This window comes from Falco rusticolus, chromosome Z (assembly GCF_015220075.1).
Source record: "Falco rusticolus isolate bFalRus1 chromosome Z, bFalRus1.pri, whole genome shotgun sequence".
Taxonomy (NCBI): Eukaryota; Metazoa; Chordata; class Aves; order Falconiformes; family Falconidae; genus Falco; species Falco rusticolus.
In genome coordinates, this window is record NC_051210.1 from 58136827 (window position 1) to 58208915 (window position 72089).

The following is a 72089-nucleotide window of genomic DNA, read 5'->3' on the forward strand; positions in this document are numbered from 1 at the left end:
AAAATCTGAGGGAGCCCAGTCTCATCTTTACCCAGAGAGCTATGCAAGAGATGATTGTCCAGCATATAGATGGTAGTGATGCTTTAGAGGTAAGTGGCTATATTCTTGAAAGCTTTTTTCACTGCATTATGTGACTACTCTGAGGCATCCTAGTATTTCAAACTTTCTGCAGTTATTTAACCTAATCAATGTACGTGGGATATAATTGTGCTCTCTCCTGTAGGAGGTAACACAGGCAAGAAATGGCATAATTCTGCATGTCTCTGTGCTGTAGTGACAGCCTGTCATTTCCCGTACTCTGCTAGAGATTATGAATAGACAATGTGTGTAGGCTGAACATAGTTGCTTGGTAACCATCTTTTTTACTTTCTTAAATGTAATTGCCTCTTTTCAGAAAAACATCAATTAGCTTAATTTCTTTTGATGTTGAAGCAATAAATTTGCCTTTAACTCCTCTGAGTATCTCAATAAATAGAGGGGAGGCTATTTGAAATTTCAAGATATCAATTTTCTTGGACTTTCTAAGGCAAGTCACATTGTAAATGTTAGTGTGGACATTATCATAATCAGATTTATTTTTTCACTCAATGAGCATACATTAAAATTTATGTACATTTATGTAGCATACATTAAAATTTGAAATTATATTCTGGATTGTTTTTGTGATAGAGGAGTGAAACATTTGCCAGTTTAACACCCTTCTATTTAAAAATCACATTTGTACACCAGTTAACTGCATGAGTATTATTAGGACTGCAAACCCATAGACAGATTTGCATCCTACTGTAAATATTAGGAAAGACACCACGCTAAAAATCTTGGAAGTGAACACTGAAAACTGTAAGGAAAAACTGCTTAAGCTGATGGAGAATATGTTAAAAGCCCCAAGATTAAGCACTTCCAAAGTATAAATTCATTTGCTTATGAAACTATTTGGTTCTGTGCACAGAACACATGGGAGTAAACTCTGGGACATGAAGCACAATAATTTAAACAGGATGCAAGTACAGACTTCAGAAAAACTCTACCGGTTTGTGGCAGCCAAGGACTACACTCTGAATGTTTTGAGAATATTCTTCATGATATGGAAGTCAGTGGAAACCTTAGAATCACAAAGTCATTTAGGTTGGAAAAGACCTTTGAGATCATCAGGTCCAACCATTAGCCCAGAAATGCCAAGCCCCTCAAAACTCATCCTCCAGACCCTTCCCCAGCCCCGTGGCCCTTCCCTGGACACGCTGCAGCCCCTCTACGTCCCTCCTGCAGTGAGGGGCCCAAACCTGAACACAGGGTTCGAGGTGCAGCCTCACCAGTGCCCAGTGCAGGGGGACAGTCCCTTCCCTTGCCCTGCTGGCCACACTGCTCCTGACACAAGCCAGGGTGCTGCTGGCCTCCTTGGCCACCTGGGCACACTGCTGGCTCATGCCCAGCCGGCTGCCGACCAGCACCCCCAGGCCCTTTCCCACCAGGCCCTTTCCAGCCGCTCTGCCCCAGCCTGTAGCGCTGTGTGGGGCTGGTGTGACCCAGGTGCAGGACCCGGCACGGAGCCTTCTTGAACCTCATCCAGCTGCCCTCGGCCCATCGGTCCGGCATGTCCAGACCCCTCTGCAAAGCCTCCTGCCCTCCCGCAGAGCAACGCTGCTGCCCAGCTTGGTGTCATCTGCAAACTTACTGAGGGTGCACTCGATCCCCTCGTCCAGAGCGCCGATAAAGATACTGAACAGAGCTGGCCCCAGTACTGAGCCCTGGGGAACACCACTGGTGACCGGCCACTAGCTGGATGTAACTCCATTTACTATGACTCTCTGGGCTTAAATAATAATAAATAAGTAATGAATAAAATACGTATAGTATATATATAAATAATATACAGTTAATATAAAATAAATAAATAAATAATAACTAAAGATATTAAACATAACTGGGAATATTTCAGTATCCTCATAGTAATGAAATCTGTTTACCAAAAAATAAGACTTATGGAAAATCATAAATTTGGGTTTCTTCTTATATGTTTTCTAAGGTATATACAGGTTATGTGTTTAAAATTTGTTCCACACACATGAAGACTAGAGTATGTAACTGAGAAGGAAAGACCATACATTTATACATTCATGCTCTAAGCATTCATTATTCATAATTATTTGATTATAATCCATATGCTAATACCACTTTAAAGGGAATCTGTAGGTAAGAGCTGTCATATTTAACACAATGCTGAGGTCCATTTTCATCACCATTTTCGCAGCTAACACTGTGTCTTCCTAGAATTGCAAAGTCCTGTGCTCATTTTTTCAAAGACAGCTAATCCTGCGGAACTATGTGGTATTTGTGCTGCCGCTGAAAATTAAAGAAACGCTTGCAATGAGGACTGCACTGCAGAGGGTGGTATGTTTGTGTGGCTTTTAAAGCACAGTCCCACATGGAACTACAACAGGTAGCCACCGTTCTGGTATCATCTCAGACTATATCAGGATATCATTAATGACGGAAGTTAGCCCTGTGCTTCTGAGCTGCTTGTGTGGTTTAGAGGGCTAAGGAGCTAAGTGCATAACAACTCTAACTGTTAACTGGATACGTATCACAAAATGCTGAAGTAAGCATCAGGCAATGAAAATGAACATCAAACCTTCAAATTTTGTTTATATGCAAAGTATTGCTTATAAATTAATTTTAGGGTAGTGTTCTGCAAGAACATTATTTCCTTTGCTTCTGTATTCCACTTTCATATAAATGATGAAATGTATGAAATTAGTTTCTTGACTTCTGCCCATTTAGCCATATTCTTACCAGTCATAAAAAAAAAGTGTTTAACTTTTAAAAGTATTTCTCAGGCAGTGTAGGCACAGCTGTTTACATATCCATATAGACATATATTTATACATATCATACATTGCTTTTCTTGTAGTTTTAAAAAGAACAGTAGTTGTCAGGCATCCTCTGATATTATTCCATTACTGCAGGACAATCTGCAATGTCATAGTGTGTGGTAGGATAATGGTATATTGTGAGTTAATTGTCACATTCTGCAATAGCTTACAAATACTTAAACATTTAGGACATGTATGAGGTTATTTTGTTTTCCGGTTTAATAAGTCAAAACAGTGGTGTTTCCCCTGATATATCTGATCATGTGATAGGTGTATTTAACCTTCTGTGATTAGTTTTAGTTTCCATCAATAGCTTGTCTTTTAAAATGGTTACATACGCTAGCTAGCGAGCTGTTATCGCAAGTCCAAATCGTGTTGTGGATGTTATGACTCAGCAGTGTTGCTAATAGTAATTATAGGAATTTCACAGCTCCTCCTTCAGGTATGTCTCACAGATGTAGACTGTGGACTTTCTTGGTGTTTCTATATGACAGATCATTCCTGCATGTCCACCATCCTTTTGTGCCTGTTGGTACTTTCTGTGGCCTGGAGCCTGTAAACAACATGTTGCTGACAGGCAGACCGTAATTTGCTCTAGCTATTTGCAGGCAGATTCCTACAATATAGAAGTTTCCTCTGATGACAAAGAGTAAAGTTTTGATGACCAAAGTGTACAGTTTTGATGACAAAACCAAACTGGGTAACACTGCAAAGATTGCCAGCTTTCATACTGGTCTATTGGAGCCATTGCAGGAATATGGCAGCTTACCATGGCAGGTGGCTTGCTCATATTCATGTCTAATTTGTAGCCCTCCCAGTCATGTGTTCGTGTCTGTTCCTGAAGGCATATCCTTCAGGAAGACGTATCTGCCATTGTTTATTTTCCACTATTGTTTGGATAATAGTATTATAAATAAACATACGTTTTTTCCAGTAAATCTCTCTAATGTGGGTACTCTATTCTGCAACAGAAGTAAGAATAGGATGATATTCTGCACCTTGCCAGCAGATGCAAAGAAAAGTGTTGTATGTTCTTCTATTGCTGTGTACATAAAAGGTAAGTTTAAACTAGATGTGTGTCTTTAGAATATGAAGAAGATCATGTATTACTTCTACAGCACAGTTTTTACTGTCTTCTTGGGACACTTTGTGTAAGATGTTTTTAATGCATAATTTTCTTACCACTGCTTCATTTATTCCCCCTCTAAAATTCTTCTAGGAAAATGGACACGACTTTTCAGTGATTATTGTTATGTCACCCTTTAGTCCAGACTAGGAAAAGGTATTTATTACTTACTGTGTTCCTGGAACACAAATCAAATAACATTCACTTGCTGTTTAAAACAGAAGTCAGACATATATTGTGTGAGGTATGCAGTCTTCCAATATTGTTATTGTCAACCTCTTCTCTCATTATTTTTGAAGTAAATGTGGGAAATGAAAGAAATAAGGACAGAAACTCATTTCCAGCTTAACATTCTTTTGTTCTCTAAACTTTCTGAATATATCTAATTAAATCTATGAGTTCTTTTTTGAAAGACGTCATTGACAGGTGATGTGCTGAGACGATGCTAGACATGGAACTAAACACACATGGACTAGGAACTCATGACATTGTCTGGATTGTATTAGACATATGTTCAGTACTATTTAAGAGTTTACACAGGAGTTAGATATCTAAATGCCTTGGAGGACCTTGTCCATGCACAATCTGTATCACATACAGCACTGTGTACTGCTGCTTTTTCTCTGTAGTTAGTCACAGAGTTCCTTTTTGCTATTTAGTAGTAGCTTTGTGATCTGCTTTGCAGCTTGAAAACACCTGGTTCTCCACATGCCTGTTGGAGATCCACAGAAAGTCATCAGTAACTTTGAAATGGGTCCTTGCTTTGTATGCTGATATTTTGTGATATGGCTTTTTAGGTTCATAATTTACTAAGATGTGGAGAACAGAATGTTGTATCCAATGTTCTTATTTTTATTGTGAAAGCAATCAAAGAAGAATATTTGAACTTTCTTTAATCTTTATGCATTCTCATTATGAAGCCATTAAAGTTACTTCTTAAGTAGGTGCTCTGGGGATTCTCTGGCTCTTGCAGTCCTGTGGGAGGGGCACTTAGCTGTGGAATGAAATTTTCTGCTTACAATGGAAACACCTTCTCAAAATCACAAGTCTAGTGTGAATTGCATGCTTATACAGAAAGAAAAGAAACCAGCTATGATTTTTAGTAGTAACTGTATTAGAAGTATTTACGCCCCAAGAAGGCAATAGCTGTTCTATAATCAACTACAAAAGAAAGAAGAGCACTTCAGCATTGTCTCCCTTCTTCCCCCGCACACCTTTAGCTGTAGCTTTGGAGCTTTTTTTTGTTCCTGGCAAATGATATGCGTATACTGAATATATGTTTTTTAAAAAGTGGAGAAATGTTACTGATAATCAGCTGCCTGTCAAGATTACATTGTACAGAGCAGAAGAATAATACATGTAATTAAACATTCGTGTCTTTATGGTTGCCAGTTCCGCCTACAAAGATCTGTAGGGCAATTTTTCTTGTAATCACAAATATAATCACCTTCCAACAGGGCTTTATTTCTGCAAATGTCCTCCCAACCCCTACAGAATCTCAGCTGCACTTCTACACCAAAATCAATAGCCTGAAAAATTCCTTTGCAGAGAATATGAAACTAACTTCTAAATAGACTGTCATGAAGAAGGTAAGGATTTCATATGGAGAAGCACAGGAGTATGGCTTCATAAACTACATAATCTGTATCTCCATCTTTTTAAATATAGGGAATCTTTACTGTTCTTTCTTTCCCACTGTTCTGGTATGTGCTCACTCTTTGACCTGTGTGTATGGAGATAGAAGTAAAAAAATATGTTGTGTCTGTGTGCAAAACCAACAGTTTCATTAAACTATTTGTGTGAAATTTGCAGGGAATTCTTGAAGGAAGTTAGAAAAAACCCATTAGAAATAGTGGGTATTTTCACTTTAAAGATATCAATCATGATTTTTAGTTGTAACTCTGTTCGTAAAACCAGCCATGTAACAAGCAACCACTTTTGAGGGCAGAACACTGGCTACCTTTGCTTCAGCTGAGTTACTTGTACTGAGCTGCCCTCTCATTCATAAATCTGTATTGATTCTGGTTGCATTTCTATGTATAGGTGCATACTAGCTGGTGTATTACAGGACACAAAAGTAACCTTACAGAACAGTCATATTCTTCTCAAAAAATTAATGGAATTACCTGTAAGTACTTCCATGTTAAGTTGGAAGAACACAGTATTTCTGGGCACAAATATATTCACTGTGTGCCAAATACTATGATAATACAGGGAGAGTAGTGTATAAATACCCATCCATCTCCAGATGACTTATGAGCAGACCTTAAAGTTAAGATAGAATGTAGAGTGAGAACCTGTGCGAATGGAATATTTCACTTCAACTTCAGCTACAGACTGTAGGAGCAGATGAAACATGCATAGGTATCTAAAAAATTTCCGATCAAAGAAATTTCTGATGAATTTAGAGCCAAAGTAAGGAGCTCATACTTGCTACTTGGGTCTGATTTTTCTATCATCATAATCAGCTGGCTGAATTCAGAGTTGCCTCCAGGGCTGAGATTAGTCAAAATGTCAAAGGCAATGCAAGTTGCAACCATTGACTGACGCACATCTTAGTGAACACACCTGACCTTAATATATGGTTGGCAGGGATCTGCTACTCTTGGCAGATCAATGGTGCGTTGGCTTTACTGGTTTAGCTTTAAGGCTGCAAAATATCAGTGAGATAAGTAAAGAAATGAAAGCAGAAAAGAAATGACAAGGGAAAAGATAATGAAGCAGTGACAGATCAGAGAAATTCTCTGCAACGTGGAATTATTGTAAGACTTTCAGATCACCCCAGTTTAACCCTTTTTGATCTTAAGCCCATTTTCTCATCACTGACTGAATTTTTTAGCATTTAGTTGTGACAATAAACACAATAACATCTGTCAAAGTTTATTTGCTAAAATGTTTTTAACCATGGCTTTTTTTTTTTTAATTTGTAGTAATTTTGCACTGAAAAATGAAATCACGCCTGTTTTCTGTTCTCATATGGTAACAAACTATGTAAATACTAGGTATTAGTTTTTCATTTAGATGTATTTCTTTTCCCACCTGGTGTGTGGGATAGGTTTTTCTTGAAGGCTTATTCATTCTTCTGCATTACTTCTCTGCAAACATGTTACTTTTTATTTCTAGCACCCCTGATTTTATTAACCACCCCATTATTGAATATAACATCCATCTGGTGTTACTTAAAATGTGCAAAATTCATCACTGAATATTACTGAAATCTTTAAAGAATAGTATCAAACATTTTTCTTTTCAAAAGCTTCTCTGTGATGATGCTTGATGATTTTGTACTGTTCAATAGTTTTATTGTTCAAAATACACTTGATTGGAAGGAAGTAAAAATATATTAGATCTTTGTAGGGGTTGTCCTGGAAAGTTATATATTGTCCCAGTATGGTGCAACCCTTCCTTTTAATTCTCATATCTTCACTGGCAAATACAAAGCATAAAGGAAGCAGGGCAGAAACTGGAGAGAACAAAATTGATAGAGTATGTCATAATTCCTCCCTTCACTCAGTTTTCCCCAAAGTAAAATCAAATGCAACAGGCAGCTGTGGTGCCAGCAGTAATGTGATTACTACATGAGCCCCAGTAGAGAGGAGGCCAGGAATGGAGAAGGCACAATTGCTCATGCTGTACCTTAAGAAAATGATCAAACTGCTTAACCCTTCTGTTGTATAAGGAAAAGCAAGCATAGTTCAGTCCTGAAGCAGACCAGGTAGAGGCTATGTCCCTGCTGTAAATCCCTAAATGATTTAGATGTTATATTTATATAAATACTGTGTGATTGAACCTGTATCGTTATGACTGGATAGGTCTTTCTGCCCAGCAGAATACATATGGACATGTGGTGCGACCTCTCTATTTCTTTATTTGTCCCCAAATTAATAATCCATTGATTGATGCTTTAACTTCTTACATCTCTTTATTTACCTAAGTGTAATTGATCAAACTCAGTAAGGCATTATTATTCTCATTCCAAGATTTCTATCAGCTTAGGCTGCATGGGTTGCAGATCTGGGACAGAAGAGAAGCAATTCAAGAAAAGATTAAAACTGGGGCGGTTTCCAAGTGAGAAATGTATTGGCAGAGATTATTGCTTTTGTAAGGACTGTGACATGTAGAAAAAGGGTGACAGAGGCTGGCAAGTATTAAAGAACAGAAAAATGTATCAGCTCATAAACAGTACCTATTTGTGGGGTCCGACTCAAAAACCAGTTGGAGAAAAAGATGAATTCTTCGTATTTGCAGTTCATGTAAAAATATGTTTCCCTTTATGCTATTGTGCACTTCTTTTAAAGGGAAATGTATTTTTCTACTGGTGCTTTTGAGAACAGTTGTTCCTGCAAGTGTAAACAAAAGTGCCAGTGAGATGAGCATTCCAGAAATGCCATAACTTTTATGACTCACATAAAACTTAAAGGAAGAATCTTACTTTGGGGGAAAACTGGTTTGAGTGGAATTTTAGGGTGATTGTTTTCTTTGCAACAGACAAAAAATTGGTTATTAAAGAAAAACAAAGTATGCCTTAAAAGGAGAAATACAATTTAACGGTAGCTATGGGCTCAGAAAAATGAACAAGTTACCATGAGACAAAGAGTAACTATACATCAGGCAGTTCACAGAAGTTGTCTGAGAGATGCTTCTAGCCTGTAAGAAACACAAATTAATTTAGATGAGCTTTCATGTCTTCCACTGGCAGCTAAGCTAGCTTGAATGACCTCTCCTGGCAATTTTCTTCTCTCATCTGGCTAGAAGTGCATAGATGAACAGTTCACAAATGAAAACTGATAGGTATTAACTAGTTAAATCACAGTAGCTTGCTTGTAGCTTTAGTTTCTATTATCTAAACTTATTGCTTGTCACAACAGTACTATTGTACAGTGGTTTTATTTTAACAATAAAAAGATGCATTATTAGTTATTGGAATTAGAATAGCCTGTAATATGCACAGTCTGATATTAATGACATAAAATCAATTACAGTGCAATAATGCAAAATAGCATTATTGGCAGTCTCCATTTACAGTTTCCTAAATCACTGCATTCCAAAAGTCAAGTATTTATTAATGTTATCTTTATACCCATCATATACTGTAATGCTTCCTTCCCTTTAGTGCATCTATAAGTCTTAAATAAGACAGCATGGCAATTTTATTGCCCAGTCTTTTAACATGCCTTTTAAATCAAATAATGTCATCATAAGCTAATTTCTGTGGACCCAGACTGATATTACTTTTGTCTTATTTAATCACATTTTCCACTGAACTCACTTCTATCTCAACAACAGTAGCTATACTGTAGATTCCAGTTTTGAAAACATGTATTTCTAATGCAATAGCTGCATTATGCATCTACTCAAAATGAAAATTGATAGTTTTTAGATTTTTGATTTGTGATTCAAAAGAAAATGACATCATAGTTCCTAAGATTTGTGTCACATATTTTGGATTTAAGAAGTTAACATTTAAGTTGTGTTTTATCTTATGTATTTCGCCTGTATAACTGGAAAGAATATAGTAACAGCAGAAAGTGGGCTGGATTCTCTAGTGTGTCTTGCACAGCCTGTCCTTGGAACTGTTGTATAGTTTTGCCTAGCACTGCCTGTCACTACAAGTGCATCTAATGGAGTATTGATGAGATCCCTTTGTCATGGTGTGGTCAAAGCTAGAGCAGGCAGGCACTAATAAAGCTGAATATCAACAGATTCAGAAAGAGAGGCGGCATAGTATTTGCTCTTGGGTTAGTGGATCTTTCAGGCAATACATTTTAGGCAAACATGAATGATTGTGTCAAACATAGAAGACATGGATTTACCAGAGATGCTACTTAACTAATGAGCTAGAATAAAGCAGTTAGGTAGTTTGTGCTTAAGTTTTTGTCACAGCTTTGCAAGGAAACTCAAGACTCATCAGTTGAATTCATGGACCTTTCCACATAATGGAAAGGCATGTCCCCTTGACCTGACATATAAGTAAATTGGTAGAATAATTTTAAATAAAAATTTTGTTAGAGTAGTCATGGCCCTTAGTGCAATCCATGATCCTCTCCATTAATTTTCCTGTGACTTTATCTTACCTCATCCAGTATTTTCCTTTGTTAGAAGTGACAATAACCAATGAATGCTCCAGCTGGGAGATAGGAGAAGTCACCTCTATTTTGGCACATAACTGCTGTTATCCCATTGATAGATACTATTCTGTTCTGGCCATGAAAGTAACATATTCCCCACCTTAGTTTTTGATTGTTTTTTAGTACCGCATTTTATCCTTTTTTATTTTTTACTTGGTAAACTACTGAAGGACTCCATTACAGAATTTCAGACTTCTTGGAGAGAGAAAAGTAACATTTAAGGTTTTAGAATATTGACTCTAATGATGTCTCAAAAAAGATGTACAGTAAGACTATTTATTCTTCATTTGCATAATATATATGTCATATTAATCTCATGTCTCAAGACTTATAACAAGAAAATTTTTCTTTTCCTCTTAGTGCATAATTTAGTTTAGGGAGGTATTTTTCTGTCATCTTCCCAGATATTAAAGGTAATCACAGAGAAATGTTCATGTGTGTACATACATATACATATATTATTGGCTGAATAATGATGGATAACTGTTGATTTGTGTTCTTTGTACATTCCTGGTTAATCAGCCAGACTTGGGATCCACTGGAAATTCCTTCCACTATCATGAGATTCACAACAGCCATTAGCCTGTTTTTGTTCGCCATTGTAATATGGAACACAATCCAATTTTTAGAAGTATTTAGGCATGTTTTTCTTCCAAACATCCTCAGTTATGGGATCTAGCACGTTGGAAACAGCTTCTTCACTCTTCCTCTGCAACATAGTTTTTCTACAGGTCTTAAGTTTCTTGTAAGGTGTTAGAATCATTTTATTAAGCTGGGTTTGGGGAGTAGATGACCTTTGGGTCTTATAAACACCTATTTCCTGTTCGTCTGCACTTTCAGGACTTGCTTATTTAGTTGGCTTTAATACCTACTTACAACATGTTTTGCTGGGAAGTCAGCACTTTAGCTCTTATTTTCCTACTAGATGCTTGAGAGTTTAGTTAGGAGCTCTACACATTATGGCTATATCCTTGTCAAAATGGCACGCAATACCATTTCATTTCTAATTGTTTTGACAACTTGACACTCAGGACTTCATTCAGCCACAGCTAACTGACTTAGTGCTGCAGTATAAATTCTGTTGTCTTAGAGATCTGCACATCCTCATCACTTCAGAGGCAAAAAGAATATTTCTAGTTGGTTTAATGACTAAACTATTTGTATGATTTGATTTTCAACTTCTAAGTAAGTTGTTATGTTTTCTTGAAGAGTGGAGATATAGAGCTTAGTTTTTAATTAATTTTTATCACAGTTTCACCTGTGAGTTAATAGCGTGGAATGAAATAATCATGAATATTTTTCTCCTATTAGTAACTTCAGATTTCCACACCATACATCAGGTTTTTCTTTTGCAGGTGATGATTCCTTCTCACTTTTAGCTGATGGTATTGTTATTTCAGGGGTTGCAAGTTTTTTTGCTGCTTTACGACAGTTACAGCAGTTTGCAAGTACAGTTAAAATTAACTTATTGAAAGAGAAGTGTCCAATTTCTGTGAATGGATATTTTGGCCAATTCATGTTAATAACTAAGATGAAATAGACAATATTTTGAGTGCTGATTTTTCTTCATATCATCACTTTCCAGTAAAGAATTGTTATGTTAGAAACTCATTCGCTAGCCTTGCTCTGAGTCACTTAGCCTTCCATATGGGAAAACTTGGCAAGATATCTGGGACACTGTTGGTGTTGGCACCACTTGCCTGAGTACTAATCTCCTACAATATGATTGCATGCTGGGTGATAGACTATTTCAGGATAAATGGTGTGTTTGAAGTTAAATGAAGAAATCACACCTTGGTGTTAACTGCCTTGAACTATAAGGCAACACTATCAAAATAAAAGACTATGGGGTTTATTACCGCTCTTTGTGGAAAGAGAAGAAAAGGTATATTCAGTCTTTAATTCTAAGTGAGCCCAAGGAAGAACCAGTTAAAATGCAAATGAGGCAGTATAAGAGGGTCTGACACTGTGAATACATTTATAGTACACACCATAATACAGTATGCTTAAGCTTTGGAAGAGCTAATTTGAGAAGTAAAGTAGTACAGTGCCAGTAGTGTGGAGTTTTATGCTACCATGACTAGCCTGTTGGCTGTTAGCTGTGATATCGTTACACTGCTTCTCAGTGAGGAGTGTGGACACATATTTTGTTCAGAAAATAAGTACAGCCCCAGAGAGATTTCATTCTTGACACAGAGGTGCATTTTCCTTGTTAGTTCATAAGGGCAATTGCTATTGTTATTACTATTAAATATCATAATTCTGTAACTGTGTGAACTTGTCTATCAAGCAGCAGTACAGTCAGACATTATTATTATAAGTAAAAATGACTCATGGAGCTGTGGAAATAACATTGTAGAATAAATGCTCTTTCCCAGACTTGCTGTTACTTATTCCTTCCTGTAAGGAATGTACAGTCTCTGATAAGCCTTGGAAAGGCCATATTCTGTATGTAAGTTCTCACTTGACCTAACTTCACAGGCATGTGTCCCTCTCTTCAAGGTGTTTGGCAACTAATATAAACCTCACATGTTATATCCATTGAAACTTCTGTGACACAGGAGAAAAAAAGCGATTAGAGAAAACCACAAACAACGTATGTATATTAAACTGCTTACAAACAATTTTGATTGAACTTTCGACAGACTTCTCATATTACAAATACTCTGTTTTGTTTACTGACCTGGGTATCAGGTAGGCTGCAGAATTTTGGAAATCTTTTCCTTTTTTAACCCTCAGATACAAAAAAAAGATGTCTCAAAGATTCAGTTATATGGCAGAAGTGGTCATAAAAACGTCTTTTTTGGAAAGCTCTCACTGTGATGTCATCAAGCTGAAAGATAAGTGTCCCTTTTTATTCTCCCAGTGACAGGTCTGTAATCCTTTTAATACATCTTTGCCAGTTTGATGCACCTTCAACAGTTTACACATCACCTCTTCCTTTAGCACAGGAATCAGTACTTCAATCCTTCAAAGTACTTACATAGAAGATGGGACCCAATGCAGTGCTGTGTCAAGTACAACTCATGCTCAAAAGAAGCCTTTTGACTCTTAGGTTACAGCAATTCCCTTGGTTTCATGGTGTTCAATACAAGAGTGCATAAAAGACAAAATGTAGTTCCTAATCTGCAATACACTTCTTGCCTTGTATTCCTTGTCACTTTACGATGCAGAAGAGATGAAGAGGAGCAAATCAAATAGCATTACAACTTCATTTTCCATCCTCTTATCCCTTTCCAGTACATCTCTTACTATCATACTCGTTCAATAAAATCTGTGCATCTACTAAAACGGAGTATTTGGAGGAAAAATGCCAGCAGATGATCTTGAACCACAAAGTGGAAGAAGGAAATTATTCTACAACTTTTCCTGAGAACCAGGATCATTTCTGTTGGAAAAGTCATAGGGACAGTATGTAATTGGAATAGAAAACAGAAAAAGGTAAGTATGTGATCCAGACTGAAGCATGAAAATTCTGGAATATTCCAGAGTACTCATTCACAGTTAATAAATCAAGATTTGTATGCTGGTAAACCATGTACAAGAAAATCCACAAGAATGTACATGATTACTTATTTCAGCCTTACTGATGAGGTGTAACCCATGTTCTCAACCACTTGATTGTTTTTGACTCTTTATGAAGGTTTTTCCTCTGCGTGTTGAAGTCCCTGGTTCATATTTTAGGGCGGATCATACTTTAGGCAATCAGCTCCAGAGCAGGTGTGTTCTGCAGTGGGGCAGGGGCTTGCAGCATACAGGCGGGTTCCTGAGCTGGGGAAACCCTGGGGAAGTGCCAGGACCCTGCAGGAGCTGTTAGCTCCCACCAGAGCAGCTGATGAGGCATGGACAGGGCTGGGGTAACGGTGGGCACCCCCACAGAGGGCAGCCCTAGGGGATGGTGTGACCAGGGTCTGGCACAGCAGTTGGTGCGGGAGGGTGCCTCTTTGAAGGAGGGATGTTCCACTGGCCAAGTGGAGAGACTGCAAGTCCACATGACCCAGCAACTGGGCACCATTCTGTGACCATCTGCATAGGTCAAGGGCATTCATCCTACCTGAGCCCCAAGGGAGAATGGTGGGCACTTGTCTGAGAGCCAAGGCTGCAGCTCCAGCTGGGGGGGTCTGCATCATCAACCCCAGCAGTGGTCAGTGCCACCACCCAGACAGAGCTGCTGAAAGGAGAGGCTGCAGTGCAGACCTCAGGCTGCTGGATGTGCCCAGACCTTCCTCCTGGGGCAGGGACAGGCAGTGGAGCTGCTTGCAACAGGTGTGTTCTGGTACATGCCCTCCGGCAGCAAGTGGCTCAGCTGCAGGAGGCGGTGAGAAGGCTGCATAACATCAGGGAGGTTAAGAAGGAGTTAGATAGCTGGTTCCAAGCACAGTCTGCAGTGGACCCACAGCCCATGGCCAAACAGGCAAAACCTCCCCTGCTGGCAACATGGGAAGGAGGGGGGGGCAACAATGCAGAAGGATGGAAGCTTGCCATGGTGAGGACCCACGGGAGGAAGAAACTTCTCCCAAAGATTGAGATGCCCTGGAAGAACCCCTTTGCCACTCTGCAGACTGAAGAGGAAAGACCCATCACATTAGGAGAGACACTAGAGATGAGTAAGGCAGCCTGATCTGCTCCCCATATAACAACCAGAACAACTAAGAGAAGGTGACAGGGGATAGCAGTAAACTTTTCTGAGAGGTATGGAGGCACCCATCTGCCAACCTAACACACTCTCCAGAGAGGTGTGCTGCTTACTGGGGGCTCGCATCAGGGATGTCACCAAGAGACTACCAAGTCTCATACAGTCCACTTACTATTATCCATTGCTGTTGTTTCATGTGGGCACCAGTGATGCAGCCAGGAGCAGTCAGAGGAGCATCAGGAAGGATTACAGAGCCCTGGGAGTGGCAGTAAGGCACACTGGAGCACAGGTGGTTTTTTCATCAGTCCTTCCGGTCAAAGGGAAGGGGTTTGAAAGGGCCAGTCAAAGCTCTCAAATCACCAAATGGTTACAGGACTGGTGCCACAGCCAGAGGTTTGGCTACTTAGACCCTGGGACTCACTTTGAGAAACCTTGCCTGCTGGGGGCTGATGGGTTCCATCTGATGGAGAAGGGGAAGAGCACCTTTGGTCACAGACTTGCCAAGCTGGTGAAGAGGGTTTTAAACTAAAGTTGCCAGGCATGGGGAACCTAAATCCATCCTGCTCCTACCAGTTTGACGCCATGACAGCAAGAGATGCCCAGAGCCTGGAAAGGAATCGTGGGTCAGAGGGAGGGCACCTGAAGAGCAGCATAAAGGAATTCCAGGCATTCCAGCCAGTAAATCAGCTTCATGGGGGCCCAGTTTAAATCCCTTTTGTGCAAACATCAGTAGCATGGGGAATGAACATGAGGAGTTAAGATCTTGACATGTGCATGCCTGCAGGACTATAATCTTATTGGCATCATGGAGATGTTGTGGGATGTCTCCTATGACTGGAGTGTTGGGATGGAGGGATACAGGCTCTTCAGGAAGGACAGGAAGAGGAGGCAAGAAGGGGGAGTTGCCCTCTATGTCAATGACCAGCTGGAGGGCATGGAGGTCTGCCTGGGGAGCTGACCAAGAGCTCCTGGGAGAGGATCAAAGGGAGGGCAAGGACAGGTTACATTATAGTGGGGGTCTGCTACAGGCTGCCAAACGAGGAAGACTGAGTGGAGGAGGCCTTCTAGACACAGAGAGGAGCAGCCTCATGTTCACAAGCCCTGGTTCTCTTGGAGGGACAACAGAGCAGGGCATAGGCAATCCAGGAGATTCCTGGAATGTGTTGATGATAATTCCCTTCTCCAAGTGACAAGAAGGATCAATGAGGAGAGGTGCTACGCTGACTTATTCTCACCAAGGAGGGGCTGGTGAGGAATGTGAAGCCCAAGCAGAGCCTTGGCTGCTGTGACCATGAAACGGTGGAATTCAAGATCCTTAGGGCAGCAAGGAGAGCACACAGCAAACTCATTATCCTGCACTTCAGGAAAGCAGAATTTGGCCTCTTCAGGGATCTGCTTGGTAGAATACTATGAGATAAAGCCCTGGAGGGAAGAGGAGCCCAAGAAAGCTGGTTAATGTTCAAGGATCACCTCATCCAACCTCAGGAGTGATGTGTCCCAACGAAGGGCAAGCTGGGCAAAAATACCAGGAGGTCTGCATGGATGAACAAGGAGCTCCTGGACAAACTCGAACACAGAAGGGAAGCCTACAGAGTGTAGAAGCAAGGAGGTAGCCTGGGAGGAATACAGGGTAATTGTCTGAGCAGCCAGGGACTAACTTCCTTTGTTGACCTTTTGCTCTGGGAAATGCCAGATCTTTGCCTCTCTGTGGAGCAGCTTAGGTTCCCTGGGCACTTGGCCCACAGTGGTGATAGAATAGGGAACAATGCAAAGACTATTTCTTCTTCAGTATGCTTATATGCTCTTCTCAAAGCAGCTGAAGTAGAAGGGCCCAAGAATACAGTAGAGTAGCAGTCTTTATTGGGACAATGTAAACTGGGTTAAAAATGGGACACAGTTTTCTGATATAAAAAAGTCCAGAATATGGCTCTGGTTTTCTAAATATAAAGAGATCGTAAGAGGCACAGGTATATGCCAGGGGGCACAGAAGAAAAATGCTTATGCTAATTTTTCTTCATTCCTTCAGACTATGAGATTTAAAATCTTTCAAACAATATACTTAAAGGCAGATCAAGATTTTTTGTTTATATATACTGCCCTGACCTTCCAAGCTTTTTTCAAGTTGGCAGCCCATACTCATTCAAACAATGTCAATCAAAGCAACCTTATAGCAACAGTTTTTTATGACTAGTGAGACAGCCCCACTGGAAAACTCATTCTTCTGTGAATGAAAGACTGTGGGAATTTAAAGAAGAATGAAAGTGTACTGAAATTCTGTAAGAGTGGTTTGCAAGGGCTACACAAATGTAAACAATACATATACTCTGTTCTTGTAATCTGTTAAAAAATAAGATCAAGACATAGTTTTTAGCCTCCACTTCAGTAATTTTTTTCCACTGAAGATGTTAGTCATACATACATTTTCTGCTCTTTTGATCTTCTTTTAACCTTAATTTTTTAAAACCATGCAGTCACGAATTGCTAGAATTACAGTATTATAATGTTTACTACATATTATGAATAGCTTGTGGATAACCATAACAATATTTCAAACAATTGATTTTGTTTTATTGAGTCCTTCTTTTGGAATAAATCTTTGGCTTTACAGCATCAGTACATTCAATAAAAACAGCTTGGTTTTTTTTAATGTGGATTTCACAATCCATGCAGAAGATACAGTTTATGTTATCTGATATAGTCCTAGACAGTAGTTGTACTAATATGTTTTAATATGTTCTTTCACTTTTCTCTTTCGTTTCCTGACATATTGTTCATCTGCACTGAATGTGACATAGTCCATATTCCAATAGGAAAGAAATATGTGGAAAAAGTTTAGCCTTTATATTTCTTCTATTCAGAAACTGAAAATTCGTCTGGATAAATGGCTACTGAGGATTACCAAGAGGATTTAAAAAGTAAGATGGATTTGTAGAAACCAAAAGCATTTCTAGAAAAACTGACATGTTCTAAAAGAAATGAGTCATTCTACAAGAGGAGATCAAAGCCTCTGTTCAGTAAAAGTATATTTAGGAGGAGGAGCTGGTATTTATCCAGTAAGATGGATCTGATCTTTATGGCTAAACTTGAAATGTTGAAATGAACCTGATTTACTGTGGTTCTAGTTTCAATTCTCTTAATCTCTGAGAGGTGTATATTCACTGAGACAATGATTTTCTTGCTTTTATTATGTATAGTTTACTGGACTGTTGAAGGGTGTTCTCTCTTCTCCACGTAACATGAAAAGGTGGCGGGCAACCTTTTTTTTTTCCCCAACAAATCATATTTGCAATACAATACAACACTTAAATGTAGTTATAGTAAGGGCCACTCAGGGTATGTTTTCAACCATGGACATTGTACAAGTCCTTCTACTTGCTGCTTCTCTCAGGTTTTTAGTCAATGGCATTTCCATTGAGTAGTTTCTTTGATATTTTCCTTGATCTTTAGAAGAATACTTTGAATATTTTCCTTCTCATCTTCAGTTTTTCACAGCATTTCCTTCTCTTTGCTGATGCTGAGCTCTGACTTTAGACTAATTGCTTCTCTCATAATGGATTTCTCTTCTATTGTTCCTTCACAGAAAATACTATCCTGACATAGGCACATTTAACTGAAGTCGGTTTCGGTTTTGTCCTGGGTTCACTATGCATCCTTTTGAATCAATCTGTTTTAGTGGTTTTTCTTTTAGAAGCGTTTGGGCCTGGTTCTCCCCTGTAGCTTATGCAAACCTTTTTTTCTCTCTAGCAAGGATGAACCAAGGATTTAGAAGCTGTTCTCCAAAGCCCTCTTGTCTTGGAGGACATTCAGATGGGTATGCAGACTTTGTTTTTCTCTAAGCTTATGTTTAATTATATATAGAACTACCACTTTGCTGGAAAGGCAGCTGTTACTGTGGTTTCTCTTTGGGTGCCAGGCTGTTAGTCAGTCAGTACCCCCTCATTATGGAAACCTTACAACTTGTCATTTTTCAGTTGTTTTCCTTAACTTAAAACAATTATCTAGACTGGATGTGCACATGCCTGTCTGTGTCTCTCTTTCTGAATAGACAACCATGTTTTGTTTCATTTCTGCTTTTCCTTAAACAGGATGGTTTCCATCATCAGATATATGATATAAAATCTGGACTCCAGATGTATAACTGAGCAAGATTTAGCCCACTTGTACCTGTTTGCACATAGGATGTATGCAGAAATTGCAGTTTTCTTTCTTTTTTTCTTTTTGAATACATGACAAAGCTTTTATTGACGTTCATTTTTATGCTTGCAGACAAGTGGTTTCACCAAAGAAAATACTCTCACAAAGATATTCCTCATAATTTTCTTGTAGTCTTTTCTTTAGATGTTACTATCACCTTTCCATCTTCTGTCAACCGTATCTTTCACAGCTTTATTAAGGGATAAGCACAACTGTTTTCTTTGTTATTTCGGTTATGATTTTGTTGAATAGCATTACTGTGAAATTTGCAGTGAAGTCTACTGATAATACACGTACTTGTCTCAGTTGCTTCTCATGGGTCCAAATGTAATGCTTTATATTTCATGTTTGTTATGTTCTGACAGTAAGAGACCTAAAAGAAAGTTCAGACAATGACTGTGCCATTAAATTATTTGCAATGTTGCAGTAACTCATGGGGATTATGCAGTTAAGCATCAGATAATTATTTGAGAATTACAGTAGGGCATCATTCTATTCTGAGTTTTCCATTCTATGTTATTCCTTCCTGAACTCTTTAGCTAGTTTACCATTACCATCTTCTCACTCCAGTACCTAGTTCTGCTTCCAAGCATAGTATCATCAAGTAACTGAGGTTGGAAGAGAAGTTGGAAGGTCTGTAGTCCAATCTGCTCAAAACAGGATCAGCTATGGGTCAGATTAGCTTACTCAGGGATTTATCTCATCTGGTCACAACTATACTACATCCAACGGAATCACACAGAATCACAAACTAGTTGTGGTTTGAGGAGCCCTCTAGAAATGGCCCAGTCCAAGTCCCGCACCAGCTCAAAGCAGGATCAGGTAGAGCAGATTGCTCAGTGACATGTCCAGTCAGGTTTTGAGTATCTCCAATGTGTTGTTTTTCACTGGGATAGAGTTAATTTTCTTCATAGTAATTGGTATGGAAATATGTTTTAGATTTGTGCTGGTAGCAGTGTTTGTAACACAGGGATGTTTTAGTAACCACTGAGTAGGCCTGGCATGGAGCCAAGGGCTTTCCTGCTCCTCACCCCACCCCACCAGCGAGTGGTCTGGGGGTGCACGAGAAGCTGGGAAGGAGCACAGCTGACCCCAACTGGCCAAAGGGATATTCTATAGCGTATGATGTGCTCACCATATAAAGCTGGGGGAAGGTGAAGGAAGTGGGGGATGTTCAGAGTGATGACATTTGTCTTCCCAAGAATGATTACAGGTGACAGAACCCGGCTTTCCTGGAGATGGCTGAACACCTGCCTGCCGGTGGGAAGTGGTGAATGAATTCCTTGTTTTGTTTTGCTTGTGCATACGGCTTTTGCTTTACCTATTAAACTGTCTTTATCTCAGCCCACAAGTTTTCTCACTTTTACTCTTCTGATCCTCTCCCCCATCCCACCAGGGGGGAAGCAAGGGAGGGGCTGCTTGGGGCTTAGTTGCTGGCTGGGGTTAAATCACGATACCAGAGAATGACAGTCTGCAGCCTCTCTGAACAACTTGATCCAGTGTTTGATTGTACTTTCAGTAAAAAAGGGTTTTTTTGTGTTCAGATGGAATTCCCTGTGTTTCTGTTTATGCCCATTGCCTCTTGTTTTGTTACTGGGCATCACTGAGAAGTGTCTTGCTCCATCTTGTATACACCCTGCCATCAGATATTTATAAACATCGATAACCTACAAAATAGAAGGTTTGTGGTAATGTTAAACAATACCTGTTCTCATATGAGTGGTGCTCCAGTTGCTTAATTGTCATTGTGGCTTTTCAGTGGAATTACTCCAGTAAATCCATGTCTGTCTTGTGCTGGGGGAAGTTCCCCAGTACAAGAAAGGACAACAAAAAATGGAGGTTGCATGGTCTCTCTGGGTGACCTGTTCCATTTCAATGTCTTCATGGTGGGTTTTTTTCCCTTTTATCTAGTCTGAACCTGTCTTGTTCTAGCGTCTGCTGTCTGTCATGTTCCCAGTGCACACTACTGTGACTGGCCTGGCCTCTTGTAAGTGCCACAAGAACACCATTAGCTCTGCCTGAAGCCTTTTCCATGCTGAACAAGCACAGATTCCTCAGCTTCTTCTCACACGGCAAGTGCTCCAGCCCAAAGACTGTCTTAGTGGCTCTCCCCTGACCTCAACCCAGGTGACTCAAGTCTTTCATGTCCTGGGGAGCCCAACAGTGGGCAGTGTTTTTTACATGCAGTCCATCAAGTACTGACTAGAGGGATAATGACTTCCCTTGATTTTATGGGCTGTGCTCCTGGTTATACAGCCCAGGATGCTGTTGGCTATCTTAGCTGCCTGTTCTGCGAGCTGCTCCCCGGCCAGTTAGAGCCCATCTCTGTGGTTGTAAGGGGTTCCTCCTTCCCAGGTAGAGGAATTCATATTAATTCTTACTAAAATTAATGCAGTTCCTCTTGGCACATTTCATCCAATCTGTGTAGTTCTTTCTGGACTTTGTTCCTGAAGGACCTGTAGAGGAATGTAGCTGGGTTAATTAGCATTGATAATATACAGCTGTGGGCTGGCTTCAGGGTCGGTGGGTTGGCTGATGTACAGAAGGTGCAGCTGTAGCTGTTCTGTTAAGGGGTTGGGCAGCCCGGAGTAGTGAGGAAGGGACAGGAGGAAACGGAGAGAAGAGTGAGAGTGAGCATGCCCTGGAAGAGGAGAGACTAGGAGAAGGCAGCAGAGGGACTGGCATGAAGAGTGTGATGGTATGACCTTGTTGCAGCTTGATAGTTTGGAGAGTGCTGTGACAGGACCTGCCCTTCAATGAATTCTGATTTGCCCTGAGACCCATTACTTCCCTTCTGGCATGGAGCTAGGCAAAACTGAGACCACTATTGCTCAGTTCTGTCTGGTGTATTGCCTCCTATTTTATCAGGGTTTTTTTGGATGGGTCTGTGTTAATATTTAGATGTAGCCTTTCTTAATGGGTGAAACAATGCACAGTTTCTGCTCTGCTTCTTGCTTTCTGACCCTTTTCCTCTCTTTCCCATCATAGTTGTTATTATAGCTAGTCACACTGTACACCAGGGGTCCTCAAACTTTTTAACCAGGGGGCCGGCACGCCGATGCCGTGGCAGGCAGTCATCTGCGGCTGCTTGGCTTCCCCCCCAACCCCCTCTGGGGGTTGTGGGGTGTGGGCGAGGGGGTCTGTAAATACGGGGGGCTGGACTGAGGACCCTGGGGGGCTGTATCTGGCCTGCGGGCCACAGTCTGAGGACCCCTGCTGTAGACCTTAGATTTTAAACACTGCATCAAAAACCTTTTATTTTTATTTGCCTGTGAGATGTTTAGTAGACATTGGGTCAACCTGTGAACTCTCTATTAGTGTTATAGAACCCTTACTCATAGAGTTAGTGTTACTAGCTTCAAAAGCTTGAAGAATTTATGTATCAGGGCCTTGATCCTGTCAGTCTCTGTTTACGCAGATAGTCCCACATTTCAAATGTTAAGTCAAAGGACATATCTCAAATAAGACAGGCTGGATACAGACCTTAATGAAACTAACCAGAAAAACTCGACACATTACAAGGGGAAGAGGCATTTTCAGCTAAGAAAGAAACTGCTCAAGGATGTGGTTTTCCAAGGTCAATTTCAGTAACTGTGAAACTCAAATCCAGTTAGGAAAAAGTGATGGAGGATAACTGGCCTTTGGGAAACTTATGTTTTTAAGCAGTGAGAAGCACTTTGTCTAGCATTCACTGGGCAGTGAGCAAATTGAACCAGACATTATAATCGTCATCATTGCGGTCCATCAACACAGACCTTGAACATGGAAGTGTCATGGAAATTTCTACCTAGTTTTGCTAAATAATAACTTAACTGCTTTACAATAACCCACAGTTTTGATCCCTTGAAAATATTAAGCGGAAAAAAAAATATATTTGTGTCCCTGCAAATATTTAACAAATATTACAGCATTCCCTGGTATATGAGAACAACGCTGGTTTCTTTTTTTCTCTTTAGTTGGGATGGAAGGGACAGTAGATGAAACGTAATGACTGTCTTATAGGTATGCTGAATGTGCTAATTTTATTGAATTGACTTCTATGGGTTCCTCTAAATTGTTGTGTTAGGAAACGTATCCCAGAGAAACCCGCCCTTAGACTTGCTAGTATGCTAATACTTTCTCTAAGCCAGCAGCATAACCCTGAATTTATTGCACAATACAGGTTTTCTGCTCTCTGTTATTATCCCATAGTGAGAAGACCAGCAGTGGTCAGTAACAGGTCTAACTCTACTGAGAATATTTTAACTGTAGGTATTTTCATATTGGAGGCAGTGAGAAGAACAGCAGTTAAAATCAAACTGGCTTTAAAAATTACCCCTGATAACAGTGTAGCCACCGCAGGAAGTAAAACAGCCATTAAGGAAGGTAAATAAACGTGCTGTAACTGTGACATTTAACATGGCTCTATCACCTATATTCACTGTGATGTCTAATTTTAAAAGAGTTCATGGTGTTCATGGAGTAAGATATAGCCCTCTGGTACGTAGAAAACAGGAGCCAGAACCTAGTAGCACTGAACAGCTGTGTAGCAGCTGTAGGTGATATGTAGCTGTAGTAGCACAGTATGACAGGAATTTTTCATTACTCTGTCAGATTGTGGGACCTAAGTCCACACTGATTGTTGATAGTAGTCTGTCTGAATGTGCTCTTTTGATTATTTCACTCTGCACAGGCTAGATTTGTATTGTAGTGGAATAAGGAAAAGGAAAGGTGGAAGATATTTTTCTTATCTCAGTAATTGGAAGGAAAAATTCTCATTCTTTTTGGGAGGCAGAAAGGGCAAGATCTTGGGGTAGTTTCTCCACAGCTATTTGTGGAGAAACTTGTCATTAATGTTGAGCTTCTTCTCTTAGGTTCATAATTTCTTTAAAGAATTTTCCTGTCTTGGGCATTACAATGTGACTTCTAGAGTCTTGTGCCTGTATGTGACACCAAAATCTGTCCCTTTTTCAGAATTAGCATTTCTTGAACTACTTGGCTGCATTAGCGGCATTAAGTCTTTCCACAAATGGTGAGAAAATAACCACAGTGAATTCTCACTGTAAACTCCCACTCCGAGTTGATTTCCAGTTTGAACCATCCTTGCTGGTAGTTTGTTTAATGCCAGATACTATCTCCTACCCTTTAAAGGGCAAGAAATCTGCAATGCCAACTTTACCACTTTAACTTTTGATTCTGTTCTATGTTAGAGGACTCATGAAGATTCACTGCAAGTGCAGGGAAAGGGAAGTTCTATTTATACCCTTATTAGGCATATTTATAATGCCATTTTGCTTAGCTGGCATAGCTGAATGGTTTCTTTTAATCTGACTGGCTAATTGTACAAGTGCAGTACATGTGCTTTCTTTTCTGAGTAGCTGTGGGTGAGTGCTGAAAGCAAAGTGTTATGCTTGCTGGCACTGAGCAAAGAATGATTTGAGCAGTAGTGTAACAACAAGATTGACTCTCAACTTGGCAGTGAGGTTTATTTTAGTACAACATTGTTCTCAGAGTGCTATAATTATGGGGCAGACAATGGTTCTGTTCAAAGCTTTTCCAGTGATTTATGACCTCCCCAAAATTACTTTATCACTTGGTATTCTCCTGTTTGCTCTTCATCAAAAGTGATTCTTTTAATGGGAAAATGGGAAGAGAATCTTTTCAAATTATTTGAGTTAGGTGAGCATAGTGAAATGAGTTTCTCTTGCCATTAAAAAAAAAATTATTCTTTTGAGCTGGAGTCCTTTGAAAACCTGGGTATATTTTTTTCACTAGGAATGTTTTTTTCAAGATTCAACATTCACAGTTTAAGAAAGTATAGCCTTGAATTAAAGGTTTGACATAGACACAATTGTCACTTATTAATGCCTTCCCTTACTTCTCTTCTTTAGAGGTACCACTGACTTTGCCATGATTTTAAAAAATAAAGAAAACAGGAAAAATTGCTTGTCATTAGCAAAATTCAGCTCTCCTGCATGGCAATTCAGCTACCATGCAAATAAAGAAAATCTTCTCATCCCACTGAAAACAGGACAAATGATCAATTATGAAAAAAAATATCATCATTTAAACCCCACAACAGATCTTATAACAAAGATGACAAAAGGCCACAAAGAGAGTCAAGTCATATATGTTGGTGCTAACATATGATTAAGTAGGGATGCCCTGAAGAAGAACAGGTTATAAGTTGACATTAAAACTGTTTTTTTTTTTAATTATAAAGCAAGAGTTAAACATTGAAAAATCTAGAGCCCATTAGGTCTTCAATTAAATGATTTTTCTGTCTCGGTTTATAGAGGTGAAATGTGGAAATCCACTGTAGTGATAATATAGGCCTCTAGACACCTTAGAAAGGAAATGCCGGAGAGAAACAATTAATATTAAATAGAATAAATTCATAACATGGAGGATCAGTCAGAAATGTCAACTTTCCTATTCTTCCTGTTTGTAAAAAAAGATAAAAGTGTCTGTGATAGGCTTTAAAAATGGTAGATATACTGTAAGGCAACTGAAGGAATATGTAAAAGGGTCTGAATGAAAGATCTTTCATGTAAAAAATCATATTGAGAAAGAAACTTGGCATCAGAAAGGAAGTGCTAGGAACAGTCCATCTGAGAAATAGTTTTGCTCATACCGCTGAAAAACTTTTGGAAACTTGGAAATAGTTCTAATTCTCATTTAACTTTATTTTAATTTATGTATTCTTTCAATTTACTTGTGTGGATTTTACTGATTACAATTTCCAATTTCTGGGCCAGTATTTAAAGATTAATATAATTCATGAGGTACAGAAAATTTAATAACTGGACTTTTGGTGCTGGCAACAGAAATAATGTTAGACTTGTGTCTTGCAGGTAATATATTGCTTTAGAAAACAACTTGCGATGTTAGTGAGATATCTTAATATGGTGTCTATGATATTAATAATAATTACGTTCACTCTTTTTGGAGGTTAGGGGGAACAGTCAAAGGCAGATGCATTTTTTTCCAGTACTGACAAATGCTACTGACCCAGTGAAATTCTGATTTTCTTTAGTTCTGTGGCAGATTTGCCACTTACTTTATTGAGCCCATGTTTTCACCTTGCTGGTCCAAGTTTATGTATCATGAAACCCTGAACAGAATGTTTACTGACAAACCAGTTAGAGCTGAACTGCTAGTCAGATGTCAAATACTCTCAACTTCCAATAAAAGCTATGAGTGTTCACACATTCATTGATTATGAAGCCAGACAGTACCTTTGTAGTTACCTTGACTGACTGCCTCTACTCCGTAGGCTATGAGTCTTCCTGTAATTATTAATTGCTGTGCGAACCTGAGTATATCTTCAGAACAATGTCTGGACTTAAATATGTAAAGGAATGCAAACCTATCCTAGTTTTTTGAAGTTGCTCCAACTGTTAATTATTCTTGTTAAAGTGTTACATCTATTTGCCTAATATTATCTAGTCTGAAGCTTTAGGTTTTGGTTCATATTGTCTCCATATACATCAACATTAATCAGATAATACCCCTTTTTTTTTATGATGAGAAATTGATCTTTTGTAGTCTTTCACGAGATGTGCTTTTTGACATTTTAAGGACTTCTATGGGTTTTCTCCCAATTTTTCAGTACTACTGTATATGAGAGGCACAATATTCATGTCTTTGCAGAAATTTTTCCTAGGCAGTTCATAGCCTCTCCCATGGGTAGTGGAAAGGCTTCCCTTTCTATGAGAACAGCAGCAATTGCTTCAATTCCAACTTCTCCTCCGGAACTCTAAAACTGCACTAGGGCATACCACTATTAAAAATAATCCTATTCTCATATAGACTATTATAATATATGATGTTTTAGAATATGAAGAATACACTGGTTAAAAAGCTGATAATCAGCATAGTTTTAATGTGTTTATCTAAATAGGACTATTGCTGAAAAAAGAGAAAGGAGATTTTTGTCTATATTTTAATAAAGTGTAGGGCTTAGCTTGCATAAAACGGTTTCCTGTTTATATGTATGCTTCTGTGTTATGAGTTATTGTAATGCTTGCATGAAAACAATAAATGTATTTCAGCATTTCCAAATAGCACAGTATTGATTCTCAATATGTCTTAAAAAAAGTTTGTGTACCACTAAAATCTTCATTTTTGTATATCCAACTTTAGCAAAATGGCATGCTTATGCTTGTTTTATTTACTAGTGTTTAAAGACAAGTACTTATTTTAATCTGCATTTTTATTTAAGCAGTTATTCCATGGTAATGACAGCCTGTGTTCAGACTTCAGTAGCTGTTTATTTAAAAGAATCATAAAGAAAAATACACTAATTACAAGAATCTCTATGATACAGGATGCAAAGACTTGCTTTTTTGCAGGGAAGAGTCTTCCATAGCACAGGTTTTTTTATATCTGATAACAGCTCAGGTTAATAATTGCCTACTTCTAATAGACATCTTTTTCTCAAATTTGTCGTTGAATACCCAGATGCTTGGGTTGCTTCCCTGCTGACCAAGGTGAGAACTGATTTTTAAGACTGCAGTTACTGATGCTTCAGGTCTTTGTTCAACTCTTTTCCTGATGTGGTTTCTCTAAGAAACAGGACATTATGAGTTATAACAAAAGGTAGAATAAATTAACTGTAAGACTACTAACTGCAAAGAATCTGGACCAAGGCCTTGGTTACAGCTTGAGTGAAAGATGGGAATCATAGGTTTATATATATTTGAAATATTTGACTGCATGTCGCACACATACTGGATGAAGTTTGAAAGGGTCTTATGGAGATTGAGTCCAATGTCTTGCTCAGAGTAGGGTCATCCAGATCGGGTTGATAGCTCCAAGGCTGGAATCTCCACAACCTCTCTGGAGATTTGACCACCCTCACAGTAAAAAGGTGGTTTGTTTTGGTTTTTTATAATGTAAATGGAATGTTTAGTACTTACTCCCATCACTACAGTTAAGAAAACAAAGAGCAAACCAAATCAATGAAGGTGCATCTCATCTTGCTAAGTAGAACTGGAAATGACCTTAGATAAATTTTAGCGTCTCCTTGCTTCAAAGCAAGATAAATTCTACTTAAATCATTCCTGATAGATGTTTAAGCAAAATGTTTTTCAAAAATCCTCCAGTCATGAAGATTTTACAGTCTTGGGCAATGTGACCCAGTGCTTCACTGTCTTACCTCTGAAAAACTTTTACTAATGTTTACAGTAATCTCACCTACTGCAGTTAGACCACTACTTCTTGTCTGTTTCATAGGGCCATGGAAAAAAAAATATTGTGGAAAACTTTTTTGCATATTTTAAGAATTTTCTCCTCATTCTGTCAGTCTTCTCTTGACTATATCAATACCGTTCTCAGTCTTCCCTCCTATGTCATTTTTCCTAAGCCTCTGATCATTCAAGATAGTTGTCTTTGAACTTTATTTTCTGAAGGAGTTGTGTCTGCCTTCAGGTACTATGCAGGATACAACATGGTAGTCCAGCTGAAGCTGTACTGATAATAAATGCAATTATTTTTTCAATTGTCCTGCGCACAATGTTTTGGTTTACTCTTCTTTATGTGCATGCATTTTATATGGTATTCATGCATCTGAGTTTAGATTTAATTTGAGATTAGCAGTGGGCAATGTAAAATAAAAATGCAAGCAGTTGTGTATGCAGAATGCCTGTTACAGTGTGTAATCAGTTATGTATGGGTTACAATTTATATATATTTGGACTTAGAAAAAGTGAGGTACTGGTGTTCACAGGGTATTTGGACTTCAAAAAGTGTGGGGACCAGTGATTTCTTGGAAATAGATTATGATAGAATTCTGGTTGCTGAGTCACGCTTAGTCTTCCTTGAATATTAAGCGTAATACTTTCTCGTGCATTTAAACAGAGCAGTAAAGATTTGTTTAGCAAATAAGACCTACAAGAGAAATTTGTAAGTGCTGGTGTTCTTTAGTTTGAAGAAAACTGAAGAGAAATAGTTATATTTACAAGCATGGAAAGGAGCATTAAATGAGGGGCAAGCTAATCTGTCCGGTTACTTTAAGCAGTCCTTAATGGCAGATGGAAAAGCAAAGGGCTAATCTGCAAACATTAAGAAATTTAATTGAAGTGCGCAGGTGAACTAACAGGAACAGTATTGCTGTGTGAATTGCTTAAAGTCAATTTTTTTATCTGATTAGGACTTTTCTTTTCTTTTTAGCACATTTTCCATAAAAATGTTCAGAGACATTTCTTGGTTTTTTTTCTAATATCTTCAGAGACAAGAGTGATACTAAACAAGTGAGGTTTATAGCAGGTAGAGTGTGTGGGTTTGTGGTTTTTTTTTTTTCTCCTTGTGGTGTGATCTGATTAATTATTGGCAGACATGGAGAAAGATCCGGATTTTTTTTCTAATTGTATTATTAAATAATGTTCATGTTGATAATGTGGGATGAAAACATTTCTTATGTTCTATCATTATAAAGCTGAGAAAAGGCTAATGTCTTGACCAATGTAGAAAAGTAAAAGATGCAGTGCTTCATGATGGGTAAGTCGTAGCGGAGCAAAGAGAATGAGAAAGAGGCAAAAGAAAAGGGGAATATTCACTAGTAGACATAATTTAGGGGTTCCCATGGTGTTCCCAGGTTGTGTGCACACCGAGACTCCCTTGTATTTCTTGAAATATAGTCTTACAGTAGGTCTTCTTGAAGCTGTCTCATTCTCCTTTATTTGGTCCTATCTTGTTCAGACCTTCAGTATTGTGCTTCCAAGCCTTCCAGCTGCTGATGCCTGCAGAATGTTCCCCTCTGTACAACTGGGTACTTATTTAAGTTAATGAAGTTACTTGTGTAAAGTAACAGCAGATGCAGCTCAGGTAAACCTGGTATTTACTTTTGAAGTAATGATTCATTGATGCCTTACATGTGGCCTGAAAGAGAACTTTGATTAAGTATTATTACAGGAAAATTTAAGTCACTCTGTAGCACTGAGTACATAATTTGGGAAATAGCAGCTCATTGTCATGCAACGTAACCTGAGTTTGTTAAACGCTCTTACCAACTTAAGTATATCCCCAGTTGGACCATCAGGTACTACTACACCAGTATCTCTTCCCTCACTCGCTAAAAACATTTTTATAAAAATGAGGTAATCATTTTAATTCCATGTTAAGAACTGACATACTGACAGAGGAAAAAGCAAACATGCTTGGAAGAGGCAGCTCAGAAAAAGAAGAAAAAAAAAGGGCTTTAAGAGCAAGTCCCTCCTTGGTGTAACACTTAAGGTCATTAAAGAAGCAATAATAAAGAACAATTTTGTACAAAGACTTCTGCCTTTAAAATGTGCTGTTTAGACATATTGAGAGCAGACCAAAGAAAACTGTATGGATTCAGCCTTTTTATCTGAAAGTCAAGGCAACATTTGATTCACTGATGTTATTTCATTAGCAGCCAGGATCTGAATTGTGTTTTTTCCTCTCAAAATCTTATGGATTTATTTTTCTATACAGATCACAGCTGTACATTTCTGACTTTCTTACTTTCATTTTCTGGTTTTGTGCTTTGGGGAAAAAAAAAAAAAAAAAAAAAGACCTTCCCACTACAGTGATTGCCATAAAACAGGCAAAAATTAAGAGTGAGTTTTGAGTATTCACAGAAAGCACAAAACACAATGGCAAATAGAACTGTGACAAGCTAGGTAGCTTGCTAAGATGAAGAAACTGCCCAGGGAAAACAACACGTTATGCTGAAAACTTCTTTGTCTTTACTTTTCTTTATTCCTACTCTTAACATTCTTGATTCCAAGTACAGCAGAAAGGCATCTGGCTGGTCAATGCCTGGTTCATAGCTGATGTCACATGCAAGGCTTTGTCTTTGGTGACTACTTGGTTCACCCTGAAGAGTAAAAAACACAGGGGAGAGATGGACTATTGACTTGAGGGGGCAAGAGCAACTTTGCCAACAAGTGAGGAAGACTTTAATCTAGATTCTTTGAGGAATGGTGACAGAGGCCTGAATAGAAGAGTACGAAGGCTTGAGAGGCAGGAAGGGAGTGGCTGGGGACACAGCATGAAGGAGGCTCTCATATTTCCACTCAGAAAGCAGTTTTACTGGAGGCCTCTCTCAGACATCTGTGCATCAATTCATACAGCATGGGAAACACAGGGAAAGCCCAGGTGTGGTTGCACCTCATAATCTCACCGGGATTGCAGAGGCATGGTGAGATAGTTCGCTTAAAGAGAGTGTTATGACGAATGGATATGGGGTCTTTAGGTAGGACAGATCAGAAAGGCAAGGAGGAGAAGTTGCAGTTTACACAAAGGCACAAAGATCAAAGGCAAAAAGCAGCTCAAATGTGTATGTATATGGGTAAAGCAGCATCAAAGAGTCAACAAGAGTGACTTCATGGTGGCTGTCTGCTACAGACCATCTAATAACAAGAAGTAGATGAAGCTTTTAGACAACTGGAAGAAGCCTCCCAGGTGCAGGCCTTGGTTCTTGTGGGAAACATGAGCTACTCCAACACCTACTGAAAGATAGCTGGGCAGAAGCAATCCAGGAGATTCCTGGAGTGTGTTTAATACAATGTCTTGATGGACAAGCTGTCTAGGGAAGTTGCTTTACTGGATCTGTTACTCTCTGAAAGAACTGCTTGGGAGTGTGAAAGTCACGGCAGTCCTGGTTTTAGCTATTATGAAATAGTAGGGTACAAGATACTGAGAAAAGTGAGCAAGATTAGTAACAAAATTGCAAACATGGACTTCAGGTGAGCAGAAACATGATGGATTACAGACTTGCTATGTTAACTGGGTAGCAACCACCACCTCTCTGTGGGGTCATTCATTCTGTATGGCTGTGTCTGTGTTTGTGTAATTTATCAGCCAGACAATCAGAGCTAAAGATTTAGATTCAGGGTCCTCACATTTTTACAATTGAGTATATCCACTAAACACAAAACCTCTTTGAAACTCATCTATTTATTACTTTTTTCCTGTTTATAGCCAGTATCTTCCTGATTTCTTTGCTCATTTATTTTAAAGTACATAATTTCACTCACTAGGCTAAAAACAGATGTGAGTTCTTGGAATTGATTTTTCTAGTTCTAAATCATGCATGCACTATATAGTGTAATGTCATTGACAAGAACGAATAAAGAGGTCAGCAGGTGAAACGTGGAAATGAATCCTGAGGAAACCACACAGTGAATTTTCCTGGCTTATGAGGCTGTTGTAACTTCTAATATTTGGAAAAACTATGTGAGATGATCAACTGCTGCTGTGTGTCAGATTTACTCAGTAAGAGTTGCATATGCTTTGTTCCAAAATCATTTTTCTCCACAAACTTTTCTTATGGAATCATGTCAACAAAACTTCACTTCAAAGGCCAGAGCTTTTTCTCTTGCTTTCTTGGTCTCTAATTTATATTTGAGAATCTGAGGCAATGTGAACTCTGGAGGTGAGGCAGTTAATAGCACAAGCAGGAGAATTTCAGGCTTCATTGGTCTGTCTAGCATATAGATCTTATGATCAGACTTTCAAGTACACTTAGGGCACCTTCACAGTCTTCTGCTAGCATAGTCATCTTTTGTGTTGGTGCTGCATCACTGAAAACTGTACCCTTATTTTTAAATATCTTCTCATGTCCTGGTATTCAGCCCCCAGGTTAGATGCCCTCTCTCCCTGTACATTGCTTTAGAATGTTGGGTGTGTAAACATGGTATTAATGAAGGTATTATGCTAACATGTTAAGAGTATCATAAGTGCTATGTGTGAGCCACAACAGGCAGGATGCTGGAACAACCACAAACCCACAGATGAAATGCAAAGAATAAATTTATTTTCGTTACCTCACCAGCCAAGGGATTGCCAAAGCAGGACCTGGGCAGGGTCTTGCAAGCTGGGATGTGGGCACCATGGAGCTCAGTCCATGCTGGAGCACCACTGAACCTGCTGTTTTCACTTGCATTATCAGGTATTCATGCAGGAGTAGCTTACCACTGTGCTTTGATCTTTCCCACAGCAGGGCAGGAATCTCAAGTGTGTTTGATAGGGTACCTCCAAGTCTATCACAGGCCTATGTTATCTAAACACAGGTGTTCTACTTGTCAAACATGCAAGACTAAATTATTAATATGATACATGTTTTTCGACACCTCACCTGCAAGTCACTTGAGCATGTTTATAATCTCCTTGCCAATCTTCCATTATTTTCCCACAGGCTAACGAACAGACCTGAGTTTAGGCTACATTTCTAAGAAAATTATTTATATCCAGACAGACACAATTTCTATACATTTCTTCCAGCTTCTGAATAAGTGCTTTACTTGACAGTAGAGGATAAGAAGCAGTGTATTGTCCATTTTTAACTGTTTTGTGGGACAATTTGTAATTTTCTAAGCACTGCTGATAGGTTTTGGATCCCAGAGTTAAGCTATGCAGGCAATTCCTTCTATGTGACTCTTGATTGAGCTCAGCATGAGATAAACTTAGCATGTCAAGTCCATAGGTGGCTCTGTAGTGCCCCAGTAGCAGAAATTGAGAGTCCTGACAACTATAAGGAGAAAACTTGTAGGCCTCTAGGTCTAGACAGTGAATTAAGGGACATATTTTGACATGGATTATGATGCTGTCATACAAGTACCTTTAGCCTCCTTAAGACTAAGACTTGAAGTACATAGAGTAATCTTTGTCATCTAAGAAAGATAAGAGATCTTAGAAAAGTAAAGACATATAAAAGACAAATCTAATTTTTAGATACCTGCTTCTTAATGTTACCTTCTTCTACTCTGAGCCACTTACAGGTATTAATGTTCATTTTTTGGGAGCCTGAAGTACATGCCTGTGCCTGAGTGGAAGAGGCTCCAAATTGCTGACAACAATTCTATGTCTGAGAGGAACGTAGTGCTGATACAGTGACTCAGAGAGAGATCTGTGCAGCTCTAAGGAGCTGTAATGAAATGTCAACTTCAAGTGGTTCTTCCACCCACATACTTACTACTGTCTATTGTGGCATGGAGGGAAGAACAAGGACGGGGCTAAGCAGGTATCACAATAAGGTTAAGTTCTGCAGCATGATGCTGCAACCTTGTGATCTCTGAGCTGTTCCTCAGGTGCTATTTTTGTGGTGCGCTGGCTTTTTGGAATAAATTGCATAAGCTTGAGAAAGAAAAAGAAAACATTAAGGCCTTTGATCAAAGGAAATGAAAATAAAATGAATGATTTTTGACTGAATTTAAGGTACATGTGGTGACATTGCTTGAAGTCCTGATGCTGTGAGGTAAGCTGTGGATCTCTTCTGGCACACATCTACGTTTCCTTTCCACAGAAGGCAATGGCTGAAGAGAAGGTAGTTTGTATCTCTGGTATCTGAAGAAGACAAAGAAAACCTGTGTATTACAGATGTTGATGAACTGTTTACTCTTTAACTGTTTGAATGAGTCTTTTGTCAAGGAAAAGCCTTACAAATTCCAAGCTCAGCTTTCCTTCTGCAGGCTGATAGAAAGAAGCTATCATGAAAGAAGATCATGATCCTGATCTTCTCAGAACAGCCAGTCCCTGATCCAGAGACTCAGGTTGGGTCCATCAAACAAGGTAGCCATGAACAAAGTGCGTTAACTCAGCTGAAGTGTTTTCAGTAGTACAGCCAGAAGAGATTTAAGGCTGTTCGGTATGAATGCATTTTGTTGAAAGGAATAGTGAAATGCGAGGTGCAATTATAAAATGCAAGGTGAAGTTACAATAACAAAGGAAATGACCAAGGATAACTGTTAATGTGAACCTAATAGAAGTGACATGTAGCCTGTAGAAGTAACATTGTTATATATTCGATTCAGCTGAGGAATAGTTGGTAAATCAATATTAAGGTACATAAAATAGAACAATGGTGTTTCTAAATACCATACTATGTTCCTTCTGCTAGCCTGGATAGGAGTTGTGGTGCCCACCAAGCCACCCTATCACTGCCTTCCTCAGCTGGACAGGGGAGAGAAAACATAAGGAAAGGCTCTGGGTTGACATAAGGACAGGGAGAGACCACTCACCAATTACTGTCATTGCAAAACAGACTCAACTTGGGGAAATTAGTTTAATTTATTACCATCCAAATTAGGGCAGGATAATGAGAAATAAAACCAAAACTTACAAACACCTTTCCCCCCCCCCATCCCTCCTTTCTTCATGGGATCAACTTCACTCTTGAATTCTCTACCTCCTCCCCCCGCAGCAGCGCAGGGGTCGGGGCGTGGGGGCTGCGGTCAGCCCCTCACACGCTGTCTCTGCTGCTCCTGCCCCCTCAGGGGAGGCTCCTCACGCTCTGCCCTGCCCCAGCGTGGGGTCGCTCCCACGGGAGACAGTCCTCCATGAACTTCTCCAGTGTGAGTCCCTCCCTGCGACTGCTGCTCTTCACACCCAGCTCCAGCTGGGTCCCCCACGGGGTCACAAGTCCTGCCAGGAAACCTGTTCCAGTGCGGGCTGCTCTGTCTCCATGGGTCCACAGGCCCTGCCAGGACCCTCCTCCAGCATGGGGTCACAGACTCCTTCAGACATACCCACCTGCTCCAGCGTGGGGTCCTCCACCAGCTGCAGGTGGATATCTGCTCCACTGCTAACCTCTGTGGGCTGCAGGGAAACAACCCACCCCACCATGATCTTCCCCACGGGCTGCAGGGGAATCTCTGCTCTGGTGCCTGGAGCACCTCCTGCCCTCCTTCTGCACTGCGCTGGGGGTCTGCAGGGTTGTTGCTCCAATGTGGTCTCATTCCTGTCTTCCAGCCTGTGTAGTTGTGCAGGTTTTTTTCCCCTTCTTAAATAAGTTATCCCAGAGGTGCTACCACTGTCACTGATGGGCTCTGCCTTGGCCAGTGGTGGGTCTGTCTTGGAGCTGGCTGGCACTGGCTCTGTGGGACATGGGGGAAGCTTCTAACAGCTTCTCACAGAAGCCACCCCTGTAGTCCCCCCAGTACCAAAACCTTGCCATGCAAACGCAATACAAGAGTAGACAAACAATGGGTTTAGTCATACAGCACATCCACTTTTTCTGTTAAAGCAAGCTCAAAAGCCTTCTGCAACAATTTCAGTGTGCTCAGTAACAAACTTATCACCAGCCAGATAGTCTTCAGCTAACTGCTTCAGTATCCCAGCTGTTATCTCAATGCAGCACTATGGCATACCTTGTTTATATATTGCTACTAGTTTTGAAGTCTCCTTCTCACATTCTCTTGAGCAACAAGCACATACACTCAGTTATGCCTGTATTCTGACTGCTGTCTTTAAGCACTCGACTGTGGAATTACAATACCCAAAAAGCAATGTTCAGCTCCAAAAATAGATTTTCTTCTGATACTTCCAAGTTATGTCAAAACTTCTAAAAATATTCAGTTTTAAGAAGGCTTGTGACACCAACACCAACGATTTTATCATTTGGAAGCTGAGAAAGTGCGTCTACATGATGGCATGGGCTACCAGATGTATTGAAAATTGGATGGATACCAAATTTAATGGCTTGGTATGTGGTTGGCAGCCGGTAAGTAGCAAGGAGATACTGCAAAAGCCAACACTGGGACCAGTGTGGTTCAGTGCCTTTGCCAGTGACCTGGATGATAAGATAAAATACACACTTAGTAAATCTGTGAATGATACTAGCTGGGAGTGGCCTACATACCTAATTGTAAAGGTACACTCCAGAGAGTCCTTAGGAAAATTGGCGTTTGGATTAACAGATACCTTATAAAATTCAGCGAAGGGCAGAGTTCTGTATCTTGGATGGAATAACCCTGTAGATAGGTACAGGCTGGGTACCAAGGAGCTGAGTAGTAACTCAAATCAGGATCACAGCTAATGCTAAGTTGAATTTAAGCCGTAAGTGTGTTCTCAGTCCAAATAAGTTATGTGTCGTACATTGGGCTGCATTAGAAGGCATGTGGCCAATAGATTGAGAGGAGCTACTGTTCTCACCAGTTGGTGAGGCTGGAGGTTCTGGAATACTTTGGGTTTGGACACACTGTTCAAAACGGATGGAGAGTAAACAGAGGGAGGTCCACTAGAGTGCAACAAATATGGTCAGGGGCCTAGAGCACATTGTTCTGTGGATGGAGACTGAGGGAGCAGGGCTTGTTTTGTTTGAATAGAAAGCTAAGGGGCGATGTAGTAGCAGCTTGCAATGACATGAAGGGGAATTAGAAAGATGAAGCCAATTTCTTGGTAGCAACAGGTGACAAAATAAGGTGTAGTGACCACAAATTGTAGCTTGAGAGATTCAGGTTATGCATTAGGAAAAACCTCTTTACCCTAGAGGGTCATGAAACACCAGAATGGTTTGCCCAGACAAATCTGTGGAATCTTCATCCTGAGATATTTCCAAAATTCAGTGTGATTTATTCACGGCTAGCCTGCTCTGAAGTTGGCAGTGGTCTTACTATGAGCAAGAGGCTACCTTAGATGTCTTCTAGAGGTCCCATACAGACAACATGGCCATGATTCTGTGATTTGGTCTGAAGAATGCAACTGGAGGTATTAAAAAAAAATATTATTATGACACTTCTGATTTCCATGGCTTTTATTTTTTTAAACTAAAAATTAATTAATCGTCATAACTAGACAGTAACTTAGAGCACATAGTAGACAAATCAAGAAGCTAAAGATAAGAGACACAGAATTTCTTGTCTCTTTGTCATGTTCTCAAAATTACAGGTCTTGTCTCCATCCTTAGCTATTATAATGACAGAATTATTTTATGCTGAAGCATTAATTGTTCATTAGGGAACATGAATAAAATCATGCAACACAGCTAATTTTTTCTGTGTGAACCACACGAGGACATACGTTTATTATTAAAATCTTTTAATATACATGGTTTCAGAAATCCAGGCAGAATCTTTCTTCTTCTCTTTTCTCAGGTAGCATTAGCTTATTTCATAACTCAGAAATTCTTAGACAGTTCATTCAATATAATTTTACATTAATATTGTTTAAAAGAATAACTTCACTAACTTAACATGAAATAACAGTGATGCTGAATCACTAATCTGCGAGGCCTTGTTTCTTGTTGATCTTACTCATAAAAGTTAAACATGGCAAGTCATATGGGAAAAACCTGTTATTTGTGATTTTCAAGAACTCAAAATGATGCCAAAAGCTGTAACATCAACCTTCTTTAAAATACTCTGGTGTTTATAACAAAACAAACCAAAACAAACATTAAAGTGTTGGTATTGCTTAACAGAGAAGCAGTCTGGGGAGGTACAAAAACCCATCAGGGGAATGACAAGAAATGGAAAGACAGTCCAGTAATTTATTTGTTAGTAATTTGCAGTTGGAAATGCTTGGTTTATCAGATGTGCTATATGACATATGAAGCCAAAATACTGTTACAACCTATGTTATGTTCACTACCAGTATACACTGTGATGCATGTCACTCCTCTCTGCGCTTCTGGGATTGAGCCTAGAATGCTTTGCCTATTTGTATTTTTAAAATTATTTTCTTAAAATTTTCCTCTGTGAAGTAACACCAAATGTAGACTTGTTGTTTAAGGGACAGAATATATTGGATTTCTAAAATTGGATAGGAATTTCAGTGCTGTTTCACTATTGTAGAAAAAGAGAGATTTATGATCGTGGCTTTATTTCTTACATTTTGATGTAATGTCTGGGGTTTTTTTGGCTGAATATCTAGTTGTTTGTGCACTTTAAAAGCATTTATTCCCATCCCTTTGAAATTCTACAAACTTTGAGAGCAAAATTTGATTTATCTAGATTCCTTAGAGAATACCAACAGTATTTTTTTGCAACCAAGAAAGATACAGGTACAATATATATTGTTAAATATTTACAGATGGTGAGAACATTTGTTATTTTATGATATAAGACCTAAAGAAAAGAAAAAAAGGATAGATTTGTTGTCCCTAGAATTATTTTTGCTTTTAGATATAAATGGACCTAAGAGTCAGGATTATTTTAACCTTCAGGCTTAGCTGAAACTCTAATACAGATAGGGAGGAGATGCAGCCAGCAGACATTACTACAATGTCTGGAAAGAGACAATGCTACAGTGCAAAGTGTCACAGTGGGGAAAGAGAGGAAATCTGTGTGCCTCTGTTTCTGGTCTCATACTGCATGACATTTCTTATGTATCTTGAGGATCTTGATCTAAGCCAGAAAAGGGAGTGATGCCAGCTTTTCATTTACTTACACGCTTTTCATTATTTTTGTTACCCAGAGTTTTGTGCTTAAATTGTTTAGCAAAATTATTTCCATTTTGAGGGATTTAATAAATTATGGTGGGTCATATCTTAAAATATGTGCTGTTTTACCAGAAAACATTCACCAGGAGCAATGACTTGTTGGCTTAATTGCTTGCCTCACCTGTCAGAACTAAAGGCTGATATTTCTGACAATCCATCTATTTATAAATCAGTTCAAAATTGACTAATGGAAAATGCTTGTATTTGTATGAGGAATCTTTGAATAGGTCATCTACATTGCAAGCTATTTTGTGGCACTGTCTAAGGCCCAGAACTTGCATTTATACATGTATGTAAGTTTATGCACAAATACATTTGCTGTGCATAAAATTAGCTTCATATGTCTTCACAGGATCAATCTTCAGAAAGCACAGGCAACTTTTGTCTATCAGTTCTGTGGCAGATCAGAACTGGAGAACTTTATGTTTTAAGCTCTACAAACCAAGTGAAAAAAGAAAGTACGTGCATTTAAGAACATGTACTCAAAAGCCAAATTCAAAACATTTGGAAACAGCTACCAGCAATATAGATGGTTACATATTGCTCATCTTGTGAGAAATAAAGATAGTTACCTATCTTTAGTATGACCAATGATGACCAATGATTAAAAAAAATCCCATTTGGCTAGTTACCAATGCAGTTTTAGAAAGCAGAAATGAAAATGCATGTTCCTTCACTCCTTTTCTGTAACTGTTCATGATATTTATAAATCCAGAATTCCTTTTCTTTGGATGTTTATATCTCAACTTTTGAATAAATATTGGTCAGTTCCTCAAAGAACAGATCCAGATCAGAATCTGCTTTGGGCTAAGTGAGTTAGGTTTCATTAAATGTGGGTTGAGACTTCGGAATGTCAAGTCACTAAGATCTTAAAACTTCGAATTTCAGTTTTGTATTCATGTTTCCACTGACTGATAAACAATGACAGGATATTTCCCCCCTCACTATAAATGCAATGTCATTGTATATTTTGAGCTATTTAATAGCACTTTGATCCCAAGGAGATGGTATAAAATGACAGCATATGCACCAACACATTTTGATCTGTGGAACGAGTTCAAGTTTATATAAGGATATTTATAAAGCATTTTAGTTAAAATATTTTTATATAGCATACATATAAACACGACAAAAGCCTTTCTACCTAAGATGCAAGTATAGCTCTGAGGTGCAAATTAAATGATCTCTGACATTACTAGCTGATATGTTCACCTGTTTTCTGTGACTTGGCAACAGGAATTATTCTTCAGATTTGTTTTGTTTTTACATCGTATCTTAGATAAGTCAATAAAAGTATCTTCATTTTTCCCCTTGCATAAACAATGGGATTCTGTATTCTTTTTAACTTTTAGGTTCAATTTTTTTGTTTAATTTTTGGCTGAGGCCTACCTTTACTGTGCAAGTCAGGAGTCATATTTGCATACTTATGCAAATTAAATATTTTAGGATTCCATTACACAGAAGTGACAGAAATGAAAAAGAGAACATAAAATACAATGCAGTTTGTGAAATGACATTGTTATAACTTCTTAGTTCAGGAAAATTCAAGAATCATTTGTCACTGTATGAAGGCTTATGTATGGGGATATGCAGTACATTGTAATTTTAAAACAAAAATCCTGTATTTTACCAACTGAAGTTACAGCAAGTCTAGTAGTAAATGCATGCAGAGGCTTTTCTAGATTGTTGGCTCAGAATATTTTCCACGGTTCTTATATGAAGTCCTACATAATAATTATGAAACCCAGACAATAAGAAAGCAAATAGCTGGAAGACTCTTTTCAGCTATTATTTATGACTTATTCCTGACATTTTAAAGTGAGGTTTAGAGGAAAGAAATTGGAGATCAGGCCCTTGTTACTTAAAATTGGAGAATGTTCATACAGCTATTGCAACTAGTATATGATTATGGATAATTGCCCATAAAATAGGTTTTCCCTATCTTCATTTGGAAATAATTAATGTCCTTCTTAATTTTAGTTTTCTTGTTATGTATTTCATAATATTGTGATTTTTTTTAGGTGCAGAGCCTCATACTTTCAAAGTGTTCACTTTTGTCATATTTAATAGTAATGGAAAGTCAGGAAGCAGGAGAAAATAAAATAAATTCTGAAAAAGAAAGCAAAGTGGTTGGCTGTATCTGGGCTGAATTAAAAAGGGCTGTTGGCTGCCACAGACAGATGTCGCTGAGAAATATGAAGGTCCAGTACACAAAATAATTGCATAATTTGGCAACAGTTGTGTCACACTAAGAAGGTGGGGTTTCCTGGAACCCTTTATATTTGATCAGCCTGTCCTTTCCCAAGAAAGACAAGACCCTTGCGCCTGACCGACCTGTCTGCTACTTGTGTTTTGACAGCCCTCTGAGTTGGGGGTGTGTGGTTCAAGTAACCTATTCAGGGACCCCTGCTGACAACATCACTGAGTCAAATCCCTTACAACCACTCTTCAAATGTCCAGAGACTTGTATAAAATTAACCTCAGCTGAAGATTTTTATTTTACAAAATGCAGGCTTGTGACAGAGTGAAGTTTGAAAATTGCTGCTGATAATACTGCAAAGCAAGCTTAAAACAATACACTTAATAGCTAGCATGAGCTGGTCATGAAGTTCTTACCCAGTAGGTGTCCCTATGGGGGAGAAGACAGGTTCAGCCTGTCAATTGATCCCAGAAGTTATGATGGAGTTTCCCTAACTTCTCCCCTCATTTGTTTACTCTTATACTTCATAGTACATTGTACATTGCATATTCATCTATCATACAAAGAGCTGGTTACAAGTTTCTTGCTTCTAATGTAAACTAGTACACATCCTCAGATAGCACTACTGAAGTCCTTTACTAACTAGGCATGCTCCTCAAGTGGGGTTTTACCCTCTTTTGGGAGGGCTTGAGCTGGATGTGACTATCTCCCACTACCACGATTATCTTTGTCCTATTTTCGATTAATTTTCTGTTGATGTCAGTGGATTGCAACACCCTATCAGTCTTCCTCCTCTTATAGACAGAACTTTCCTCACTTGAAGGCGTCTTTCTGCCTAACTTAGATAACAGTGATCTGTTCACTGTCCGTTCCTTGTTCATCATGCTTCCCAAGGCTTGCTCCCTTGATTAGAAGTCCTTTCATTATGACTTTAGAGAAGGGTCAGCTTGACCTAACTTTGCACGCAGATTTATATATAGTTAAACACTAAATCAGAGCGCGGTAATTCAGCAATTTACACAACAGTTCCCCCCTCTGTAGACTTATTTCAGTCCAAGACCAGTCCACTTTCTTTACATTTGGGTGGAGCTTGGGTGACTCCAGTCATACATGTTTTTCTTACTGATTGGAATCACATATCCAGTGAGGTGCAGTAGTACCTTGGAGTCAGGTAACTTTGGGGTAGAGGTGTGTGTTAGTTTTACAATGAGATTATTTCATCTGAGGAGAGTCATTTCACCACAATGGGTGGCTCAGCAGCAGACATCTTCTCATAGATTTTTCATGTGACAACTGCTATGCAGCTTACCAGCTGTGTGGTGCCATCAAGTCTCCATTCCTGCATGAAGCACAGCAGAGCCTGGCTGTGGGCTGTCCACTCTGCTCCATCCTCCATTACTCCTATCAGCATGTCCTGAGGTGGCAGGGTGTGTTGCTTAGGGAGCCATGATAAAATAGATTCTGTGCATGCCAACCATCCTGAAAGCAATAGCTGTATTTTACTGTAAAAGCTTTTTGTCATACTGCACTTCTATTAGGTACTAGTTGTCTCTAATTCCCCTCCCAAAGTAATTTTCTCACAAGTGGCAATCACAAAAAATTCCAGACATACCAGTAGAATGTTGCCTGTGTTACCTCTTTCTGTCACTTGTTACGGTGTAGAGGAATGAAGCTGGGCTAATTAACGTTGATAATATACAACTGTGCGTTGGCTTCAGGGGTGGTGGGTTGACCGATGTAGACAAGGTGCAGGTGTGGCTGTTCTGTTAAGAGGTTGGGCAGCCAGTGAAGAGGGAGCAGCCGAGGAAGAAGCAGAGAGGAGAGTGAGTGTGCCGAGGGTGAGGAGAGACTAGGAGAAGGCAGCAGAGGGACTGGTGTGAAGAGTGTGATGGTATGTGATGGTAAAAGACCTTGTTGCAACTGGCTAGTTTGGAGAGTGCTGTGACAATTGATGCCCTGAGGCCCTTCAGATTATGAGACTGGGTGTAATGAGCGCAACAGCAGTGATGGCTGTGCCGGGGCATGTTTGAAGTTTTGAGTGGTGACGGCAGCACCCAATGTAGTGGAGACAGGCAGGGATAGCCTGTGATCCAGATCACATTGAGATAGGTGGGAAGAGCCTGGGCATCTGGATCAGACACCAGTAAAGGTGAGCTGTTGGGATCAAAGAGAAGGAAGCCTGACTGCCGTGGAGTTAAGAGACTGAGGGAAACATTTAATAGTGGCAGAGTACATGGCCAGACATGGCAGCAGCGGCAGGTCCGGCCAGACAGTGGTGATGGCTGTGCTGGGGGAAGGTGTGGGAGCAGCGTGGTGCCGTGGGCAGCTCCCACCGTTGCTGCTGCTGCTCGGCCTGGTGGTATTCTTGTCCGTGTTTATGCGCTCATTGAAGGCATCTCCAGTCATAGAAGAAATGAGCGACCACAAGGATGTTGAGAAGGTTGTTGGAACACAGAGTAATGTATTAGTACTGTATTCTAGGTCTGCTGCTGTTGAAAGCTCATTCAGGTTACTGTCCAGTGTGACCCAAGAGGTGAAAGGACAAGGTACTATAAGTTCATCAGAACCTCACACTGAAGAAAACAAAATCCCAGATATCAAGAAAGCAGATGAGGAGAAAGGTGATCAGCCCCCAGAAGCTGAAAAGCCCAAGATAAAAGTGAAGAAGCAATATGCGTATGAGTTCAGGGACAAATTGTCTGGACTGTATGAAAAGTTTATTTGTGAAAAGTTTGTGATGATTGTTAAAAACATAAGGTATGAAATGTTAAAAAGGAAAAGAAAAAAAGGGGGGAATTTAGAGGAATTATAGAGGACTGTATGAAAAGTTTATTTGTGAAAAGTTTGTGATGATTGGTAAAAACATGAGGTATGAAATGTTAAAAAGAAAAAAAAGGTGAATTGTAGAGGAATGAAGCCGGGTTAATTAACATTGATAACATACAGCTGTGGGCTGGCTTCAGGGACTGCAGGTTGGCTGATGTAGACAAGGTGCAGCTGTGGCTGTTCTGTTAAGGGGTTGGGCAGCCAGTGAAGAGGGAGCAGCCGAGGAAGAGAGAGGAGGAAGAAGCAGAGAAAAAAGAGAGAGAATGAGAGCGAGCATGCCCTGGAAGAGGAGAGACTAGGAGAAGGCAGCAGAGGGACTGGCATGAAGAGTATGCTGGTATGAGATGGTAAAAGACCTTGTTGCAGCTTGATAGTTTGGAGAGTGCTGAGACATTACAGCTTCTTGCTTCTGCTAAGATCTTCAATAAAATGGGTCATGGATAAAGTACCAGCTTTTTAATTAGTTGTAGATTCACACACTTGGGTGGCTCTTGCTTCACTAACCCACGCTGGTTGATAATGAGCTCATCACACTTTAACCAGCCTGTTCTAGTTGCTTGGGTTCCCTCAATACCTAATGAAGAGAGGCAGGTATCTCCAGGATGGGAATCATTACATCATGAGGCAAGTGTCTATGAGAAATAGGATGACTCACCTTGCAGTTGTCCCTGCCTTGCTTAGTTAACTGCAAATAAAACTTACACAACCAATATAAATGCAAATGTAGATACAAAAATGTTAGGTGAGATGAATTAATTTATGGTAGAAGAATAGTAGAAAGATCAGTGTTAAGAACATGTTTTGCCAGATCCAGATCTTTATGTCTTAAGTAAAAAGAAAAAAATATTTTCAGATGAACAGAGATCATAGATGTGCCTGTTTGGTTCATATTTGTTCAGAACAATTGTTCATTTTCACTCCGGAGCAGTAAGCAATCTTACTTTTTGTTGAGTTCCACTGTACTCAGATGATACCATATAATTTCAAAATGTAGAGCGAGCAGGTCACCCTTCAACTGGGAAATCAAGAAAATAAATGCTGTATCCTGACAGTCTGATAAAGAATCCAGAATCCTCCCCATGGTTCCCATCACGGGTGTAAATCCAGCTTCGTTTTTTTTTCTCTATAGTATGTTGTCCTTTCAACTTCAGGGTGTTTAGTCTCCTTTTAAAAGGAAACCTACATCTTGTGGAGTTGGAATGAAAATAAAATCTCAGAGAACAATGAGAAGTGATGTTTTTAACTCTTTGTGTTAAAAGTATATGTAGCTATTTCAAAAAATAAATGACTGGCTCAGTATAAAGCAGCAATATGCTGATCTAGAAGGCCAAAGCAGTTCTGTTCTTCTTTTCAGACATACCTATAACTTAGCATACATTATAGGTGTGTGTATATATATATATAGTGTGTATATAAATACTATACATATACTATATATAGTATAGGTACCTACATTTAGTATGAATATATCTGGGTAGAATTTTTTTTTTCTTAGAAGTATTTTTTAATATATTTTATGGACAGATGGAACTTTTGTTACATTTCTCCAGGTTTTCCAAAGCTTTTTTACATTAATTCCACAGTAGTTTATGAAGTGTATTAATTTTTTTCTGAATTACATGTCTCTGTAATTTGGGTCTTTGTATATACTTACTCTAAGCTGCATACAATTCTCTGTAAGCTACATAAATTGTTTTCAAATTAGTGATTTTTTCCTCTCCCATTTGTTCTCAAAGAATTAGTGTTTAGAGCTAATATGGCTCTCACTCAAAGTAGACGTTTGTCTGATGCTTTACTGCTTCTCAATTTGGGACACTCACCATACTGACTTCAACCTGTCTGGTTTTACTGAGAGATTAAATCCATTTTATTTGTCTGTTTTGCTTTAGGGGGCTTCATAGTCATCAGGCAGTACTGTATTTCTAGTTCTTTATTGGTTATGCTGACCTTATAGTATTCAGGGAGATGCAAATGGCCTTTTTGAATGGTGTGCAGTGAAAGGCCATTATCCAGCCTCAGAAGCAGCATCACAAGCCACAAAAGCAAAATAAGCTGTATTTTTAAACAAAATCTGGAGGGAAAATCTCAGGTTCTGAGTCCAATGCCCTATGCATCTTTCACAGCTCATTGACAATAGTAAGAGTTCCCCATGGATGCCTATGGAAAGAATGTTTCTGTCTGTTGTGCTGGGCCCAACGATACTTTGTGCCATAAAACAAAGTTATAATGAAAGAGTAAATCTCAACATCAGGCACGTTATAAGAAGGTGAGAAAAAAAAAGTCAGTCTTCTAGTTTAGAATTTTAACTAAAGAAGATTGATTTTGGATCATCAGACTGAAACTTGTCATGTGCTTTTACCTTTACAGTACCTGTGTGTATGGAGTCAAACAACTAATATCAATTTGTGAGACTTTTTTCAGCAGAATTAAATAATCAATTTGTTTTTCAGTGGGAAAATAATCTGAAACAGTCATTGATTTCACAGGAAATTGCCATGGATATTAAACTTCCCAGAACTAGGAAAGTGCCTTTCTCAGATTTAATTTAGGATTTTGTATGCTAAACAAACATCTGCACAGTATAAGCCCTCTGGGCAATGTTTACATCCGAACAAAATTCTTCACTTCAGTTTTAATGTGTGGACTGTGAAGAATGCATGGTGGCTTTAGAATGCTTTTCTTGCTTCCCACATAAGCTGATAGGAGCTGGTGGCTACTGCCAATGAGTTGTATTCCCTGCCCAGAAAGACTGTTATAACAGGTGGAGCCCAATGTTATGGACTAAATGAACTTAATGGACTTTAGAGGGATGGTTTGTAGACTAAGGGAATGATATCTGTGTATTTCTATAAAGGACAGGAGAGGTGATGACTTATTGGAAAGTGTAGCATGGCATAAATGGTGTGTAATAAGGAGTGGATACCATTCTCCATTTTACTCACTGCCATCAATAGCAGTCAAATAATGCTCCACATCCTTTTAGACATCAACTTGCCTTACAATGGTTCTTTGCCTGTTCTCCTTTCCTGTATGTGCATTTTCTGGAGAATGCTCGGGACACTGCATCACCATAAACTCAGGCCTTATTTTTGGTAAGGACTGGACAAGGTTGAGATGAAGGTTTATTACTTTGTATTTGGCTAACACAACATTAAGTAGAAATTTTTTTTCTTCCAGACCTTTCATAAGTCACTGAGCTTACTTGTGTGACTAGTACTACACAGTACACCATTATACAGTAACTGCAAATAGAGGCTTGACCAAACCACAGGTTGCATAGTTTTCCTATGAACGCAGATCAATAAGTTTAATGGACTCCAGAGCAGCCTGGTTCTAGGAGTGGCAATTCTAATTTGGTCAAATTTCAGTGGTGATGTGAAAAGATGATGCAAAAAAAAAGTGATGCACACCAAATGACATGACACTGTTTAGTTTGATTTATTAGGCAGATCAAGTGAGTATCAGGTGTATGCACATATCATAGACTTAGACCTGCCCCAGTTATCACTCTGACTGCGTGGTGCAACTGAACGAATGTGACAGTGTCTCTGACAAGTCTCCATACTGAGACTGGGCAGCAGGTTAGTTCCTGTGTGTTACAGTGCCTCTCTCTGGGCATGCTTCTTCTCCATGATGTTGGACATCTGCATACAGACGAACCCCTGATCTCTGCCTTTGATGGTTTTATAGCCAGGTGTTGTCAGAGGCAACCAGTAAGATTGATCCCTGACGATACTGCTGTATACCTTTGGAGATTCTTTCCCTGCTAATTGTTGCTAATTGCACTCTGTTCCTGCTTGCTGTGGCTTATTATACTAATTTTGTGCTCACTTTATACTTGGCTCTTGGCCAAAACAAGGCCTTAGTACTCTCTTGTCAAGAGGGGAAGACAAAAGCAACTGAATAAGAAACTAGCATTCATCATAATGAAATCATACTCATACCACACATTTGATGCTTGTATAAAGGTCAACTCCAGAATCCCAGACCTCACATCCTCCCTTCAGGTATCTATACACTCTTTCATGCTTTTTCACAAATAACATTATTTGTCTTAGAATTCTGAAAAAAAAATTAAATACAGTGCTTTCAGGAAGTCTGCCCATAGCACATCATACTTATCAGTAGTCTCACCTGCTATATTGACACCACAGCAGAAAATGCATAATGAACAATAATTCATACTGTTTTTCCTGCTATCTTCATTAGGTAAATATTGTGTCTTATTTTGCTGTTGGCTCCATGAGTCACCTAATTTGTTCCCCTAATCTTAATTTGTTCTTTCAAATAATTAACAATAAATTTGATTCCTTGAGGATATATCAGAACAACTCTCTCCTTCAGAATATTCTTCAGTAAACTGTGGAAGAATGAACTCATCCCCAATAGCAATACTTTTCTACATGACCCAGAAATACATAATGAATCTAATTATTGTTTTTTTCTAAAGCTTCTTTTTGGGCTGCCAATGTTCTGTTTTAAAAACAGGCTTTCTCTCACACAAAAATTTTATCCCATTTGATAGTGGAATCCTCATGTCTGAACTGTGATGTCATGATCATCTGTCTTTCAGCAGATTATGCTTAAGTAGTACCATGTCTAGAGTCTGCAACGTTAAATGGAAAAATTCCTTAGCTTTAAGTCAGCTCTTCTGACATGGCTTAAGAAGCATACCTATGACAGGAAAAACCTTTATTAAAATACACTCTCTTTTGTAATAGTGAAGGAATGCAATAAATATTACCATAGTGAATGCTTTTTTATGAGAAATAGTTTTCACTTGTCAGATGTTGCTAGCAGACATGATGTAACGGGTTGAATTCCTCATACCTCCATGTAGCAGAAGGCTGAAAAAATATTTTCTGGGGATAGGGGGAGTGTAACGTGCTCAAAAGTCTTAACTGACTTGATGGTTGGGCTTGACAAACATGTAGGCAGAAGGTTGCTGACAAGGATGTGATAGGGAGTAAGTATACTTTGTCGAATTTTTGGAAAGTAGGAGATTTGAGATCACAAGGACTTGACACACTCTTATAGCTTGGAGGAGACAGGGGCATGTGGATATAAGCAAGAAGGACAAAATCTGGCCGAGCATAGATACATAGGCAAGCTTTAGCTTTTCCACAATGATAAACCCTGATCATACAAATATGCTAGCTATTCTTTTTACCTTTACAACCATAAGATTTCTTTCTCTTATCCCCAGGAAGCTTAAAAAACATCTTTAAGAGCTGACTGTTAATTCTGTTAAAAGTCAGTTGCAGGGAGACATCTAACTCTTTAGGCGTAAAAAGATGACCCTCTCTAATGTTCCAATATAGTAATATGTTATCATATGAGAAATAGTAATGACAAGAAGCTGCAGTGTGAATTTTTAGGTATCTCTGTGGCTTGTGAAAGGTGAAGTAATAAAGCATTTTACCCAGATCCTCATTACAATAGACATCTGTGTTTAGCACAAAAATTCTGTTTACAGCTTATATCAACAGGAGGGTCTGCATCACTTGTTGGTTCATCCTTTGATAATTGAACTGAATGAACATACAGTGTAGCCATACAACGGCACACACAGTTGTATGTACAACAAATCATGTACAGGGTTGTCTGAAATTGGTGTGTGTGTGTAACATTCATGTGTTCAACTGACAGATACTCTTTTAGTTCTTACCTGATTATTTCTGGAGTACTGAGAAGTTGGCTAAATTCTAATTCAGCAGATAAAATCAAGCATTCTGACAGATATATGGGCAGCACAACATCATTATATGGTTGAATACTGTCTGATGACAGTAATATATGAAATATATGTAAGAATCATCATGATTTTAACTTTTTTATCAATTTTTATTGGTTTAGTGTTATGTACACCCCTTATTTTTGCTGTAGTCTGCCATTGTCCCATGTAGCACAGAATCCTAAACTAGCAAGACCTGTTGTGGTATGTCATGGCATGAGGCAAGGCTCTGGAGTCTGCTTTTCTCTTCTGTCCCCAGTTTAGACAGCAGCACCTGTGGCCATAATGAATACTGTGTCAGAGATGCTTTTTCCTTAATCTGTAGGCATAATTGTCAATATACCATCCTGAATGCAATTACATGGAAAAACCACTGTGAGTACATAGCTTGCCTGTTCATTTTGTTAAAAAAGCATTTCAGTGGAGGACACACACACACACTCCCCCGCCCCCCTCCAACTTTCTAAAAACATGAAGCATTTGTATTTTGTGATGTTGTAGTCTGGCATCTGTCTCAGAAGGTGAGGTAAATTTAATCTGCTGTGAACAAAGAGCATTTAGAAGAACTATCTGTCCTTTCATTGCTCTCAAATTCAATGCATATTTCCTTCTACCATCTTTCTTGGCTGTACTCAATCAATCATGCACATTTTTCAACTTTATCTAGAAAAGAGAGACAGGTTGACTGCTCAGTAGATTTCATTTGAATATAATGTATGCTTTAAACAGAGTTTTGAAGGTTTCTTGCACACATGTCTGACTTTCACTAATATATTAATTTTCTGTTTTTGCTTTTTGTGGAAACTTTTCTGTATATTTTCCATTACTGCTTCATCAAATATGCATTTATGTTAACTTGTTTAATGATATAACTCAGTTGGGATAATGAATGTGTTCATTCTTCCACTTTATTCAAGACCATACAATGATGCAAGTTTGCCTGTTAAAGATACTTCATCTATCAAGTATTTTCCTGTATCATGTTTCTTTGAATAATCTTCTGTGGTGAAATGGATTGCAATTAAATAGCTTCATTCAAAGAAGTACTATGTTTTTAACACTGTTTCATAGAAAAATCCTATTGTCTTCATGTTATTTTCTCTCTGGTCTTTTTCCTTTACTCTTAATTTTGTATATGGCACGAATGTTCATTTACTTACAATTGTATATTTAAAAATCATGGTTTAAGCATGCAGTACAGGAAATTTTTGATGATGTATTAAACTTGAGTATGTTTTGAAGTACCACATAATTGGAATCCCTCTTTCAAAGGCAATTGTGTTTTATGAGGGAACTCTTTTAATTCATATTGATAAGGAAATATCAGTACTAACTTTGCAAGTATTGCATACACTTTCATGAATTTCAGGTAACAATGGACTGGTAATAATAAGAAACTGCCCAGGTTCTTCACAGGTAGGCTGGGTCACTATTGCCAAGCCAATAGTTGGGACTGAAGAGGATATTGGACCCTAATACAGAGCTATAGAAGGAATAAGTGTTTTGAAAGAACAGGTCAGACAGCTGCTGTGGATATCAGTCCATCTGATAGAAGGCAAGCTATGTTAGGTCTGTCTGCTTCTGCTTCACCTAACTATAGATGGGTTTAGCTGTGGGGGAAGGAGATTGTAGAGGAAGCCAGGGAAGGTTGTGAAGATGTGAGTAAGATCCAAAATAGAGTTCTAAGTCTTTTCTTTCTCCTTATCTATGAATTTGTAAAAACTTTTCTGCACAGGCATTGTGGATTTTTTTTGGAACTACAGTGGAAACAGGTCATTCAGATTCCCAGAGATGAAGAAATGTAGATGCCAAGTCAAATACAGCTTGTTGTGTTGGCTTATTTGGGGAATTAGGGTAATGAATGACTAGAAGAGCCAAATAATTTTTGAACTATATGACTACTCTGAGCTGATCATCTACAGGACATACCTAAAAGCAACTGCTATCAAACTCGAGTGTGGTTTGTCCTTTTGCCTTGACAGCATCTTCAGAGACCGTTAAGCAAATTAACCTTGACTGGGTAGTGATGCAAGGTCAGTTGGCAAAGGTTTCTAATGCAGGTAGTCACAGATACCTGCTTTTCTAAAAGAGAAGGCTTGCGAGATGATTTTATAACATGAAATATGAGAATTCTATATTGTATTTGATGTCAGAAATGGAATAAATGTGAACATATTACAAGCTCTGTGGTGGAGAGGAGTCCCCCATTATTCTCCAGCTACTTAAGAGAATTACAGCTGACTGTCATGGTAGGGTTTAATTCTGCTCCTGCATAGCAAGATAGATCTGACAGATGGAATCCTAATTGGGTGGGAAGAAAAATGCAAGAGTCATCAAAGCTTTCCCATCTCTCTGAAGAACATGTCTCCAGATAGCAGTCCTATCTGATATTCAGTTATTATTTTGCTTTAAGGAGGTATACTATTGATCATAGGGCAAAAACTGGTATGGCATAAACACAGCAGGAAACATATAATTATTGAACGTATGTAAGTTTCACCATAGTCTTACTGTTATGACCTGAAGAACAGAGTGCAATTACTTTGCTTTTGTTCTAAATGTTATTTATATAAAAGAGTACAAAATTTACCACTTTGCCTTTTCAGCTTTTACCTCTTAAATATGTGTTTTCATTTTGATTTCATATGCTAGCAATATCACCCATAGCAGTACCCTGCAAGCTTCCATATCTTGCTTTGTAACCTTTCAAAGAATATCAGCTAGATTTTATCTGAGATAAAATTAATAAATCACTTTTTTTTCACTTGAATTAATGATGTAATTTCCTCATTGAAAATGACATCTCTATGGGTTACAAAGCAGTGACAAATTCTAATATTTTTAGTATATTTTAAATCAATGTTTTTCCCTTTTTGCATTCTGCATATTCATATAAATTTAATATGAGTGAGATACTAACCTCCTATATTTTGCTGGATGTTAACGGTAGCTCTGTCTTGTTCATGTTTTCGTGGCTGACCCCGAGTTTAGTAAATTATTTCCCCTTATAATTTTCAAAATGTCAGGATACAAAATGGAAAAAAATGGTCATTTTTTAAATCTTACATTTAACTATGGGCATAAACTATAATTTGTAATGAAGCTGTCTATATCAGAGACAAGACCTGGATATCAGGTTTACTCTGAATTTCATGTTGAACCATACCTCTAAAGATGTGCTGGAGTTATGACAACAGTTGGCCTCCTAAATGACATATGTTTCTATTGAGCTGATGAAGTCTTTAACCATTCACAATATTTGCATATTGAGTGATAGGAATTGTTGACATATACCCTTTCAGAAAGGATGTGACACATATATATTACACAGAACTGCCTGAATAAGGGAACAGGTCATGTTGCTAAGGATACAAGAACAGAATGCTGCAGCCCCTGCTGTGCTGGAAGATTACCTTTACTGTTATAAAGGGAAAACAAGAATAATCAATTTTACTACACAGTTCCAGGTGGACATCCAACTATTCACTGAAAAAGAATGATACAGGTTTGACATTTTTATATTAAATCCTTTGTGTGGAATAACCTTCTAGGCAGGAAGCCAGAAAAGATGCAAAATTGCCTCAAGTATGAAACAATACCATTTTTTAAATGCCATTATGACTACATTAGTATTAATAATTACACTAAATTACCAAAAAGTCTTTCTACCATCAAAAAGCAGCTTCTGCTCTTGTAGTGTTTCAAAAAGCCTCAGATTCTGCATCTTAAAACTTCCAGTAGCTTCAGTTAGCCTATTCTGGTTCTCCTGTTCAGTACAAGAAATAAGAATCATGGATAGGGCTAGTGCATTAAGAAGTGACTGTATTAAAACATGCACTTCAGTATGGTACAGGTTTGCAAGTTTACAATCCTGTAGCAAGGCATACTTGCAATTCTGAGTCTTCAGAGAATTTCAAGAGAGATTCCTGAGAATATCTTTTCTGTGAGCAAAATATCAATGGGACCAAAGTCAGATGTAGAACACTCACTAATTTGATGAGGGAAGGGTTTCACTTCACAAACACCACATTAACATTTCCTAAGTTAAATCATAACTGTAAGCATGTTTCTGATGACTGTAAATTTTTCACTTTTTTTTTTTTTTAAAATGGGCCATCTGTTAACCACAGGATTCAACAGTGAGGAAAGAAGAAACAACAATGACTGTACAACAGCATTCACAAAATCCATGAACATGCAGGCAACTAAGCATCTCCAGTGTCTAAACAGGCATAAATATGGAGTGCAAGTGACTTCCATTTCCTTCAGGTTGTTTCCATGGCTGGAAAGGAGACCAGAAAAAAACAAAAATATTGACAGACATTCTCATAGTGAGAACAAATTAATAGTAATATCTGACCATGTTAGTAAAGGAACAAGCAATCATTATTATGTACATCCTGTTCTCTCAGATGTAGATCTCCAGGCAGGCTTCATCATTGCCTACATTAAGTTATTTATTTTGCCATTTGAATTTGAAATACTGTTTTGTGGCCTTTGCTCTGGCGTATACCATCAGATGTCTGGAGTCTGTGGCATTTTAATTTATATTCCAGGACCAGCAGAACAGATACACTAAAGAAAAGTCAGGCAAGCTAAAGCTAAGAGAATAGAAATGAGAAATCCTGGGACAAAAGTCCCTAAAGGAATATGCAGGATGGAGAGAAGTGTCCTTAGATTATTTCAAGTACCAAAAATTCTTCTCATTAATTTTACTGTAGAGGAAGAAATCACCACCTGACACTTGGGACAGCCCTGATTTCTTCCTGCATATTCTGATTTAAAAAACCCTCTACTCCTAAGTGGATGATCATACTGTTGTCGTCTATCAAATTAGTTGAAAAATCTTGAACTTTACAAGCCCATCACGGTTCTGAATAAAGTGTTGCCTTTGCTATTCCCAATTTGTATTTATTTACATGAGTGCTTAAGTTGTATTTGAGAAAAAAGGTGAAGAATTTCCCTATTCAAAGCAAGAAGGTTGTGTTTCTCTGGCAAAGAGAGCTTAAATAATTAGACCCTGCACAGTTTTTAATTCCAGTATTGTGTGCATAGAAGGGGTCAACTCAGAGGTCAACTCTGAAGTTTTCTTTTAAGTAAAACTTAGAGCTTTCATGATTCATTATTGTCCAGGAAGCCTGCCAAGTCTAGAGGTTAAAAATTCCATTTTTAATAACACTTTTATAAATATAATGTATTTATTATATTACATTTATATTAACATAAATATAATATATAATAACATTATATGCTAGTTTTCTAGTGGTTAAGCAACTAGTTGAAGTTGACTTTTAACAGGTTTCAAAAATGAAATGATGTTGTTTTAAAAAATGTCACTGTGCTGAAAGGTTCCTTGGGCTTTGAAATTCTCTTTTTTTGTGAATTCTAGAATTGTTTCAGGGTCTAAGGGAATTGTTATATCCAATTAATGCTATTATTTTGTTTTGAAGGCTGTGAGGCAATTCAGTAGTTCAAACTGAAGGTCATCAGGTCATCAGTATATTAGTCTTGCAAAGATAATAATTTCACTGCTTTTTACTTGGAAGTCATACCCTTGTTTAATTTTATTAGAGTTATAGGGATGCAAGAGAGGGAAGATAATATTCAGGAAGAGACAAAATTAAAGTTCAGAAAAGATGGGATTCTTTTGTTCTCAAAGAGATAATTAATTTTTCCATTGGGTTTTGATGTTTCTTTTCCCCCATTCTTTATGTCCTTTCTTACATTGCAGTTCTTGCTTTTCATGAATTCTTGTATTTTTCTTCTTTTCTTATGCAAGGGATCTGGACATTTGATAACAAAATTATACTGGTATCTTATATTGTTACAAGTATATGTTATCCATTTTAGAAATCTAGTGAAATGTAAGGGTTTTTTTTCTCTACATAATGGAGATTGATAATAAGCGCTTGGGTTTACAGAAGTTTATGTAGTACAAATTTGTGTAGTAATTGCTTGGGATTTGTTTATTTTTTGTTTTGTATATATACAAAATTCCCTTATAGGGCTGAGCTTTAAGCAGTGTTATAGGGTAGTCTTAATTATATCAGGCTGTGTATTCCAGTTTCAAAGCCATTTTAGAATACTTTGACCTAGTCATCTTAAAAATAACAAATTCCTCTTTTCAATAGGAAGATCTATTTTTGTAACGTAAGAGGAAGGGTGAAGAGATAAAGATAAAAGATGGAGGTTCAAGAGCTCTTCATTAAATTGGGAGCCTCGTTCAGAGCAAATACAGAAAAAATACCCCTCAAAAATTAAAGAATTATTATGAACTTACAACTGAACTTGTCCTAATGAGTGCCTGTATTAGAATTTGAGATTGTACAAGTTTAAAAGGAGAACATTCTGAATATAAGATGACCCAGTTTTCTCAGCCTTTTTGGAGTGTGTTCACTGGGCTGCTAAAATTAAAATTTTTGGATTACGTGAAATGGTTCTGTAAATAAACAGAATTTTCGTTAAGGAAACAGAGTTCTGCTGTTAAATGCCTGTTTGTTTCAAATCTACTTTTCTTCACACCAGGTAATGCAATTTTGGAGAAGGTATATTGCCAACAGAATTGACATATAAACCAATTAAAAAAGACCCAAATGGATAAGCATCTCCCTTAGACTTGTTTTGATTTTATCCTAGCTCTTTCTCCCAGGTTGTGAAGAATACCGCAGTATTCATGTTAATATAAGCTAAACTTATTCACAGAAACACAGAATGGTCACGGCTGGAAGGGACCTCTAGTGATCACCTAGTCCATCACCCCTGCTAAAGCAGGTTCACCTAGAACAGGGTTGTGTCCAGGTGGGTCCAAGTTGGTTTGGAATATCTCCAGGGAAGGAGACACCACAGCCTCTCTGGGCAGCCTGTGCCAGTGCTCTGTCACCCTCAAAGTAAAGATGTTTTTTCTTCATATTCCAATGGAACTTCCTGTGTTGCCTATTGCCCCTTGTTCTGTCGCTTGGCTCTACTGAAGACTCTGGTCCCATCCTCTTGACACACATCCTTAAGACATTTGTAGACATTGATAAGGTCCCCTCTCAGCCTGCTCTTCTCCAGGCTAAACAGGCCCAGCTCTCTCAGCATCTCCTCATAAGGGGGATGCTCCAGTCCCCTCATCACCTTCATAGCCCTCTGTGGCTCTCCAGGTTCCCTGTCTCCCTCTCTTCCACATGATGTAGCTTTTATTTGGTTTCCTCTGCACTGGCTGTCAGTTTCTTTGGGAATTAATATGCAGATACTGTTGTGCATCATCTTTGTTCCATGTTGAATGCTGAGTATCAGCATATTAGTCAGTACATTGTGCTCATTAGATCCATGTCTTCTCAATGTCCCCTGGACTCATCTTCCCAGTAAACCTGTTGAATATATAGCACTGCTTTTCTCTTTACTAGAAATAATATAGAGTAAAAGGATACTTTGTTTCTAAAAGCTTATTTAGTTTAATATTTGTTTTAATTATATTCTTATATGGAGTGCCTGGGGATGTCTGCGTTACAGGCACTATAAAATAGAAACTGGGTTACAGTAGCAGGCAAGGGACAGAACCTTCATATTGCAGCTGCCTGGAGTCAAATCAGTGCAGTAAGTGTCTGGAACAGTTCAGTTTTGTTATTACTTCTTTTATCTGTATTAATATGTATGTGAGAAATATGACAAAGTTCCTTTCTTTCACTGAGGGTATCAGACAGCAGAGTTGTGTTGACGATCCCATTGTAATGTCTCACTTGGTGCCTAATAGAAATCATTGACTTAATAGAAATAAACCAACCAACTCTCCCCTTCTGCAATTTGAACTTGTCATTAGGAGCAGGATAGGAAGTAGTGAACTCAGATTGTAAAGGAGACTTTGGTTAGACATTGGAAAGAACCTTCTAACTCTTCAGAGTGAATTACATAATGAAATTATGACTGTTCTAAAAAATAAACAGGACATGCATGTAATGATGTAGAAATATAGTGTGTGGGATGATCTCTTAAAATCCCTTTTTTTAGCATGTGCTTTAGGAGCATTTTCAGAATGGGCTACTAAGGATTGCCCAAATAGTACCCTTTAAAGTTTTCATTTTGAATTATTGCACTGTGTTACAGAATCTAAGAGATGCAAGTGGAAATCAGAATAACTACATCAGCTCTGTAAGGCAACAAATCAATGCCAGATTCTCCTGCTTATTCTCTGGATAGCTTTTCCACTCTAACCTCACACAAACGGACACAGATTTCGAAGGCCACATGCTGGTTTTGGCTGGGATAGAGTTAATTTTCTTCATAGTAACTGGTATGGGATTATGTTTTAGATTTGTGCTGGTAGCAGTGTTCGTAACACAGGGATGTTTTAGTAACCACTGAGTAGGCCTGGCATGGAGCCAAGGGCTTTCCTGCTCCTCACCCCACCCCACCAGCGAGTGGTCTGGGGGTGCACGAGAAGCTGGGAGGGGGCACAGCTGGCACAGCTGACCCCAGCTGGCCAAAGGGATGTGCCGTAACATAGAATGTCACACTCAGCATATAAAGCTGGGGGAAGGTGAAGGAAGTGGGGGATGTTCAGAGTGATGGCTGTTTGCTGCCCAAGGAACCATCACACGTGACGGAGCCCTGCTGTCCCGGGGATGGCTGAATGCCGGTGGGAACTAGTGGATGAACTCCTTGTGCACACGTGGCTTTTGCTTTACCTATTTAACTGTCTTTATTTCAACCCACAAGTTTTCTCACTTTTACTGTTCCAATTCTCTCCCCCACCCCATGAGGGAGGGGGGACAGGGAGGGGGGTGTGAGTGAGCAGCTGTGTGGTCCTTGGTTGCTGACTGGGGTTAAACCATGACAGGCCTTCAAGATCTGCTTCCAAGACCAACATCAGCCAGAGCCATGTGTCAGGAGTGCATTTTCAGTTTGTTACTCTGCAGCTGAGTTTTCAAAATATGCAGGACCATTATTCCACACAGACCTAATATATTTAGTCAGCAAGCGTAAGTCAATGGCCAGGTAACTAGAGAATTCTGATTTCAGAGTGTGGCAATGGGAGGGGAGGGTTCAGGCTGCTCATCTGTCATGGTTGAACCCCAGCTGGCAACTCAGTATCAGGCAGCCACTTGCTCACTCCCCTCCATCCTCCGCCAGCAGGATGGGGAGGAGAATCAGGGGAAAAGGTAAAACTCGAGGGCTGAGATAAGAACAATTTAATAATAAAAATATAATAACAATAATAACAAAAACAATTGTGATGAAAAGGAGAGAGAAGGGGAGAGGAATAAAACCCAAAAGGAAGGGAAAAAAAGCAGATGATGCACAATACAGCTGCTCACCACCTGCTGACTGATGCGCAGCCTGTCCCCAGGCAGTGATCTAGTGATTGGCAGACCCTGGCCAACTGCCCCCCGTTTGTATACTGCACATGACATTCTGTGGTATGGAACATCCCTTTGGCTATTTCAGGCCAGTTGTTCCCCTCCCAATTTCTTGTGCTCCTCTAGGCTTCCCACTGGCAGGGCATGAGAAGCTGAAAAGTCCTTCACTTAGTATACATACTACTTAGCAACAACTATAAACATTGCTTTGTTATCAACATTATTCTCATTCTACACAGCATTGCACCAGCTACTGAGAAGAAAATTAATTCTGTTCCAGCCGAAAGCAGGATATCATCTGTTCCATTATCAACATTATAATTTGCTCTTTAATAAGATTGAAAAAATTTATGATTTTTTTTTTATTGGTAAAAGCCTTCTTGGCATGAGAATGTTTTCACATGGTGAATTTCTTACTGTTTGTACAAATTCTCTCAGTATAGTAGCCTGTTCCTAGCATCCTACAGAAGTGGGCTATTTAAAAGCTCATCCAGAATTCCTGTGTTTGGTTTTAGTTCTGAAACTGTGTCTGTGTGAAGAATCATGGATGGCCACTGGTGAATATCCTGGCATGCAGGCCTGAGTTGGTTTTGCCTCTGCAGTAATAAATGTTTTCAAATGGAGGAGAAGGAATAAAATTTTCAGTGTCTGTTATGCATAGTTCACTGCAATATGTGTTTTGATCTTTTTTCACAATAGAGAATTAATGAGAAAGATACACTTCCTCAATAAGGAGCTAAATGAAGGCCAAAATATGAGATTTTTTCCCTTCAGCTTGGAGGACCATCAAACTGAAACCTCCTGGATGTTGTTCTAGTTCCTGGCATTCACACCATGTACAAGGGACACTGCTAAAAGAGACAAAAATCTAGATGTTGTGCTGCATTTTAGCAAGACAAGAAATTTTTCATCTTGCCATGAAATACTGTTTTAAAATCAATCTTATTTAACTGGAAAAAACCCACAAATATCAGCACAACAGTGCAATGCTATCACTCCAGCCACTCGACTAGAAGTTAGGACCAACACTACTCTGGCTATTAAAAGGACTTCTTTCATTGCTTAAACAAAAGCAAAAATATCAGCAGAAATGTAAAATTTATCTGCACTTTCATTCAACCTGGGAGTGATACAAATGCCACCAGTTTTGCAGGGGAATGGAAATGAGTTTTGTTTATCTCCTTAAAGTCACTGTCTTTCTACAGAACCAAAGGCATTTTTGCAGCTTCAGTAGTTTTTGTAAGCTCAGTAGCATTATTTCTGTCAAATGTTGCAAAGGGCTCAATCCCTATGGATTTCACAAAATTCATGTGTTTGAACAGTTTTATCTTGGTGTGGGCTTCCCTCACACATGCCGACTAGTGACTCTAATACGTTCAGTTGCTATCTGGCTTCTCACAGAGGCAGGGATATTTCAATGATGACATAATAATTTTTGCCTTTTATGTTCCTTACTGTCTCAGTGCAAAGAGAGATATTTATGGCATTTTTTGGCTGCTGATCTAAAAATGCTGGGCTTATGCTTCATACTTATTTGCACATAGTGTATGGTATCTGAATTTTACCTGCCAGAAAATGCTGTACAGTATAATTTATAAAGTGTGTAAGACATTCTCTGAGGTTCTTATTTGCTGAAGATCCTCTTCTGTTGGCTCAAAAATATATTATTATGGTAGTAATTAAGATAGTGTATTGTAGGAATGGTTTCTTCTCAGGCTAAAACCAATTTTTTCAAACCTCGACATGGGACAGAGGCATAAGAAGTCCCATTTTTGCTCAGTCTTTCTCCATTTCCTCATCGTATTTTCTCTATGATTGTATGTAATTATAAACACCAACAGCATCACACACTAGCACTTCCTCCTCAAACTGCTCTTCAGAGGTGACTGTACTATGTGATGGGAATCAGCTCTGGTTTGGAGCATAGGAGCATCTTAACACAACCACCTGCCCTAAGGGAAAGATACATGATCATTTGTGTTGCAGTGAAAGTAAGGGTGCTGCTATGCACTGAAGTGGAAACATTTATATGTACCTGTTTTGTGGAGTTCACTGCTCATCTTTAGGTAGGCAATCCTATGTTCCGGGAAAATGTATATGAATTTCCCCTCTTCTCTTTCTTCGAACTTACAATGATTTTGGAAGACATGGATGCTTCTGGAAGAATGACCTTTGGAACGTGAGCCTGTAATACAAAGGTAAGGAGGGTGAGACAGAGCTGTACATTAGCTAGGAAAGCTAAAAGATCAGTGATGATCATGTTTATGTTATATTAGCTTATATACACAGGAAACATTTAAGTAAGTCACTGTTGTCTGTATACTCAGTGAGTGATATCTCAGTGACTGTAGAGGATTTCTGCCTAATTTGATTTATAACTAAGTACTATTGGGTCTGGAAATTTGTGCCTACTATTCCAAAAACCTGTCTGACTTTTGAATACTGGAGTCTACTGAAGATTATAAAGCATTAGATCAGTGTTTAAGGAAGATACACTGATAATATAAATATTTTTATAAGCCAACTGAAGTCCTACCAGTCTGAGGCAAAATAGTGGAAAAGCTGCTACAGTGTTCAGATGACAAAGGATCAGAATACAATTATCTCCATAATTTTAATTTAATGAAAATAAATCTTGTCAAGCATGATTTCTTTTTTTTGAAAAGGCTGTAAGTTAAATTAATAAAGATAATGGCATAGTTGGAATAACTAAGCTTTTATAAATGGTTAATTCTTCGTAACGTGGAATCCTGTTTAAAAATGTTACTGTTCTTTAATATTGGTAGATCAAACATCAACAAACATTAAGAACTGACAGGTGGATCTCAAAAAATGTTGGGAGACTCATCACCGTAAGGGTTGTACTTCTTTTCAACATTTCTATTAGTGACCTGGAGGTAGGTCATAAATACCTGACATTATTGGATTATTTATAGTGGGTAGAAGAGTAAATAATGAAGACAGTCACCTGCATTACTTGGTAAAGTAAGTCCTTTCAAACAAAGTGTGGTTTCTTACACCTGATCATGATGTCCTGAAGCCAGAGACAGGGAGTAAGGCGGATATGTGCACAATGCAGTCTCTAACTGGGAAACCTGGGGAAATTAATAGACAGGTATCTTTATATGAATTCCTGGGAAGATGCTGTGGCAGCAAATGCAAACCAAAGGTCTGGTTATTTAAATACAACAAGGGCAATGACTGTTTGCCTCTGTATGCATTACTGTGGTGACTGATGCTAGAATACTGCAGTTCTGTCCTCCACAGATTAAAAAATTTGAACCTTCACAAAAATGGTTTCTGAGTTGAATGACAACTTAAATGTAGACCTCAAATGTAGTGCCCTACGATACAGAGAATCAGATGAGATGACGCAGTCCTGTGTGCCTTAGCTCTCTGAATATGAATCATAAGTTGTGACTTTCTCCTTGGACTGAGATACCATGTAGATATGAAATGTTTTCTCTTCTTACGCTCATGCTTATGACATTCGATTGTACAGAGCATCCTGTTCTTTTGGCGTGAAGAAGGGCACATAAGAAACAGCTGAAACTAAAGCCCTGCTTTTTCCATGGAAGCTGATGGAGATTTTATATAGAAGGAGGTCTTACCTTCAGGCATGAGGGGGTTTTGGACCTATGTGTAAGTCAGAGGACAGAGATAAAATAATGCCAAAACAGTGCTGATTTTCAAAACCTTTTCTTTAGTAGTGGCTGACAAGAGATTATAGGGTTTTTGTTCCAGCTGGCAATGTAGGCTATTATCTGAAAAGCCATAGTAACATTTGTGACTTTTGAGCTCTGCCACCTTAAATTTAAACACTGGCTCTGAGCAAAAGGAAGTTCTTTTTTTGTATTTTGATTTTCAAACACAGTTTCAATTTTGTCTGACTTTACTTCAGCAGTGCAGATTCCAATATTTACTGTTCTCTGGCTGTTGGCCTATTGAGTAACCTTTACATCAGGACAGGATATTACACTGGTCTATAAAGTACAATCTGCAGTCTGTTGTCAATCACTTATATCAATGAATGTTGTAATTCTAATTCAGGTTCTTTAGTCTGAAGTCAGCCGTGCTACTTAATCTTTTAGAACAGCTACACAATGAAACCTTCTCAGCCTAATGGATTCTGGCATATCTTTCCTTGGCTGATACCCAGAAACTGATTGTTAGTTTCTTTCTTCTTTTCTTCTGCCTTTAACTGAGAAAAGTGCCTTAGAGCAAAAACCTCTTTTCCATCCTCAGGGAAGGCTGCCTTTATCCATACAAGACCAACTCCCCCCACCCTAGGAACTGTACTAGGAATGTAAGAGGGAGCCATCTTTTCCTCACCGCCAAAAAGCATCCTTTCCTTGTATAGCCTGCAATGCCCAGGAAAATAATAGCTACTTTTGTCAGTCTGCAGTGTGGTTCTTCAGTTAGGAACCATTGGCAGGATGAAAGAAATGGAACATATTTCAAAAGGAAGCCAAACTGCTCTTCCTAACAATTAATTTGAGCTAAAGTAACGCTGCTCAAAAATAGAGCAGAGTTTAAAATTTAGATTTCTCAGTAAATCAAAGCTACTGGGCAAGAGCAACAGTGATTTCAGAATACAGAGATATGCAGAGATTATTGCAAAAATTTTGACTGAACATTAGATTAGAGAAGCCAAGTGTATGCTTCTTGCATCTTGTGCATTCAAAAGCTGTGCCTTTGACCTTTGGTCTCCCTTCCACTGGGACCTTTTTCTCCTTCATTATAGAGAAAGCACTTTCCTCCATTAGAATTACTCTCTCACCACTCAGACTGATGGATTTTTCCTCTCTTTTAACACGCCTTCATAACTACTCATGTTAATCCTTTCCACATATTTAGCCCTATTTTATGCAACAATGCTTAGATGTATAAATAAAACTTCAGTGCTGAAGGGGAAAACATGGATCCACAAACTCCAGTTCAGCTACTTCTGAATTTATGTGTACCTGGTAGACTGGCCCACCAACGTTTTCCTTAGAAAACTGACAAAGTGCTTGAGTAACTGTTAACGAGCATCCACAAAAGGATGTTCGGGCCTACCAGTGTGAAGCAGTTGCATTTCTGGCTCCTACCCAAGCTTACTGAAGTTCGAAAGTCAGTATTTCTCTGTGTCAAACCACACTACTCTGGTACAGCAGAGCACCAGGAGGAGTGAGCATACTTTTCCGTAAGACCAATGATCAGTCTACTTACTGTGGATGCAAGGGACTCAGATTCAATTATTTTCTGTTTGTAAAGAGGCTGCAGTTTGTCTCCTGCCTCTCATAAGTTTTCTGCCTGTATGGTTAGGGTAAATATCTCTATATCCTTTTTGCTGCTTTCATGAAATAAAGGAAAATCTAACTATATAAGAAAGGAGGCCTATTTCAACCTTTTCACCTTTCAGTGCCACAACCTTTTGATTACAAAATCAATGTCTCACTGATTGAAGCCACTTCTGAAGCCTAAGAGATGTTGAGTGTGCATCCAAATTCATTCTTACTCTTTTAAGCTAAAACCAGGGTCCATAATTGCTCCTAACACTTATGTACAATTTTTATATAATTATCAAAGAAAATGTAGCATTAAGGAAGGAAACCTGGTGGTTTGGCTAGCTTTCCTTTCAGCCTGGTGCCTCCTAGAAACAACAAAGGTACATTGTGATAATGTATGGAATCATTTAATAATTTAGACCAAAACAGACCTCTGGAGCTCATCTGATCCATCTTCCCACTCAATGCTTCAATCAGGTTGCAAAATAAATCCTATTTCTTGTGCTGCAGAAGAAAACTCAGATTACTTCCACATGAGTTTCAGCTGACATTTACAGGGAAAAAAAGGTGTATTTGGAGGTTGATTTGGATTCTTTCTATAAAAAATGTTTAATAAATGAACTGTAGTGATTTTTCATGAACTAAATGAAATAGAAACAGTATGAACTCTAATGTTGTTTGTTAACAAACATGAAAAACAGTCAGTGAACTGTGACTCCTGTGACTTACTGGCTTTTCCACTTTGGATTTAATGGTTCTTAAGTGTGACATATGTTGAGTGCTTTCTAGTAATTTCTTCTAAGTGAAGAGAATATCCTACATCTCCCTCTTGATCACTGCAGACTCTAGCACCCCTGTCCTGAGATTGCTGAGTTGTAGCACAGCCACTTCTCCCTGCCTCAAGTTGTCTATAACTTGTTTCTTCCTTCACTATGAAACCTAGAATTACCATAAGGTTCTTAAGCAAACAAATGCATGGAGGACTTCTGTAACTTAAATATGTATCCACAATAGCTTTCGGAAGGATATTATTTTATTTTAAAACTGCTATTCTTATTTTAGGTGCATGAGGAAATGCACACAATTACTTGAATTGATTTGGGACTCAGTGTATGTAGAAATTTTCATATGAAAACAAGAGATACATTATTATTCACTGTAATGTGTTTAATAATTGATTATGCATATTTATTTACCCCTCTGTCTTCAAAAGTCGTGCCAGGTATAATTTGAAAAGTAATCTGCTCCCAGATTGCTCTAAGGCAATCAAGCTTCTATTGTATTAATGTACTTTAGAGTCTACTGTTTTGAAATACTGGGGGGTTTTTTTGGAAGGCTAACATTCATCAATGACATCTTAATTAACATTTATAGAGTTCTGTGCTTGGATTAGCATCTAAGAAGCACGTATTCAGATTACTCTGAATTGAATATATTTCCTGTTGTGCCATGTATTCTTTCTAGAATTGAGAAACGTCAAACACCTATCTGGAATTAGAAAAGGAGGAGATAACCGAGGGATTCATTCCTTTGGTCTTTCTTTCTTTACAAGTAATAAACACAAATATATTAAATGACTTGAAGATGAGATGAAACAAACCATCTGGGCACAACAAAGATCTATGACTGTCTTGAATTATTTCCAATTGTAAATGTGTGTATAGCCTCCAGGTCTTGTCCTGCATCTTTTCTAGTCTCTTCTAGATTTTTACTATCAATTTACTAAAGCAAAAATTCTATTTCATAGCATGGATTCTTTAGTGTCTTATAATTTATAGGTGAGAATAGGCCATCTTTAAGGAGTGTATGACAAGTGAAAGATTTCTCTACTCCTTACTCCAAAACTGTTAAAGTCTGTTCAGCTAAATTTTCCTAATTCTTTACATAAAAATTATTTCTTCTTATTTTGGAGAGGATTTTTTTTCTCATCAAAATACTACTAATTCTTTCAAATGACATCTCAAATCTAGTTTTACTGTTTCATGAGTTAACATTGAAGCAACCAGAGCCATAAATATATGTGCTTCTGTGCACACATGCATTCATACACACAAAACATACAAACACACACAAACTACCAACTAAATTAATCAAGTTTTTAGGAATTTCAAAGCAAAGTTTTGGATTAGCAAGATCTAGTGTTCTAAAATTATTGAATGGAATATTATCACCACTGAAACCTAAAGGATTTGAAAATACCTTCCTGTTAGAAGTTGCTCCGCTCTGTAAAAGGAATGCTGCACTGGAAAGACAGCTTGTACAGAGTCCAACTGCTTACAGTGACATATGACCATGATATAGAGGGCATCATTGTTATCATGCTTGGGCTGGTCAGGAAAAGAAAATTCAGAGGAAGATTTGTACATTTTTTCCTGTTCTTCAAATGATATGTACATATGACTCAATGGGAAAATGAAGCACTGCCACAACTGTCTTTCTGTAACAGCTGTTAACTGCTAGCGATGGGTGGATAGGCTTAATAACTATGAATATTAAGCCTGTTCTAATGTATTTGGATCCTTGATTCCAAAATATTTAATTTTGTCTGGGAAAGTGAGGAACCTCCATGTTTTCATTTGCAGATACGGTTACATTTAGTTTGCTTCTGCGTAGTTGTATGTACTTTTGTATGGTGAGAGAATTATTTAAAAAATTCAATAGGTCATTTGTGCAGGGTGTAACCCCACATTATTTGTCAGCAATTTTTATAAGAATTTTGAGATTTACTGTTACAGTCACACATTACTATTGTTGTCCAGGTGTATTATATAGAGTTGTATGTATTATACAGAAACAATGTGGCCAGCAGGACAAGGCAAGTGATTGTCCCCCTGTAGTTGGCATTGGTAAGCCTGCACCTCAAAGTGTTCAGTTTGGGGCCCCTCACCTCAAGAGTGATGTAGAGGTGCTAGAATGTGTCAAGAAGGGCAGTGAGGCTGGTGAAGGGTCTGGAGCACAAGTTTTACAAGGAGCAGTTGAGGAAACTGGTGCTGTTTAGTCTGGAGAGGAGAAGGCTCGGGGGGACCTTATCACTGTCTACCACGACCTGAAAGGGAGGTTGTAGGCAGAGGCGGGTAGGCCTCTTCTCCCAGATAACAAGTGATAGGACAAGAAATGGCCTCAGGTTGCACCAGGGGAGGTTTAGATTGGATATTAGGAAAAATTTCCTTACTGAAACAGTGGTCAAGCATTGGAACAGGCTCCCCAGGGAGGTGACTGAGTCACCATCTCTGGAGGTGTTTAAAAGACATGTAGATGTGGCACTCAGGCACATGGTTTAGTGATGGACTTGGCAGTCCTGGATTAATGGTTGGACTTGATGATCTTAAGGGTCTTTTCCAATTGAAATGATTGTGTGATTCTGTGATTATACTCCCAACTTCCCTAAGTTTTGGGTTGCATAGTCATACAAGTATTGCTCTATTATGGTCTTTGTTCAGTAAGTCTTAAAGCCTTTAACCATGTTTTAGTGTAATGTAGAGTTCTGAAGCTACACCAGTCTGCATTGATTGTACCAAGTTCACTTTTGTCCTCATAATTTTGCAAAATCTGGTTTGCCTTCATCAGCTGACCAATGCTTATGGGCTGATTTCAGTACTCTTTCTTTAGGCCCATGTTTTGATCTGCATCAAGAAAAGGCAACTAATCAGATGAGTGTGGAAAAATGGAAACCCGTATGTGAGGAGTATCTTTTAAGTGGTGTTTCTGTAATATTTGCAGTTACTATAAGAACTTTGAGATTTTGGATAATTTTGTTACCTTTCTGTTCAGTTTTGATTGAATAATTTACATTGTAGTATTGATGACTTTGGAAACAAATGCCTCAGCATTCCTTTGAATGTAAGTGGCTGGGCTCATTGTACTTAATCAAATTTCGTGTTATGTTTTTTATTCCTCAGAAGTGCAGACACTACTAGCAATCTCTATTTTCAAATTTTTCTGGTTTCCAGAAAGTAGATGATGAGATGGACTGTGGAGGTACGTGGCATTTTAAGAATTGACCTTTTGTTGCTACTGTGTTCAAAATTCTCAACACTCTGTCTATCATGTTTAGGACTTTTGACCTAATTGAATACCATAGCGGAATTGAGCTTTTCCACTTGAACTGCTGTGTCACCATTTCATACTTTCATTTATGGTTTTGTTTTGCAACATCTGAGCTTACACCAAATTTTAAGGTAGCTCTTAGAAATCTAAAGCAAAGAAAATGAAAGAAAGCAACTTCACCGCTTTGGGCAAAGGCTTTGGCTGTCTAGTGGTACACCTCATAACTTTATCATGGAAAATAGCATTTTTAACAAATTTTTAAATTATTGATGTAAATACAGGTGAGAGTGGTAGATGTCTTTTGCCTTGACTTTAGCAATGCTTTTGACACTGTCTCCCACCTTACCCTTGCATCCAAGTTAGAATGCAGTCTATGTGGACATGCAGCTCAATGCATTAAAAACAGTTTGGGTGACCAGGCTCGAAGACTGGTAGGTAATGGGTTTGTGCTCTACCTCAATGCTGATAACAAATGTAGTAATGTAGGGATCTATTCTGTAACATGTCATTTTTAACATCTTCATCAATATTCTGGAGGACATGAGAGTGCACACTTGCCAAGTTTGCAGGTGGCACCAAACTGGGAGACCTGTTGATATGCTCAAGGGTGGGGCTGTTATTCAAATATACCCAGACAGATTGGAGGAATGGGCTGACAGGAGATATAATGAAATTCATCAAGGCCACATGCAAATTCTTCTGCTTGAGAAGGGGGAACCCTTTGCTACAGTCCCAAGACAGACAGGTGACTGACTGGTCTGGGAGCAGCTCTGTGAAAAGGCCCTGGAAGTCTTGGTAGGCAGCAAGCTGAAGGTAAGCCAGCAGTGCTCTCTGGCAGCAGAACGCCAAGGATGTCCTGGGCTCTATTAACAGAAGTGCCTTGTGTAGACCAAAAGACGGGATTATCCCTCTGTTTAGCACTCATTAGACTACATTACAATATCACATCCTGTTTGAGCCCCCCATAAAAGAACAACATCACTAAACTTGATTGAGTTCAGCATCAAGAGGACTTTCCACGGACAATCCCGTTCTGTCCACAAAGTCCTGCCTAGGCAGATTTTGACATTTCTCTTCCTTGCTGAGAACTACTGACCTTTCTGACACCTTTTGACTCTTGGTTGCATGTTTTACATCGAATTTTATTTTATCTACTTTTGTTTTTCTTTTGTTATTGTTGCTGTTGCAACTATGGTAAGTGATACAGGCAGCATGTACCTCATGTCTCAGATTTCAGCCAGTTACAACAATGTGTTTCAGTCCTCTGCACAATGCAAAGATTGGAGCAGGTAAGCTTGAGCTGCATGAATTCTCACTATCACCTACAGCTACAAGTTTTTTTGTGGCTCCCAGCACCTTAGCATTTGAACAACCCACAATCATTAAAGTATCTAACTGCTGCAGGGAAGAAGAGAAGCATCATTATTTCCAGTTCTCTAACAGAAGAGGTGCAGAAGTCTGGGACACTTACAATCTGATGAGGATGGGTTGAGAAGATCTAAAGGAGCTCATCTTCTTAGATGTCTATTGTATCCAGAGATGAAAACCTATTAACCTTTGAAGAACTGGGAAGAAAAGTACCCATGCAAGAGCATGTCATTCCCTTTCATGAAGAGGGGTGCAATATTCAGAGAGAACAGAGGAGGCATTCAAAGCTTGTTCCTCATTTAGTTTGTATCATGGTGACATTCTGACTGTAGTAAGTACATGTATGAATTTTCCTAAGACTTACTGCAGTTAAAATGAGATATATGTATATTACTTGAGGTGCCTAATCTTGCAATAAAGTATTGTACTGACCTATGGCAGCATGTACGTGTGATATATTGGTCAGTAATAACCACAGGAATTAATGTTATAGCCACTAGATGGATGTAGGAGGATATTATTTATATACAAAGACACAATCAGTAAAATTGTCTCTAAACCTTAACTCAGACTGTTCTTGGAAATGCTATTCCCTATTTAATAAACCATTTAAACCAAGTATCTTTCACATTCACTTTATTTTGAAATGGAATTGCTAAAATGTGTTGCATTGTAGTTAAATGATTCAATACTTCTAAAAATAATTGAATACATATTCATGAATAACGATACCACTTTGAGCCGAGTGAGCCCACACTTTGAGTGGGTACATGCTGTTCTTCATTAGCCAGAGACAGTATGACCTGCTTTTGGGCAATGTGAATGTGAGCATTAGCTGGAAAGTTACTGGAAATTGAAGTTAGGAGTGATGCTGCAGTGTGTCAGCCGCTCTGTGACAAATGTGTTTGTACTTAGCTATGTCCTGAAGTAAATGGAGGTAGCTTATCTCTCAGTGTACATTATTCTGAAAAGTGATCTTAAATTCTTTGTGCTAAAGACAAGTTAATACGAAGTATTCACAAGATATTTTTGCTTAAAGCATATGGGAAAAAAAAGAAAGGAAAATAGGGGAACCTACAGATGGAGGTATTTTCAAGTAGTTTCTTTGGTCCAAATGAGCTAAACAGAAGAAAATTAAGAACATGTCATCATTTAGACTGCTTTGACTTTTCACATTTTAAATTTTCAGCTTACATTTTACCCTCAACATTGACCTGTACCTTCCTTATTGATACTATGTTGTGTCAAAAGCAATGTGGCAACAAGGAGCTGAGGAGTACACAAATGGGAACTGTTTCATGGATCTGAAAAACAACTTTGTCAGATAGCAATTACTGTGAAATGACTTGTTTCTAAATTACTTTCTTTCCACTAGATTCCAAGACTCTTCTACATAAGTTTTCCTAACAGCCAAAGACTTGCCCAGGTGACAGCTGTTTTGTAATTGAATTTGCCACAATCAAGCACCACATTAGTGGCAGGTTATTTTATCAACTGGAGGTGTATTCCTGCAGAACAAATCAAGATCTGGATATTTTTCACTGGGAATTTTACCAGCAACAACAGAAACAACAGAAACGAAACAAATACTTAACCCCTATAGCCCTTCTTAGGTCTTCTGAGTTTATCCCAAAATGTTTGATTACAGTAACAGCTGATCTTAGTCAAGAACTAGTAATTAGATGTTTATAGGTGTCTCATTTAAATAAATGATAATGAGAAATCTAGGTTGGGAGGGACCTCTGGAATCTAATGTATTGCTCAAAGTGGAACTAAGTTCCAAGTTAGATCAGGCTGCTCAGGGCTTTGAAATATCTCCAGGGATGGAGATTCCACAACCTTTCTGTGAAATCTCTTCCAGAGTTGCACAACTCTCCTAGTGAATACTTTCCTGATGTCCTTATGCTAAGAAGGTTTGTTAATTCACACCGTAGTAACAAATCAAGATTTCATGGAAAAAATACTTTCCACTGATATATAACAATAAGTCACCCAGCTTTCTTCCTGACTTCTACTTAAATTCTACAGATTACTAGAAAGTGAACTATTCAGTCAAGTACAGGTAATTACAGCAAAAACCTAATTAATAAATAACAAAGAGATCATAGAATCATAGAATGGTTCGGGTTGGAAGGAATCTTTGATGGTCATCTAGTCCAACGCCCCTGCAATGAGCAGGGATGTC